The sequence below is a fragment of the Styela clava genome, chromosome 4, assembly GCF_964204865.1.
Source record: "Styela clava chromosome 4, kaStyClav1.hap1.2, whole genome shotgun sequence".
NCBI classification, from domain to species: domain Eukaryota; kingdom Metazoa; phylum Chordata; class Ascidiacea; order Stolidobranchia; family Styelidae; genus Styela; species Styela clava.
The window spans coordinates 19,823,634-19,895,722 of NC_135253.1; the positions used below are offsets into that span (position 1 = coordinate 19,823,634).

Below are 72,089 nucleotides of genomic sequence, written 5' to 3' on the forward strand. Positions count from 1 at the left end.
ACCACTGGGTACATTGGAGGTTGATTTATCGATTGATTCGTTTGTATCACGACGCACTGTGATTGTTGCCAACTTAGGCATGACTAGTGGTATTTTAGGCATGGATTATCTCCGAGAACATGACTGTGTTCTTTACTTATCATCGGGACACATGATGATAGAGGGTCATGAAATCAAACTGTTTACTGAAAAGTCTGTACCGTGTTGTCGTGTAACTGTTCGAGAAGATATTACTATACCGCCATATTCTAAGGTTGTTATCCCTGCACAACTTAGTCGTCCTTGGCCGAAAAGCAATTTGTCTGACGTTGCTGCTCTTGTTGAACCGCTGAATTCTTCTTTCCTCGCTGATGGCATTCAGCTGATTTCTTCTGTTGTGGATCCAGGAAAGTCCACTGTTCCTGTTCTAGCGGTGAACCAAAAAGGAAGACAACTTAAGATCAGGGCTGGATCTTTGCTTGGTATTGCACATCCTCAACTTGTAGCACCGATTCAAGTTGACGCATCCGAAAGGGTTATAGCTTCTGAATTACCAGAACATCTACATGACATGGTCAATTCCGCCGATGATCTAACCCCGAGTCAACGTGAACAGTTGGTCAATTTGATTTGTGAATTTCATGATGTATTTGTAGGGCCAGAAGGTGAACTAGGCCGTACTTCAGCAGCAAAGCATAGGATCATCACAACCACACCACAGCCGATTCGGCAGGCTCCTCGTCGAATGGGGTGGGCGCGTAGGAAGATAGCCGAAAAAGCTGTTGATAATATGCTGGCTCAGGGTGTCATAGAACCCAGCGATTCTCCATATTCTTCTCCCATTGTCCTAGTTCCCAAAAAGGATGGTTCTACCAGATTTTGCTCGGATTTTAGATTGCTTAATGACGTCACATACAAGGACGCATATCCCTTGCCGCGTATTGAGGATATCATTGAGTCCTTAAACGGAGCCCAATGGTTCTCAACTCTTGATCTCGCAAGCGGATATTGGCAAGTGGAGGTTGATCCTGCAGACCGTGAAAAGACAGCATTCAGCAACCCAGGCCGTGGTCATTTTCACTTTGTAGTGATGCCTTTCGGTTTGGCGAATGCTCCCGCAACATTCGAACGGATGATGGACAATATCCTTGGTGATCTCCTGTGGAACGGGTGTTTCAATTTTCTTGATGATGTTTTGGCTCATGGTAGTGATTTCTCAATGGCACTCTCAAATCTTCGGAAAGTTTTTATAAGACTTCGCCGTGCCGGTTTACGCTTGAAGCCCTCGAAATGTAAACTTTTCCGTCGGAGCACCTCTTATCTTGGTTATCTTATTTCATCTGACGGTGTCTGTTGCGACCCTGGAAATGTTGCAGCTATTAAAGAATGGAAAACTCCCAACACTGTTAGTGATATTCGTAGTTTTCTTGGTACAGCGAACTACTACCGGAAGTTTGTTCAGGATTATTCAACAATTGCTGGACCTCTTATTCGATTGACCAGGAAGAATATTCCATTTGTATGGAGTAATGAATGTCAAAAGGCTTTTGAGACGTTGAAACATTGTCTGACATCAGCTCCAATTCTTGGCTTTCCTAGAACAGTCGGCGAGTTTGTATTGGATACTGATGCCAGTGGTTTTGGAATTGGTGCAGTGTTATCTCAAGTTCAGGATGACAATGAACGTGTACTTTCTTATGCCAGTAAGACTATGTCCAAGTCTCAACGTAGATACTGTGCTACACACCGGGAACTATTAGCTGTGGTGTGGGCTGTTCGTCACTTCAGTCATTTTCTTCTCGGGAGACCGTTCAGAATTCGCACAGATCATGCTGCTCTGAAATGGTTGATCAATTTTCGTGAACCTCAAGGAATGTTAGCAAGATGGATATTAACACTTGGCGCTTATGACTTTAAGATTGAACACAGACCTGGCGTGAAACATGGCAATGCTGATGGATTGTCACGCCAAGTTCGCAAATGCAAACGAGAGGATTATTCTGATTGTGGTACGAATGGTGATGTGGCTGTGAGCAATGTTATTGTAAGTTCAATATCAAAACAGCCCGGTCAATCATCGTCGGACGGTTCCGATTGTAATTGGCTAGATACCTACACAGATGAGCAAATTAAATCTTGGCAGGGTGGGGATCCGGATATTTCTGCTGTTTTGAGGTGGAAACAACTTTCTGCTCAGAAACCTGATATTCAAGAATACATGCCTGAATCAACAGTAACCAAACGTTTAATGTCGCAGTGGGACTTGATTTTTGTAGATAATGGACTTCTCTATCGTCGTTGGATTCCTGATTGTAAATCGGAGGAATCGCATATCCAATTGATTGTTCCATCAAATTTGAGGCAAGATTTGTTTCATAAGCTCCATTCTTTGCGCACTGCAGGCCATCTTGGTGCTAATCGGACTTTCAAGAGTATGAGGCGCAGATTTTATTGGCCCGGTTTCAAAAGGGACATTCTGAAATGGTGCAAATTTTGTAAGTCTTGTGCTTCAACAAAGATGCTTTACGGAAGAAGAAAGGGAGATTTGAAACAACTTATATCTGGAGCTCCTATGGAAAGGATCGCCATTGATTTTCTTGGACCATTGCCTGTAACTGAAAATGGAAATGAACACATTTTGGTTTTGTCGGACTATTTCTCTAAATGGGTGGAATGTTTTGCTTTACCAAATCAGCGAGCTGACACCACTGCTGATGCATTGGTTACTCAATTCTTCTCGAGATTTGGGGTACCAAGAATTCTCCATTCAGATCAAGGAAGAGACTTTGAATCAAAATTATTTTCAGAAATGTGTCAATTGTACGGGATTCAAAAGACTCGAACAACTCCATATCATCCTCGTTCCGATGGACAAGTGGAACGTTTCAACAGGACCATACAGCAGATGTTGAAAGCTTTTGTAAATGAGAATCGAAACGATCATCTCCCATACCTTTGCATGGCATATCGCTCCACCGTACATGATAGTACAGGATATTCACCGAACAAGTTATGGCTTGGACGAGAAATCGAGATGCCTGTTGATGTTATGTTTGGCAAACCAGAGTCATCAACTCATCCTTGTTACACTGAGTTTGTCGAATGGTTTTCCTGTGCAACTGAAAAAGCTTTTCTTCATGCTAGGCAACATCTAAATGCTGCTGCAACCAGACAAAAGCGAAATTTTGATCTGGGTGTTAAACCACTTACTTTCCAGAGAGATGAATTGGTGTGGTATTATTATCCACCAAAGCATCGCAAGCTGAGTATTCCTTGGATTGGACCTTATCGAATTGTGGACTGTTTACCTAATCACTTGTATAGGATTCAGAAGAATTCGGGAACACGTTCTCGAATTGTGCATGTTGACAAACTGAGAACTTACCTTCATGAAGATGAAGAAGACAATGATATTGAATTAACTGAATTTGACATTTTACCTGATGTGGAACCTATTATGGAAAATGATGAGCAGATTGCTCATGATATTTTTGATGTATTACCTTTCTCTTTAAGGCCAGACACTGTACCAGAAGAAGTTACAGTTGATGCGAACTCTGATAATGGCCAACGTACTAGGCGAAGGCCTAGATATTTGGATGATTACATTTGATTTGACTGTGATAGTGCTTTTAACAATTGATTGTTTTGATTTTAGATATACATTTCATTTGAGTGTACAGTTCTTTACAATTTCTTTACATTTTTATGGATTTTCAATTTTGAAGATGGAAATTTTTTTTGTAATTTCCCATCTGAAAAAGGGGGGAGTAATAAGACGACCACGTCTATAACTCTGTTTTATTTTGTATGCCAATATTTATTCTTAACACTTGAGTCACTAGTGAGCAGCTGTGTAACTTTCTCTTTCAGCTGGTTTGTCAGACTGCCGGCAGTGTAGATATTTCCTCTGTGTATTAGGTTATTATTATAGTGTTTTAATGCCGTAAATCTATGTAATTCTTGTTGTAAGATGATATTAGTAGTACAGGTTTACTATTTCTCCAGTTTGGCATAGCTCTGTTCACTAGTTAGCTTGTATTTACCACTTCCGTAACTAGTCTACTTTCGCAGTTTATTTCCTGTGTGATTTCCGTATTTCTATGCGTATTTCCATGTCTATTACGTGTTTGTCGATAAGATAGGATTTGTGTTGTATTTTTAGTGTCATACTAGTTATTCTTATGTATATCTAGGTATGTTTTACCCAGTTTTTAGTATCCCATTATAACTAAATAGTTCATGACTGTGACGTCATAGACCAATTCCGTATCTTGTGTACCGGTATTTGTACTGTGTTTTTATTTGTTTATTGTATTTCTTATTGGAGTATTTGGTTGTATTAAGTTCTTACAGGTGTATAATTAATCTAGTTAGTTAACTTAGTTACTCTGCTGTATTTGGAACCGCAAGAAGATTACTTTGTGATCGACATCTATAGCAATTACAACGTCCAAGAAGCTGGCAGAAAGAACCTGAGTGGTGATATCAATTTTGGTACGCCACAACAGCTTTCCAAAGCCGTGACACTCCCAGAGTCATTATATTTCATATTGGTAGCAGCTTTCGAGGGACCAATGGTTTCGCTCAATTTTGTTCGACTACTTAAACTGTTACAAAGTTTCACAAATATTTTGAACGTTTCTTCAAATTATCTACATAATATTATTATAATAAAACATCATTGCTTCATACCTTATTAAAAACATGTATGTCTGCGATGCTTGCCTCGCTATCATTGCTTCTTTTAAAATCATGGCGCATGTGGTACTGACTAGCGATTATAATTTGGATGAATTTTGAAGGTCAATTTTAGAAGAAACAATCGCTATAAACCCGGTAATATTTGCAAACATAATTGTATGTGAGTAAATATGTAACTGAGTATAACTTTATGTAACAATAAATAAATCTTAGCCGTGATATATTTGGTAGTTGATACATCCATGCATTGTGTTTTTCTAGTAACTTTCTTAATTCTTCAAGCTCATTATTGTTATTTTATCAAAATTTATACTATATTTCTTCCAAATTTGAAAAAAGTGATCGATAATATGATGATATACTAAATAAAATCAGATTCGGAAATATTCGAATCGGAACATTGTGATTCGAAATTAGATTCGAAAAAAAAATATTCGAAACTTACATCCCTAGGAGGTTGAAAATGTATCGATTGTGCTGTGACTAAATTAGCATTTTCTTTGTCGGGTTCGGGCCCGTTCTCATTAAAAATCGACTTTCCTTTCGAATAGTTTGCCAGTCGATTTCGAACTCCCATTACTTGATGATTAAAGTCGTTGCCATTAGGCTATTACTTATACAGTTTTTATTCAAAAAACGTCTCAGTGCTTGGTGCCCAATATTTTATCACAATTCTGATGGTTTTATATGCCCGATCATATGACCTTCGGGAAAAATTATTCAGTATTTGTCTGGAAAAGGAATGTCCATATAATTAATTCATTTGACCTCCATGTCCACGCATTTGTTCATTCTCTTTTTTCATACATATAGGCGTCATCTTTCAAAATGCGTAATCTGTCCCAAAGAAAAATATAGGAGCATGTGCAGTGTTGTTGTTGTTCCGGTTCGGATAAAATTCTTTTTCCAATTCACTCTCGCTCCAGAAAATCACTTTTCGCAGCGTATCGATATTTTTGTAAGCAAAATATATGGCAGTGGGACCGAGCAATAGAAGGATAATTCCAAATAAAATACGGACATTCACTTCTTCAAATTCGCTTATAAGAATCGCAGCAATCCCGGTGAATGATATAAGTAACATTTCGACAACGTAGTAAATATACAGATGTGGATATTTCCGTAGAACATTGTCCTTTTTTAACAGGACTATTAATATAGGACATATTATCCCAAAAAATGCTCCGAAAGAAGGAAGTGTTATGTGCCAATATGGTCTGAATGTAGACGCTGCAGCCATTCCAGCAAACGATGCAAATGCAAGGAGAGAAGCAAGTGAAAATATGAACACTTTCATCGCCCGGTCTTTCGTGCAAGATTGCTGTTCTTCAGAATCATTGTTTTCTTTCTTGAATTTGTCTGTCGATTTTAAAGTATACATTATGGCTTGGCGTTGTGGTGCATCGTGCTAGGCCTCAGGAAAACGCTCGCCACTGCACCACGGATTACCCTGCGTGGGTTCGCAGTTTCGAATTCATGGGGTTAATTAAGTGTGAGAGGATTACTGGACTCTTCGCTACCGTAGGGTCGTTCACGTAACCGCTGTTCGGTTACTCCCCCTCAACCATTATGTCCGTGCACCTGAAAAACAAAGTAACTGGCTAACTAATCCCAAACCGGCACGGACTGGCAACCAGACGAAAGGCGTGATTCGCCATATGAATAAGCCTTATCCGCTTTCCTCTCCTCTGGAATAAATATGTAAATCATATCCAATCGTAATCATATGTTTAGTCGAGACTTCATAATATTTCATATTCATATTTTCATTTTGCAAGACTTAATGTATTAGATAGCATACATTTAAGCTTACTTAAAGTAATTCAAAATTACAATAACGGTATTAAATAATTTCAGCTATCTACATAAATAGAAAAATCATACCTTTTAAAGACTTGAAAATATTGCATTCGATACCCATTTTCTTTTTAAATATTTTTTTGAACACAGTATATAGCAGACGGCAATTTCTATAAAGTATCTATTATTAGTATCGCTGTGAATAGTTATTTATCGCCAATCATCAACCCAACCTCCTTTCTTTGCAAATCTTACTCATTATCGCAGCTTATCTGATTCGCCTACAGTCACCCGAAGACTGTTAGTTTTACTGTTCGATTGATCAACTAGATTTTTAATAGACTCATTCAGTCACGTTTTACTTGGCGTTGCTGTAACAACGACTTTTTTGCTGTTTTAGCTGAATGTATTTCTGATCATCTGTCAAATGTACTATGTTCTCTCCTAGAAAAACAAACGCAAAACAGAATTGAAATAGTTCATCGCAGTTTACTCCGTAATAACGGCTATTCTGATGTTATGCGTATATTGTGTACATAGTATACATATATATAAACGGTTTATTGCTTAATTCTAAACTATAAATCTTAAGTTTCTTAGCGATTGCTTCGAGCAAATTTGGGCAAATCCTTTTTTGGCACTCGAGAAGTGCGTGTAGTGTGTACCAATATGGAGGTAACCAATTTTGTTAGCCTACTTTACATCAAGTTGTGTAAAGGGACTGAAACTTATGGGCAGGGGGTACATTCACTTGGCTAACACAGATATTTTCCTAACTCGTAATAGAGCTAAAATAGGAAAAATCGTAATAAAATTATGTTCCAACCCTAACCTAGTACACACAGTAGAGTACCGTTTTTTATGTAGCAACACCTCTTTTGCCTTTGACACGTATAATACATTCACCTGATGTTTTTTTACTGGTCTCTTACCACCTTGCCTTAGATTAAATACATTTTGTTAGATCTTATGAGATCGCCCTAGGCGTATAGATCAGTGAGAATTTAGCTTGGTGGTTTAGATATTTGTTTAATTGAGGCCCGGGTATAACTCGTTGATAACGCCCAACTTTTATCGCAAGTATTTCTTCCTATTTTTCTATATAATTATTGGTCATATCGACAATCTTATTTGAGCTGGTCAAATATATTTCTCAATCATCTATTCTAGAGAGCCAGCAACAATTTGCAAGCAAGTAATCCACAGGGTGCTAAAAAAGTAACGCAAAATTAACAGAAGTTAAGGTGAAATGCTACCTAAAACATTTAACGACTGACACCTTTTAAAAGTATTGAATTACGGTGAAATGTCATTTAAACATTTCACGACTGACGTTTTATAACAGTTACTTTTTTTAACGTTGCCATGACGAAACATTTTACTTTAGTTTTGTGTAACTTTTTTCACACCCTGATTTTTTATAGCCTACATTGATATTTCACCCACATTAACTCGTGATCTGTTTATTTTTGTAATGTAACAAACAGATTGGACGATTAGGCAATTCGTGCCAGAGGTCTTCATTTCTAGCAAAACGTGATTTTGACCAGAAGTATTTTCCCGGTTCCGGTGCTTTCCCCGCTGTAGATAAAGCGATGCAACTTTTTTAGCCAGACATCGCTCTGCGCTATATTTTGCAATATAAGCCTAAAATAATGAAATTTGTACCACTCTGTTTTCAGGTATTTCATCATATTGCAGCACATAGTGTAGAGAGATAATACTTCGCCGGGAAGACGCCAATCTGATGCCGATAGAAACTGCAGCGTTTGGTTAACTTGAATATGAATGTATACATGCATTGATCAGCTGAGAATACTACAGCAAAAGAAGAATACGATTTACATTTTCCTCAAGCAAAAATAAATTCGATTAAACGACTTAAGCGGGATCTGCCTGTCCCACTGCTATAGCCCTATTTGATTATAGGCTCCACCTAGACATTCGCATACATAATGTAAGACACGGAACATTGGTGTATATTTTTTACTGCATAGATTAGGTGGAGATAATACATAACTAAAAATAATACACAGGCAACACAAATATGGACGCTACTGTAAAAAAATAATAATAACAATGATTGTGTAGAACAAAATAGATAATATTTTAAAATATCATAACTTTAGACGATTCGATATCAGTGCCATAAGCTTTTATATTTTGATGGAGTATCAAATACGATCCTAATGGCCACAAGGGTTTAAAAATAATTTCTATTATACATTAGTAAACTAACGTAAGCTTAACGGACAAACTAAACTAATGGAAAAAGATTTCTAAAATATGCATAAAATAAACTTATTAATAATTTTGGAAAAAGAAAAAAATCAAAGAAGTCGAATATTTATTTATTTAAGGTGACGTAGTAAAAATCTTGTGAAATAATTATTGGCATTTAATATTAAAACATCGGTACTCCCGTAGTATGTGAACCGAGATGGCGGACACCTGACCGTAGCATGTGTACCAGGTTATTCCATATCGGAATAAAATTATGGCCTAACCCTAACCTGATACACATACTAAGTTCAGGTGTCCGCCACATACTTTCACATACTATGGGAGCGCCAAAAATCTAAGCTTCAGGTTGCATTTTAAATTCTAAGATTCGAAAGTTTTTGATATTTAGAAGAACGTTATTTAGTGTATTGTGTTGGAAAATCCTATCGCGCGAAGATATCTCGACCAACTCTTGCGAGTCGCAGTTATTACTACTTTATGGAAATAACCGCACATGTCATTTATAACACAACAGATAAATATCAGTTATTCTGTTTAATTTTGGAGCTAAATAGATGAATTTATCTATAGCATCCTTGCATTATACAGATACGCTTGCGCCAAGACATAGCGAAAAAAAGTCCAGTTGTTCGATGGTGTGATAACAAGTTTCGTGTTATTGACGCCTCCGCAGATTCTTCACTTTCTGTGTCGATCACGCTGCCCATTAAGACGTCACATAGCTGTGATATCACAGAGCGAGTTCAATTCATGCCATTACAAGTTTACTAAGTGCAGAGCTATAGCTACCGCTGCCCTTTTGCACGTTTACCAAATATCGAAACTGACTGGATGTCACACATGTTATTGGACACGTAGTGGACATAACGATCGTTTCAATATTATGTTGTTGTTGGACACGTAGTGGACATAACGATCGTTTCAATATTATGTTGTTGTTGTTCTTGTTCTTGTTCTTTGACACGTTTTTAAAAAGTCGCTTTTCTCTTCGAATACTGGACCAATTGCTTTGAAATTTTCAGTGGTTAAAGATTAATTTTTTCGCTAGAAGGCTATTACTTTTGTTTATTCTTAAATTTTATATGAATCCTATGAGATATGATATTTCATACAAAATTTCGCGGTATTTATTTTTACTCATGGGAACACTGTTTTACACTTATTTCAAGCGGTTTCGCGATCGATTGTCTTGCTCAGTACTACAGCTACTGTAGGTCGGTACTGGTAAGTTGCCATACCGGTACCGTAACGCAGTGAAATTGACTTATTCCTTCCGCGGTATTACTAATGCTGCAATGCAAGTTTTATAGCCTATCGTATGCGGAACGGAATATCAGACCTACAGGTTCGGTACCGGTACTGGTAGCTCAGTACGTAAGTACGATACTGGTACTGGTGCCGGTACCGGTGTCTTACCACAATGAAATTACCGTAACTTATTCTTTCACGGTCCTACCAGTGCAGTAATGCAAGCGTTGTAGCACTTGTAGCCTACTATATTTGTTTATTTTGATGAGAGTCTACTGGAAACAACATAAAATTTGAAAGGGAAGAATTGTTCTGTGATCAATTATCTGTCCTAAAGTGTAAACAACATAAAATTTGCAAGGGAACAACTGTTCTGTGATCAATTACCGTATATGGCCTACAGTGTACAGGTAAGATGCTGCCTGACTGCTAACTCAGTACCACTTGACACGTTTTTAAAAAGTCTCTTTTCTCTTCGAATACTGGACCAATTGCTTTGAAATTTTTAGTGGTTAAAGATAAAAATTTTCTCCAGAAGGCTATTACTTTTTTTTTGTTGCTATGACGTCATCAAAATTATGTGACTCTACGTGTCCATATATTTGAGCATAGCTCTCTTGTTGTTGTTGTTCTTGTTCTTTGACAAGTTTTTAAAAAGTCGCTTTTCTCTTCGAATACTGGACCAATTGCTTTGAAATTTTCAGTGGTTAAAGATTAATTTTTTCGCTAGAAGGCTATTACTTTTGTTTATTCTTAAATTTTATATGAATCCTATGAGATATGATATTTCATACAAAATTTCGCGGTATTTATTGGACACGTAGTGGACATAACGATCGTTTCAATATTATGTTGTTGTTGTTCTTGTTGTTCTTGTTCTTGTTCTTGTTCTTTGACACGTTTTTAAAAAGTCGCTTTTCTCTTCGAATACTGGACCAATTGCTTTGAAATTTTCAGTGGTTGAAGATTAATTTTTTCGCTAGAAGGCTATTACTTTTGTTTATTCTTAAATTTTATATGAATCCTATGAGATATGATATTCCATACAAAATTTCGCGGTATTTATTTTTACTCATGGGAACACTGTTTTACACTTATTTCAAGCGGTTTCGCGATCGATTGTCTTGCTCAGTACTTCAGCTACTGTAGGTCGGTACTGGTAAGTTGCCATACCGGTGCCGTAACGCAGTGAAATTGACTTATTCCTTCCGCGGTATTACTAATGCTGCAATGCAAGTTTTATAGCCTATCGTATGCGGAACGGAATATCAGACCTACAGGTTCGGTACCGGTACTGGTAGCTCAGTACGTAAGTACGATACTGGTACTGGTGCCGGTACCGGTGTCTTACCACAATGAAATTACCGTAACTTATTCTTTCACGGTCCTACCAGTGCAGTAATGCAAGCGTTGTAGCACTTGCAGCCTACTATATTTGTTTATTTTGATGAGAGTCTACTGGAAACAACATAAAATTTGAAAGGGAAGAATTGTTCTGTGATCAATTATCTGTCCTAAAGTGTAAATAACAGAAAATTTGCAAGGGAACAACTGTTCTGTGATCAATTACCGTATATGGCCTACAGTGTACAGGTAAGATGCTGGCTGACTGCTAACCGGTACTGGTAGCTCAGTACGTAAGTACGATACTGGTACTGGTGCCGGTACCGGTGTCTTACCACAATGAAATTACCGTAACTTATTCTTTCACGGTCCTACCAGTGCAGTAATGCAAGCGTTGTAGCACTTGTAGCCTACTATATTTGTTTATTTTGATGAGAGTCTACTGGAAACAACATAAAATTTGAAAGGGAAGAATTGTTCTGTCATCAATTATCTGTCCTAAAGTGTAAACAACATAAAATTTGCAAGGGAACAACTGTTCTGTGATCAATTACCGTATATGGCCTACAGTGTACAGGTAAGATGCTGCCTGACTGCTAACTCAGTACCGCTTGACAAGTTTTTAAAAAGTCGCTTTTCTCTTCGAATACTGGACCAATTGCTTTGAAATTTTTAGTGGTTAAAGATAAAAATTTTCTCCAGAAGGCTATTACTTCTTTTTTCGCTATGACGTCATCAAAATTATGTGACTCTACGTGTCCATATATTTTAGCATAGCTCTCTTGTTTTTACTCATGGGAACACTGTTTTACACTTATTTCAAGCGGTTTCGCGATCGATTGTCTTGCTCAGTACTACAGCTACTGTAGGTCGGTACTGGTAAGTTGCCATACCGGTACTGTAACGCAGTGAAATTGACTTATTCCTTCCGCGGTATTACTAATGCTGCAATGCAAGTTTTATAGCCTATCGTATGCGGAACGGAATATCAGACCTACAGGTTCGGTACCGGTACTGGTAGCTCAGTACGTAAGTACGATACTGGTACTGGTGCCGGTACCGGTGTCTTACCACAATGAAATTACCGTAACTTATTCTTTCACGGTCCTACCAGTGCAGTAATGCAAGCGTTGTAGCACTTGTAGCCTACTATATTTGTTTATTTTGATGAGAGTCTACTGGAAACAACATAAAATTTGAAAGGGAAGAATTGTTCTGTGATCAATTATCTGTCCCAAAGTGTAAACAACATAAAATTTGCAAGGGAACAACTGTTCTATGATCAATTACCGTATATGGCCTACAGTGTACAGGTAAGATGCTGCCTGACTGCTAACTCAGTACCGCTTGACACGTTTTTAAAAAGTCGCTTTTCTCTTCGAATACTGGACCAATTGCTTTGAAATTTTTAGTGGTTAAAGATAAAAATTTTCTCCAGAAGGCTATTACTTTTTTTTTCGCTATGACGTCATCAAAATTATGTGACTCTACGTGTCCATATATTTGAGCATAGCTCTCTTGTTAGGGTTGCGCTTTATATTTTTTTGATCGTTTTACTATACGGCGTAGTGATTTTTTGTTGTGATGTGTTTCAGTGCACAAGGCCGGGAATGAATAAAAAAAATTGCAAGGGGTCCGTCATGGAATTTTTTTCAAAAAGTTTGGGAACCCCTAGTCTAGCACTACCAACATCTGGATGAGAAGTAAATAGTGTGATTCACCATGAAGATAATCAATCTATCCAAATATTTCAAAGTCGTTCTCTTGTTTGACTGACATTCATTACCAAATGAACTTTCGAGATCCGCTATCAATTCTGTCGTTAATGCCAAACGTAGGAGGCGTTTAATACAAAAGATGAGTTTTTAGTTACTAAAGTAAGTACAAAGTTGGGGCTACTGCTTTCAATTTTGTGTTTAAGGTCTATTACCGGTATAGATTAGCACCGGTTAGCAGATATCGCATTGACTAATTTGGTAATCCAGGTTCGGATGGTCCGTAGCTCGACGCGCATCTCGACTCAGCGTTTAGATAGTTGTTTCTAACACAGTAAATTACTAACATTTTCGGCGCAGCTCCATAGATCGGGCATACTTTTTTGACCCTAAGACTTTCAATTCTATATTATATATTTTTGGCCTGTATCATGTTGATATATTTTTGGAACTAAAGCTATGGCAATAAGAAGGTTTTCATTAAATAAATGCTTGTTATCTCACAGGCGGCGCAACTTTGGATCAGTTATACAAAGCCCCCACCACTAATGCAAAAATGTGAGATTTAAGAAAAATACCCCACCACGTTTTACAATAAAAAATTAGTAATTATCCAGTTAGGGTTACGCTTAGGAATAATTTGAATTTCCAGCGCAATCTGCCAGAGGCTTAGCTTAGAGCAAGGGTAAAAAACGGTCACAAGCAAGATCGCACCGGCGGCAGACATCTAGTCTTAGTACATGGCAAACTGCACGCTTGGTCAGACCACTTACGACTGCCGACGTCATCACGCACATAGCTCGCGCACGGTCAGATTTCCATCGTAATAACATGGCCAAAAAATCTGGCCCGGAAACAAAGCAAAATTTGATTTGGTAACGTTAGGTAACAAAATGCACCGGGTTAATTACGTGGTTCTGTATCGTTAAGTTCTTGCCTGCGCACTCCGATGTAAGTTGATATTAGTTCTTTGCTGGAGACAAACGGAAACATGTTTTGAGTAATACGTGGTTTTGTATGTCGTTGTTGTCAAAGTACCGTACTTTGCGGCAGAGTTACATAAAATATATTGTACTGTGCTAAAAGACCCCAATGCCGTTTTCGACAATTCGTCGAGATTGCACAGATTTTGCAAATTTCTACGAAAATTTCTACTTCGACACGGACACGGACAAGCTGTGAACGGTCTTTCAGCAAATTGAAACTTATTTTGTCGTATTCGCGTGCATCAACGGGACAGGATCGTCTCAGTGATTTTGCACTTCTAATTGTTGAAAGAGAAACATTGGAAAAAAACAGATTTTGATGACGTGTTAACCAGTTTACGACAGTGAAATTGGAAAAATGAATTTATTGTAGACTATGTAAATCATCTTTGACAGTAACTGAGTGGGACATATGCTCTATTTTGTATAGCTTCGCAAAAGGCAAAATAACCTCGGCGAAGGATTTTCGAGTTTTTGCATCTCAGATTCTAGCTTAGTGCTAATAATTTTCAATTTATACTACTGTATAGGAAGGCGTGCACTTGTGATATTCACTGTCTGAGTCCAATTCACCTTGGTTGGCTTTTATATTGGGTGCATTGCTGTTTTATTCTATATTTAACTTTAGTCTTATTTCGGTGATGTGCAGAGCGTGTTATATTGATGGAATATATATTTTTAAACATAAAAAATCATGTAATTGAAACAGATTAGGAATTTTGGATTATTTGGTTTTCAGGACTGGTACATATAGTTAAGTTGCAAAATTGCGTATTCCCCCTAGTCATAGACACATTTTTGCCTAAGTCACAGTGCGCCATTATGACGTCACATGACTGCGTCATACAAATTAACTTAAATCCGGCTACGATCAAAAAGTTGAACTATGGCAAATTAATGACTCTCAATGGCATAGCAATATCATTAGGAAGTTTTTTTTACGTTTTTCTCAAAACAGCTAAAAATGACTTACGTAATTCGGTTATTAGCGTGACGATATATATAATTTGTTTTTACAAATACAATTAAATGCAATAGAAAACATGATTGAACGTGGGGGTCGGGGCGCCAATTTTATATTTTGCCCCGGGCGCAAAATATGCTGGCTACGCCTCTGCTGAATCTGCATTCCCGGACCTTAACTAAATAATTACTAATTTCCTTATTTTGATCGTTGGCGGGGGTTTCGTACAAATTATTTGAATCAAAATATCAATTATCATTATAAAAATGATTTTCTCGTTGTGAAAGGTGATAAGTTAATTAATGTTGATGTTTCAGGCTCACATCAATCTGGTCCAAGAGAATAAGCTGTTCTCGCCTAGGTTGATGGAGGATATTACGGAAGTTCTTAAGAACTTGGATTAGAAAACGTAGAAAGACGACCTGCTTTACCTTAGCACGAACAAGAACAAGAGATAGGGAAGGTTCGTGCTAGATTTGTTACATCTAACTGACGTAAACTCAGAACAGTTCAATGTGGCAAAGCTGTAGCTCTACATTAAGTATCTTTGAACGATTCAGAATTTTTTGAAACATAGATGGATTTTTAGTTGGTTTTTCACATTGCACAATCTGTTTCTAAGATATGATAAAAAGTTCTAATAAATGGACACGATGGCGAGAATATATGATTTAAACCCTCAATTTCTCCAAAACCATATCGTGAACGAAGCTGACACTATGGAACAAGTACCGTACCCGTACCCGTCTAGTGTCGTTTGGGACCACATTTACTCCCATTGGACGTGGCATACCAATTTTTGCATATGTCTATCCCGATCCCGCTTGACTACGTCATCCAGAAATTACGCCACAGTAGCGTAATAGAGATTAGCAACAATCGCAGCAATAGCGTCTGCAACAACGATAACAAACTCAGTAAAGCTCTCTAGTCTTTCTCATATTGACGTCACAGTGACGTAATTTTAGATGACGTATTCAGGTGGAGCCAGGAATAGCATGCGCAACATATTTACGCCATGTCTCTGCCTACTAGAAGTACTTGTGGTGCTAACGAAAGATAGCCTAGCCCTAAACGCAGGGCGCCACGCTTGGCGGAATGAAAACGGTGTTCCCATGAATAAAATTTTGGATGAAATATCAGATCTCATAGAAAATGTAGAATCGAATAAAAGTAATATCTTTCTAGCGAGAACAACAATTTTAACCACTAAAAATTTCAAAGCACTTGGTCCAGTAGTTGAAGAGCTAACACTTTCAACTTATCCAAGCTGCGGTTCCGTGTGTATAATCAGGGAATACTATGGCTATCCCAAAAGGGTCTGGATTTACCAGCATAAAATTCTTTTTAAATATGAGTAGCAACTTGTTAGCAGACAGTTGTAGGATACAACACTATTACAAGTTCACAAGCATGATTTTATGTTTAGACCAAAATTATCATAAAAAAACTATCAAATGATCGATCTCAAATAGCCTTTTACAAATAACAATTTTGTAAAATATGTTTAAAAATAGCTATGTGCAGTACCAATTTTGACAGCAATTCTTTGATAAAGTTATACAAAAACCGACATAATTTGCCCCATCCATTTTGTTGATAAGACATATTCGGTGAATTGAAAGTCAAAAATTATAAAAAATGGATCAAAAATTAATCATTTGGATATCTTCGGAACATTTCAATGAAAGTCAGCCAGACAAAACCAAAACTATCAGTTCAGTTGTAATGGGTTACCTATTGTTGACTGATATATTCAGTATAATGTTTCCTGATAGTTCTCTATTTGAACAATGTTGGACATTAAAGAAAAGATGGGAAGATGTACAAAAAATAACTGTTCACAATAATAATAATAGAATAACAATTAAGAAAATACTCATAAAAAAGTCACAAACAATAACTACGGTAAATGCCAGAAAGTACAAGACTTTGAAATAAAATAAAAAAAAACATAGATGAGTTAATGAACATAAGGTTTTAATTAACACAATGATGTCACTTGATTATGAAATTGCAAAACAAAATTGATAGGCAATTAGGCAAACCTATCTAAAACAGAACAATAAATCTGGTAACAGACCTGTGTTATTATTACTCACTATAGGTCACAGCTTAATCTTTCTTCAAGCTTCAAGCGCGGTAAAGGATTTGTATATTCTTACAGCTCTGTTCATAGTAGTGACGGAATATTTTACATGTACGTTATTCCAAATAAAATTCTTGGGGACGTAAATCTAGACAACTTTCTTGTCTTTCTTTACATTATACTTGAAAGTTAACTCACAAATTTATTCTATTCATCTGAATAAAACAAGAGAGCTACGCCCAAATATATGGACACGTCTGTTCGCAGTACAGTACGGTTTACCGTACCGTCAGATCACAGTCTACAAATATATTCACACCAAGCGATGCAGTACAGTAGGACACAAAATGGCGTCCGATGTCGGCAGAACGTTCGGTGACGTGATAGCAAACAAAACAAATTTTACAGATCTAACAGATATATTTGAAATAAATAAAAGTAATAGCCTTCTGGAGAAAAATTTCGTCTTTAACCACTAAAAATTTCAAAGCAATTGGTCCAGTGATCAAAGAGAAAAGCGGTTTTTTAATATTTCCACTAGGTGTCCAAAAAGTGTCCAAGAACAACAAGATCTAGAACAACATAAAAACAAAACGATCGTTATGTCCACTAAACGTGTCCAATAATAACTGAGAAGCCATTTCCATATCTGGCATAAGAGTCACACTAACCTAGGGGGAAAGGAAAGTAGAGAAAAGAGATGTAATAATAATACAAATTAAGGCATTTGTACCAATACCACTCATGGCTGGGAGTGGAAATATTTAGTCATTTATCAGTCTTACTAATTTACTGCCTTTATGAGGGGATAAGCATTACAAAAATGTATTGTATATGGACATTCTACAATGGAAAAAAGACAAAATATCTTTGCATTTCAGGATGAAATAATACGAAATGATTTCTACAACGATTACAGTTATAAAAAATATTTAATTCTCTTACATTTTTGCTGAATTTAATTCGACTGTCAAAATGAAATTTATTGTCTTTTTTCTTATGTTGAATTATATTCCTAATTTTTTTCTTTTAAGTTGAAACATTTTTAAAACAAACTCACTGTTATGATTGCAACTACACGCAAAGAAGATAAATCTAGCATAAACAATATTAAATAATTTTTTTAATATGTAAACCTGTTGGCATAGAAACCACTGTCGTTATTACGGGGAACTTCCTACTAACGAGCGCAGCTCAAGAGCGACTTGTGACACATATAGGTTTTCAATTCTGTTTGTTGAAAGAATCTGAAGACTCAGATTCCGGATTTGTGGTTTAATATGAGGCAACTTCACAGTTAAAACACTTAAAACAGAGAACACAGGAAAACACGTCCGGCCGCCAGCGAGGCGACCGGAGAAGAGGCGGGAAGCTCTTATTTCTCACGACTCGATGGTGATCAGAGTCCCACAGCAACCGGACCCGGATGTAGTATATCCAAACCAAGGGTTCTCAAAAAGCATATAGGCAAATACAAAAAGACAAACTGAATTAAAACACACGGATGATAACATCCGTGACAGAATCTCTCCCCCATGTTTAGATTGAAAGTCCACCAGTTTCATTCTCAAAATCGAATTTAAAAAACACAAAACAACCAAATTTTCTAAAGATTATGTACCCCTTCCCCTCTTCAAAATATCTTTCACATAGCCAAATGGTTTAAACAAGATGATACAATAAAAAATAGTCATGAGCGAAATTGCTCTTCAAATCCTATTCGATATGGATTCCGCTTGACAGGCTTGGCAAAGATGTCTTGGTTTTTCTCATCTTCATTTAAATGTTTCACTTCGGATAATAACGGCTCGAGGTGATCAGGCAAACTTTCCCCCACTTCAGGATCAGAGTTAGACATATCAGCAATTTGGAAAACCTGCCCTATTGGGTGAACTATTCCCACTGAGGTACCCGCCTCGACATGCACCGGTTCCTGGCTCACGTTGACCACACAACTTGGGATTCCAACACCCAAGGGCTCCACCACTGAAGGTAACACACAATCCCACTTCTGAAAACCGGTCACAACAGTCCAGCCAGCTTTAACCACCGCACACATGCCGGGATCTTCATCATCACACCAAGACTCACTCAGCCCAATCAAAAAATGCTGTTATGTTCTGCCTGAGACACCGTTCCCGAAGTCGCTGAGTTGATAATGGTTCCGTTAACTCTTCGTCCAAGCTGGATTTTTGTTTCATTTTCCTGATTGTCAGACCCTGCGAAGTTGGTGATCGGAGTCCTACAGCAACCGGATCCGGATGAAGTATATCCAAATTAAGGGTCCTCAAAAAGCATATAGGCAAATACAAAAAGACAAACTAAATTAAAACACACGGATAATAAAATCCGTGACACTTGTTCACAGGTTAAAGATCGTGGATTAAAACGTCATGGCCACAACCGAACCTTGCTTGTTTGTAGAAACTTTGGAAGGAGATGGCAAACCTGAAACTTATTCGTAGCGTAAAACACATCATCATCAGACGATTTTGTTAATTTATTGCGATTTTCTATTCATGGTATACAGGTATATATATATATAGGGTTTTTCATTCAACCTGTGTGCTAAACATGAGTAAAAAAACGATGTCTCGGAAATGTCATGTCCCACTTGTCACATGTGACGCACTTGTCCCATGTGTTCCACTTGTCACACGTGTCCCGTATGTCCTACTTGTTCCACATGTGCCCTGTAACCCACTTGTCCCCTGTGACCCACTCGTCTCACAAATCCCACGTGTCTCACACATGTCCCATGTAACCCACTTGTCCCCTGTGACCCACTCGTCTCACAAATCCCACGTGTCTCACACATGTCCCATGTAACCCACTTGTCGCATGTGTCTCACTTGTCACACATGTTTCATGTAGCGCAGTTAGTCTTTTTATTACAAATAGATGCGGAGAATTTTTACAACCGCCTAGAAGTTGGAAAATTTCACTCAAACACCTGACTCGAAATTGCAAAAAAGTCGAATATCAATTCCAGCTGCGAACTCGATTAAACTCAAATTTTATCTATGATATCCAAAGGTGTGTAGGGAGATTTGATGTTTCCTTTAAAAACCATAAATGATGATTCACATATTAATTTTACCCGTACTTTCACAATTATCTGATTTCATTTGGTTCAACCTCATGAACAACAACAATATTTTTTTAAATTTTAACTTCTTTTGATTCCCAGCTTCAAGTTGTTGGTCTGCGACTTGCCTTTTGATTAACCCATCCATCAGGGCTTCTAGTTTTGACACTATAATTAACAAACTGAGTCTGGGATTAGCGTAATTTAAAGGTTGATTTGGAAAAATTATTTAATTCGATTATGAAGTAAATATTGTGGTGTCTCAAAAATGTAGTTTCCTATATTACTATGCTTGTCCCATTGATTAAAGTTAGCCCGTGGAATTCATGTTATCTTCTGACTTGTGATAGATATATTACATTGGCTTATTGTTATACTAAACAAATGAAAAATAACTTATGCTATATCTTCGGATTTCGTTGATATAATACTTGAGTACAGTGTGGTCCGAACCAACACCCGCGGGCCGCATGTGGACCGCGTCGCATTTGGTGTTGTTTCGTCATGAAAAATAACCAGAAAAATCTTTTGACATCTTTTACATCACTAATGTCAACTCAATGAATAGACAAGTGTCAGGGCTAGCTGAAGCAACTAGGAAAATTGAATATTGTGCTTGGCTAGTCTAAATTGTTAACTGGATTTCTATCTTTTTGGTTTGGAATATATGCTAACAACATAGGAATCATAGAAAACTTGAAATTGAATGAGGAATCTAGCCTGGGTTGGCTGTGCCTGATAGTTAAATATTTATGTTATGGCCCAACAATATAATTCATGCCGGATGTCTTTTTGAAAGCAGCCTAACCAGTATTACAAAATATACAGCCTATATGTCAGAAAATTATGTAATTTCCATCTTGTACCTCACATTTGGTAATCAGACAATCTGCAGTCATTTGTATGTTATTTTGTAATCATGAGTTTGAAAAGAAAGCTGACCAATATATCCTCCTTTTGACTTTACTACACGCCTCGATCTGTTTGGAACTTGACTGCACGTGGCACGAAGGTCTTTTTTCCGAAATTTTGTCCCAAAAAGTCATCAATCTATGCTTTAGAGCGGTTGTTCTCAACCTGAGGTACGTGCAACACTTGTGGTACGCAAGCAGCTTTGAATTATTGCAACAATTAACTTTTTTATTCGCTGGACAGCGTTTGTAATCCTTGTCTTTAGAGATCAACCTCGCCCGGTACTTCCCACCAAAAACGGAAAGGGCATGTTTTGCGTGTTACGTCACAAAGCGTCTGCATTAATAAATCGGCAAACTAGAATTCGGTTAGAAACCGAAGACTTATCTATCGAAGGTTAGGGGATCCCCCAAAACAGTGGTCTTACTCCATAGTGACACCGTGTGTCCCATCACTAATTAATTAATAACTCGCTAATTATACCACATAATCCATCCAAAATCAATAGGCCAATAGGCTTCTGGTCCAAGATAAGATCAATGCACATGCAAAATTTGAAGCAGATTGAACCTCGCTTTCGTGAGATGTCGCGTGCAGCTAACACACAGACATACAAACAGACATACAGACAAATACCTATCAACATACTTACCGATCAAGATCGATAAGTAATAATGGAGCGTTCGTGATAGAGACTAGCACTGATCAAAGCGTATTCGTCTGAGGTTTGATTTAAGATAATTTAGTGGTTATGTATTGTGACGTAACTCTCAAAATGAAGAAAACATGCCCGTTTCGTTTTAGGTGGACTGTAACGGGCGAGAGCTATAAAAGACAAGCACTCGCAGCGCTATAGACGCCGTTTAGCATTGTTGCAATAATTCAAAGCTGCATTCGTACCACTTGAAAAGCTTCCGTGTATCATTGGTCGATCGCGTATCTGAGATTGAGAACAACTGCTCTACTAAGGCATAGATTCATTAATTGTTGGACAAAATTTCAGAAGAACCATACGTGCCTCGTGCAGTCAAGTTCCAATCAGATCGAGGCGTGTAGTGAAGGCAAAGGGAGGATATATCGAAAAATAACAATGAATTCTATTATTTATCTTTATACTGCTATTTTCAGCAAAATGTTTTTCTCTCTCTTACATTTATATTGTAGATATATTAATAAACATTTGTTTACACTTTGTCTGATCACCCTGAAAATAAATTTTATCAAAAAAATATGATGAAATTCTGAGTGTAAGAATGTGACAATTTTTATTCAGAGTTTTTTATTTTAATAAAGCTACGAGTGGTTATTGATATGCTACCTGTGTACCTAAGTAGTGTCATCTATTTGAATAACATGGTATTGTATTACTAGTGTACATTTATTTTCAATAATTACAATCAAGAAATAGTAGGCAATTCATCATTAGATTAAATTTTTAAAATTGTATTTAAATTTTGTTTAATTCAGGCAGTAATAAAATGAACCTTGATATAATTTAATTTCGGTTGATCGGTGATCGAGGCCACTAATTTTCAAAATGCGAACAAATGGTATAATGAAACACGAGAAGTTAATACATAAAAGATTTCTCGCTTTGATGATTTTGTAAAGATACTCAGACGTCAGCTCATTATGTTGTCAGTGATGTTTAAGCTTCATCAGGTGACGCCAAAACAAATAATATAAATGTAACAAAAGCTTTAAAATTGTTCTTAAGAAAATCTAGTCAACATTTGAGGTAAGGCTGATGAGCTGATGAATTGACTTTTTGTAATAAATCTTTCACATTTACAATAAGGTTGTTTTGTGAGGTCTGATTTTGGTTTAAGTAGCGTGGTGTAGATTTCCGTATAGACAGACTGATATTCCGCATAATTGTGATACTTCATAGATTTAATATTCGGTTGTTTTTTGGGGGGACTCTTATTATACTTGAGTACAACGTTTTAAAAATATTTACATCAAGGACTAGGAAAGCAAGATGTATAACATGTTTTATCAATATCATACACTGCGTATATCTAACACAAAATGTGTTGATTTTTGAAATGGCGTCCAAGAATTAAGTGCAAATTTGAAATATTTGCAGTCATATGCTATCTTTGGATACATTATTTCAATCATTTTTCTCATAGTATTGCTACACATATAAAAAATAGTTTCATTTATAAATTTGTACGAAGTGATAGATTTAGAATAGCTGTTTCCATTCTGAGAGTTTGATTCACAGACATAATTCAATTATATTACTACCAGAGGAGAATGCGTGCCGATTGAAACTCAGCGTAGATTTTCCCTGATCTTGCGTTGTTGTGACGAAACCCACGGCTTTTGAGTCAAACTATGAAATCTCGAAATACAATGTGTTGCAATCATAGTAGAAAGCGATCTGCTAATTGAAACTTGAAAGAGAGATTTTAAGGTTAATATCCTTATGACTTTGAAAATAGTCAATATACTACAACTTTGTTTGGTGTCTGATTACTGGGGGTTCGGGATGATTGTTTTATGACTCGGGTACTTAACGGAAAAAAGGTTGCAAACCCCTCCCTGCCCTACTGAATCATATATGTGACATTTGGATATATGTCTGACACAATAATATTTAAGAACAAATTTGGTCATTATTATAATATGCTAGTGTTAAAGTGAATGAGAAAAATACAATTCACAGACTTGCCTGAATTAAATTTTTTTCATTTGTTCGTTAGAATTAGGATAATTGTTAGGATTATAGAACAATTAGGAAACTAAAATAATGTCAGACTCGGAGCAGCTTAAACACACTCTTAGTTCGATTGATCAGCAAACAATCGAGTCTGAATCTATCGATAAACAAGCAGACAAATCCGATCTTTACAACCCAAAGACAATCGAGGCGGATCCATCAGTTCAGCAAATAGTCGAATCCGATATCCTTGATCACGATTCAAGCAATGATACCGGAGCTTCCGGAGGAAAATCCCCACGACAAATACCCCAACAACAACACGAGCATATATTTCAGGACTTAGATCATGAAGATAACCTTAATGATCAGCAAGGCACGGGACATGAATACCAAGTAAAAGATACGGATGAAGGTGGTAAATGTGGATACGTAATCATTTGAAGTATTTCTTTACATTTTCACGAGTTTTCTTCTGTGACATTTGGTTTGACTAAAGTAGGTCCTTCCTATGTTCTTTAGCAAAATGAAATTGTTTCATTTATAATGATATTAATCCATTGCCTATGATTCGGACATGTCCAAATTGGTATGTGAACCAAGATGGCGGACAAGTTGTGCGGATGGCGGAATTGGGTCAGGCCATAATTTTATTCCAATTTCCCCTATTTTAGTTCTATTACGAGTTCGGTGACTAGCCAAGTGACTCCAGTAGTATTTGTACCTGAAATGATGGCCTTACCCTAACTTGGTTGTATTGTTTAAAACACTGGTTCTCAATCAGTGGGACACGGCCCACTACTGGGCCACAAAAATATTTCGAGGTGGGCCACAGCACTATTGAAAATTGCTAGTTTCATTTGTGTCACTATCGTTAACATTGATTGTAGTACCAATGATTTATGATGCTGTTTTCTGCTGTGGTAATTTTCATTCTAATTAAAGGTGAAGTGTCCATTTTCGCAGAAAGATCTTGATTTTACTTGTAGTCTTTCCCTTGCAACAAATGGTTATTGGGCCACACGAAATTTTTGGCAACAAAAATGGGCCACGAAAGAAAAAAAGATTAGGAACCACTGGTTTTAATTAAACAAGCCATTGTCATTTATATGTATTACTGCGGAAAATATTTGATGACTTTGATGAATATTCGCCAAAACTACTTTTTATTACAGGACATAAAGTTGTCCCTCAACCGAAAACCGGCAATACTCTTATACAAGTTGTTCGTCACATTCGTAACCTGCATTATCACGTTGCTCCGGTGTACCAAGGTTCAGTATTTCGAGGAGACGTTGTAGGGTGAGTAATGGACTCTATCTCTAGTCATAGTCATTGGTTTGAAAAATTTAGGCACTATATTATATTATATTTCATGTGAAGTTTAAGGGTAAAAATAGGCCGACGACAGCTAATCTGTAAAGCAGTGATTCCCAACCTTATTGATATTCGCGGCACACCTATCACAAAACACGAACATTTCTACTCATAAAGCCAGTTGGCTATTACATAATCATAAACAAAGAAGAGCAGATAAAGTTAATTTTATTCATGTAAATACAACATACCCTGTATTTAGTAACAGGTATAGAATAATATTGGCGAATGTCTGCAGGACTGTTATGCCTGGTGTTTATTCAATACTGTTGCAATTTGTAGACGAATGTGATTGAGACATACTCCTAACTTCCAGAGAGTAACACACTCTCAACGCAGGAAAGGAGGGGGGCGCGGTCGACCCCAATAATTTCGTCTCTATTTAAACACATGTTGTTTCCGCTTTACAAAATTACCATTTTCAAAAAGTGCGATAGTCGAGCGCGAACAAATTGGTAATGGTTACCGATATTATAACTGTATTTTTTACAATAATGTACACGAGAGCGCCTTTAGAGCACCTCACATTACCGTAAAAGATGAGCGGCCGCACGGGTAATACGTGGTCTTCAAATGCACTGCCGATCACGCGCTTCGGTTTTGCTCGCCCTTCCGCGTTCCACGTTACGCCCTTATTATTATGACAGATATTCTCATTTTTGTACAACCTAATTCTCTTTTTCTTACAAATTGATATATACGTTTCTCCTGTTATTGTCGGCGGATAAATGAAAAAGACAAACAAACTGCATTTCGTTACAACGATTAATTATTATCGCGAAAAACAGTAAATTGGTTTAAAGTTGTTATAAACCGCTGGACGTATCGTTTCACGTTATGAATTTCGTGCAAGGCCCGAGAATATATTGATGGCAATAATCATAGCATTTATTATTTGACTTTTCCGGCCGCTGAAACTATTCGAAGAATGTAACCGTTTTTGTGTTCGAGATATGAAATAATCGTCAATTCTACCACGCTTTCGTGAGGTAGTACAATTTACTAAATTAAATGAATGTTTTATTTATTTCATTACTTCAGTGTTTGGACTACCACGCGTTTTGCCAGATTACTGACGTGATTACAGATCGCAAGGGAGGGCAAAATAGAATATTTTTTTCAAATCGAATAATTCGAATATTTTTAACGAAGTGTCAAATATCGGGTATTTTTATTGTATAGGCCTATACAACAGACATCCAGGACACTAGACCTTCTAATGTTAGTGAGTTATTTCCACCCGTCCTCTTTTTACAATGGCCAAATTTTACGCAAAGGAGAACGTCGAAGTTTGGCTTTATATTCCTGGAAGAACTATGCGTTCATATCGGCGACATACGTTAAGTTAAAGACAGCTAATAAGAAGTGAATTCGGGATTTTATCACGATTTTTTATCTTATGCGCCGGCTTTGATCCTTCTCCCTACCGTTTGTAAATTACCTGTCCCAATTTTAAGCTATCAATATTACCATTTCTGACGCCGGAATGCGGTTATCTATGAAGACGATAGTTGACCTCCTTATAATTTTACTTTTCTATTGTGCCTGTTTTATTTTCTGTATTTAAATAGTGAATAAAAATCCAGCAAAATCATTGCGTGAATCCTAAATGTTATTTCGAGTTTAAATAGCGATTCAATAAATCGGCAATAGTGGCGACCCCACTAGTCAAATAATAATTCCTTTCGAAATATCGCACAATAATTATTTGTTACTTTATTTGACATTTTACGAAACGGAGTTGGCACGCTTCATGCAAAACTTATAATTGAAACAGAACTCACATACGACTACTCAAATTTTTTGTTTCTGTTTGTTAGCAAGAACCGTGGGGTAATTTTTGCGGGATTCAAGAAATTGGAATCACTTGAAATAAATTCAAAAATTAAATTTCTTTGCGGTAGACCAAAATCATTTCCGGCACGGTGGTTGGGAACCACTGCTGTAAAGGCTACAGATATACATACAGCTTTATTTCATTAATTTACATATTAACTTTCCGAAAGTTCGCTAGACTTGTCAAAAATCACAGTTTTATTTTAGAACATAAAATTGACCAACCGTTTATATACAGCAGTGGTTCCCAACCTGTGGTACGCGTACCACTAGTGGTACGCGGGAGCTTTTCAAGTGGTACGCGAGCAGATTTGAATTATTGCAACAATTAACCTTTCAGTTGGCTAAAATATACCGGCAACGCTTTATCTTCTTTACTGCATGTATTTGTTGAACAGTGTTTATGGATGTTTCCCTAAGCATCAGTTTCTTTGTTTATTCCCGTAACTATTACCAATCAGCAATAAGTCAACAATGACGCAACACGTAACAATTGCAATTTCTGCACTCAGCCGCTCAGACACTTCTGTCGCTCAAGCGGATATTCTAGCATGGTTGCAAAAATTGCCTCGTTTTTGTAGTTTTGAGTGATATTTGTCAGTTTTCAGTTGTGTTTCAAGAAAATAATAGTGAATTAATTACGTTAATTGTCAATATGTCTTCCGCGGAGCTTTACTTGAGTTGCAGTGATCAAAATTGAATCTCGCAAATGCTGCGATGGACAGGGCTAAACTTAGCCATATCAGTACCTGCAAACGGCACATGGTTGATTAATTTTAATAAAAATTATGGTTTCGAACACGTGAACCAGTTTATAAGCGCCAAAACCCTCTCAGAATAAGCATAAAGATTGCAATAGTAAAGTATAAGAGTAATTTTTCCGGGGTCAATGGTCGGGGAAACGTCCATAGCGCGGGTGCGCTGGAGAACGCCCTCGCCCGCACCTTAAATTAATAAATGAAGCGATATGAGCATGTTTTTGTTTGTTTTGCGTGTTACGCCACAAAGGATGTAGTGCCACAATATAAAATACACACATAGCATGTTTCTTGTGTCTTTCTCCCCCGCCAAAAAAGAAGCTTTGTCGGTGGTACGCGGTCATAGTAAAACAGTAAAGTGGTACGCGGTCAGTAAAAGGTTGAGAACTACTGATCTACAGTCAACACCAAATTAATTTATCCCGTAGGAAAGTTGCAGTTCGATATGCGTTACATTTTTAGTTGCATTGTATTCTAGTACAAGCCAAACACTTCCTAAGCAAAACCAGCACCAATATGAAAATATTACCTCGACCCATTATTATGGCGGCCTATGAAGTATTATAATATATGATTTAGTACAATGAACGATTCAATCGATAATTGGTCACAGTAAACAGTTCTGTCGTCATTAAGAACTTTTCGAAGCGAACTAGCGCTTCTATTTGTGTGTGACAGCCTGATGAAAGATTATATTTAATTTTGTACATTTTTCAGGTCGAAAGTTGAAGCAAGAGAATCTAGTATCGGTACTATTGGTAAGCTTATTTTAAATTCACATGACTAAATTTCATTTATGGGGCACGATTTTGCTGAAATCAATCTGCGGAGAATCCACACGTGGGCGCAATTTTTCATATACAAATATTTGAGTCAAAACATCGATCTTTTCGAAAATGATTTGCAAGTTGCGAAATGTGATAACTTAAAAATTACTATATATGTTTCAGGCTCACCTCCACTTCCAGACTTAGATGGTCCACGAGAACAAGCAGCTCTGACATGGCTTGACGAAGAATATTCCGGAAGTTCTCAAGAACCTGGATTAGGTGGCCTAGAAGGACGACCTGCATTCCCTTGGCACGGGGAAGAACAAGATAGGAAAGGTTCGTGCTAGATTTGTTACATCTAACTGACGTAAACTCAGAACAGTTCAATGTGGCAAAGCTGTAGCTCTACATTAAGAATCTTTGAACGATTCAGAATTTTTTGAAACATAAGTGGAGTCAGATTTTTAATAGTCTTTTTCACATTGCACAATCTGTTACGTTTTCTATGATAGTTTAAAAGGTTCTAATAAATGGACACGATGACCAAAACAAAAATTTCAACCCACAATTTCTCCAAAACCATATCCTGAACGAAGCTGACACTATGGAACGAGTAGCGTACCCGAGTCTAGTGTAGTTTGGGACCACAATTACTCCCAGTGGTCGTGGCGTACCAATTTTTGCATATGTCATTCCCAATCCCGCTTGACTACGTCATCCAAAAATTACGTCACAGTAACGAAATAGAGATTGCCAAAGTATAGCGACCATCGCCGCAATAGCGACTGCAACAACGATAACAAGCTCAGTAAAGCTCATCAATATTTCTCATATTGACGTCACAGTGACGTAATTTTAGATGACGTATTCAGGTGAAGCCAGGAATAGCATGCGCAACATATTTACTCCATGCCTATGCCGACGAGAAGTACTTGTGGTGCTAACGGAAAGCAGCATCGACGTAGGCGTCGCGCTTGGCGGAATGAAAACGGTGTTCCCATGAATAAAATTTTGGATAAAATATCAGATCTCATAGAAAATGTAGAATCAAATAAAAGCAATAGCCTTCTAGCGAGAACAACAATTTTAATTAACAGCTGGAAATTTCAAAGCAATTGGTCCAGGTAAACAGCTATCACTTCAACTTACCCAAGCTGCAGTTCCGTGTGTATAATCAGGGAATATTATGGCTATCCCTAAAGGTTCTGGATTTACCAGCATAGATTTTTTTTAAATATGAGCAGCTGCTTGTATGCAGACCCGCAGAGCATTAATCAGTTAACAAACGATTCATAACAGACAAATAAAGATGAATTGATTGGCGGTGTGGGGCATCGTGCTAAGCGATAAGAATACGCTTGCCATCGCATCTCTGTTTACTCTGCGTAGATTAGCAGGTTCGAATCCAGTGGTGGTAATTTTGTGTGAGATAATGGCTGAACTCCTTGCCGCCGTTAGGTGGTTCACGTAACCGCTTTTCGGTTGCGTCTTCCTCCACCATCAAGTTCACACATCTGAAACCTAATACCTGGCTAACTAATCCCATACGCGACATGGTATGGTAACCGGTGGAGAGGCCGTAGTTCGCCATATGATTGAACCGGCAGTCGAAATGATGTTGACAGCACATTTTTATTTAATTTAATTGGTATTTTTCTGTTTTTCACAGCCCTGCATCTTGATAGAAGTCTCGTCGACAATGAAGTGCTTCAAATGCCCGCACCAAAATCACAGCAGTCATCAACAGGAAATGAACAGCTAGAAGAGAATGTGTCGACATTGCCAACTATTGAACAAGAAGAACTGGTTTCCATGGAATCAAAGAATAAGACGACCAGACATGATAGAAGTAATGAATATTTTTTGATACTGTAAATACCCAGAGAAAATTATTTGGACATTCGAACGCGAAGGTCTAATCGCTACATTATGGTGGTATTTTTCAACGGGTAAAATTCAAAGGACCCCGTGAAAAAACGTCAAAAAAATCACAAGACTGCAATAAAATGTGTATGCAACGCTGAACCGGAAGGATGTCGATCTTCCAAAATGTTATAACATAATACAGTGATTTTCAACCCTTTTGGGAATAGGTAGGTTCGTGTTAGATTTGTTACATCTAACTGACGTAAATTCAGAACAGTTCAATGTGGCAAAGCCGTAGATCTACATTAAGAATTTTTGAACGATTCAGAATTTCTGAAATTATAAATAAAGTCAGATTTTTAATTTTTTTTTTCACATTGCACAATCTGTTACATTTTCTATGGTATTTTAAAACAAGGTTCTAATAAATGGACACGAAAGCCAAAACAAATAATTTCAACTCACAATTTCTCTAAAACCATATCCTGATCGAAGCTGGAACTATGGAACGAGTAGCGTACCCGAGTCTAGTGTAGTTTGGGACCACAATTACTCCCAGTGGGCGTGGCGTACCAATTTTTGCATATGTCATTCCCGATCCCGCTTGACTACGTCATCCAAAAATTACGTCTCGTACCAAAAATTACGTCAAAATTTCTCCGAAACCATATTCTAAACGAAGCTGGAAGTAAAGCTCACTAATCTTTCTCGAATTGGCGTGATTGAGACACAGTGAAATAATTTCTGGATGAGCATACGCAACAATTGCACGCCATGTCTACTAAATGACATTTTGGTGCTAAACTACATTAGACCTCTGGTTGCCTACAGTATTTTATCGAAAACTTTCCACATTCGCATAGCACGCGTTTGCTAAATCAAAACGTAAGGCAGCCTAGACTGCGGCCGCCACGCGGTGGGCACGCAAAAACGGTGTTCGCATTAATAACAATTTGGATGAAATATCAAACGAGTTTGAAAAAGTTTGTATGGAAGAAAATCTATTTTTTCTTGTTTAGTCCTATAGGCCAATTATCTGTTTTTAAAAAAAATGCTAAAAAACGCATTTTCCGTCCCCTAAAAATAGGCCTCTTACAATTATGGTCCAATCTATACGTATGACTAGTGAAAGTACTTATCAAAACGATTTCGAAAACATTTGAGTGGGGGAGATATATTTTCACTTGTTTGCATCTGGCCCATGTTCGGTTTCGGAAATTTAGAAAGAACACATATTTTCGCTCCCAGAAACAAGTTTCTACTAAATACGCCGCAGCAGAGCACAGATATCGCGTTCCATAAGGCGAGCTGGAGTAAAGAGTGCAGCTAAATTAGTTCTCGGTTCTCAAAATTTGCTATTCTAACAATTAACGTTAAAATTACTCTTCTGCGCATATTACTTCATTCTACGCGCGTCATAAATCATTTTGGCAGACAGTTTTCTGATGTAGGCATGCATCTTAAAACATACAAATTTCACAGAGAAATGTTCGTTGAAATTTGACGCGTTTTGAAATCCTGATATATTTTAATAGTTAAATCTTAAAAATAATGACCTCATTTAGACAAGCTGGGTTTGGTCAAGATGCAAACGTCATACTTCGTAAAGTTCTACTTTAAAAACAAATGTTTGATTTGAATGTAGGGAGTTCCACAGTAACAAATCCAGAAATACAACAAGCATTTCCAAAATTTCACCTGGACTTTTAAATAAATGAGATGCAAATGTACCATCTCTAGCAAGACCTAAAACAATAGGTAACAAATATATCAATACTAGTGTTGGTTGAGTACAATTTGCTAAGTATTTGATTTGCTAAATGGATATGAGACTGAGAAGTCTGGAATTTCCACCCGGATTGTAGATAATTTTGACTATCTCATTTACATCCAAGCGCATGATATTTATAACCTACTAATAAAACGTAGCTCAATATTACGAACAAGTTGAATATAATAAGTGCACATAAATGAATGGTAAATCACGTCAGGTTTGAATTTTATTGAAGGATAGAATTTTCAGAACAAAATATTTCTTGGCGGGCTTTGCGTAAAAATATCAACACCTGTCGACGACCTCAATATAGCGCTTATACATATCGTATTTCTGTTTCGGAAACAATCGGCAAATGCTTTTATACCCATCTGGCGGCAGGTTGCAATTCCGCTTTCGCCCCTTTCCATCGGCACAACTTTTATAACAAAACACCCATCTTGATGGTTACGAGGTCTTGGCCGCCTGACACCATTGTGACATAACAATGGTCATTTCGACACAGCGATTAGGTATCTAAGATTACACCGCAATTTTCAAAGTGGTCCAACGTTTCTTTTCTCCATAAACTCTTTGCAATTCCGAGGAGTCTTTTCGTGAAATATGTCATTCAAGAAAAATGACTATGTGCTGAACACGACTCCAATTCGAAAATGACATGAAAATTGCTCTTTGTGAAACTAAGCCACGTATCCCTCAGTTGGCCACCGAAAAACAGCAAAAGTGTCAATAATAAATCTAATGAATGAATTAAATGTACTGTTTGTTGCAATCTATTCCGCCACAAACAATGTCACAACTAGAGAGAGGTTCTTTCGGTGGTTGATACTCTCTTGAGAAAGCATGCCCCTCAAATTTAACTCAAAAAACAACCTATGCTCAATAGTAAGGTAACTAATTCATAATCTATCAACTTAAGGCGGTTAAAGTTTCTATCAAATTTGTACAAAATCGGCTTACCCTTGATAAGTTCAGGTTGTGCTCCTAGTTCAAAAGTTTGCGACACAAGCTTGCGGAATAGGCTCACAAAGGTTAAGAACCACTGGTGTAGACAATCAGTCTTCACAAACTCAATTATGCTTATCCAGGGGCCTCAAACGCGAGATGTCACTTGTGTGTCAAATTACTACACAAATTAATTACAAAAATAGTTCAACAAAAAATATCTATATTTCCAAAATCACAATATCCTTTTCAAATTTCTTGGTCATACATTCATCCGTTAGGAAATTGAAAAAATAAAATATAAAAAATTCCTTTTTTTCCGCTGAGTTGGATAATTGTTTGAACATTGAAATGTAAAGTTTCTGGGAAGTATCCACTAAGTAAAAATCATCACGAATTGGTAAACCAAAAACAAGTTTTCAGTAGTGCATTTAAATGTTTTTCTTTATTTCAGGTTGGATGACTCAAACCGAAAGTCCGACTACCGAATCTGAGTCGCAAACGAATCTCATTTCCAGAAGAGATAGAATGAATCAAACGGATAAGAAGCAAATGGACGACACGGAATCACAAACAGACAGACGTCATACAAGAGACAGACGTTTGCAAACAGACAATTACAAACTAGATATGGACACTCAGACACGACCAAACATCGCTAGACATATCTCGGAACAGGCGCTTGCAAGTACTGAAATGAACGTAGAAACAGATCCAAAACAAGCACTCGACAACGACATCCAGACAACTATACTACAACAGGCAAACACCCCGACACAGACTTTGGTTAAAACAAACCAAGAAAATGAATTTCAAACCAATCAGAAAAAGGCAATCGATACTTTTACCCAAGAAAACGGCAAATCCAATGAGGCCAGTGCCGATCTCAGCATTGAATATGAGGCTTCCTCGCTGCAGATGATTGAAATGTATAAAAGAGAAGGTAAGCTAAATTACAAAATCAAAGTTATCATTCATGATAATTCGGAGCTACAATTTTTTTTTTATTTCAAAGAATTGGGGAGAAGCGCGCCATGTGATCGACACGCATCAAGATTTCTGGGTTGTGTAACTCAAATTAAGGAATCTTATTAATCAGATGAAAAAGTATTTTTCCGCTGAAATTAAAGTTTGAATATTGGAATCCAAAATAATTTGTCGCAGATCTTATGAATCAGTATAATAATGACCAGCAGTTATTTTCTAATCGAAACAAATCCGACAGATCAGTAAAAACTATATGATTGTATGTTATTAAAATGAATTCTTCTTTTTACAGCCTCAACTCTAACTATAGCACGGAAGCTCAAACCGCTCCAAACTGTAATCGCCATTGTGTGGGGTGTTATTTGCTGCAAAATTACATCAAGCATTGTGAAGAAAAATTGCGATTATTATACTGCAAATATCTACCCGATTCTCCTTGGTCAATATTTCAACATCTGCGACGAAGACAAAAGGCTTGAACAGTTTGTGGGAAAGTTAAAGCAATTGGCGGAATTAGCTAGGCAATTTAAAAAGGAAGGCAAAATTGTCCACGCAGTAGCTGCTTACTATGCTCTTGCAAAATTAAATAAGTTTGAAAACAAAACCCCTGGATCCATGCAAGGTATCTTATCATCCATTGAACAAATAAGCTCAATCATGGAAAAAATGATAAAACAGAAACAAACAAAAGCGTCAAGTCACGTGATGTCACTTATGCGTGAAATGACAGATTTCCTTGGCTTGGTTCGAAGATCAGACTATAGTCAGTTTATCAATGAAATAAAAAGTAAAGCCACAAAATTCGATTCTGAAGAAAATTTCATTCCAGCTGTGGTATCACTTTACGTCGCTGCTAAACTACATGAACTTAATAATACGGGGGAAGAATCGATGATGGAAATTAAACAATCTGTTGAAAAAATACGATACATCGTTGAAAAAATTTTGAAGAATACAAAACAACATTCAATGAAAAAGATATTCAAAGAGCACGTAATACCACTGATGCACGAAATGTTAAAATTCATGCAATCGATCCCGGGTTCAAGTAAAGAAGTCAGAGTAATACATGAGGCTTGGTGTTTAGTAAACATCGGCCTTTGCTACCATTACTGCGATGAAAATCAGGAATATGCAAACATAAACGAGTCTGCGTTTAACCTCATGAAGACGGTATTAGGAAAAGGAGCTCACGCATACCGGTTGTATGGACTTTGTATCAACTATGCAGGACATGCGCATAACGAGATGGGAAATAGAGAGAAAGCGGTTGAATTTTATGAAATGTCATTGGAAGCATTCAAAAATGCTACAGATTCTCCGAGTGATGATGAGGATGATGACAATGAATATTTTAAACGAGCAGCAAGTTATTTGGAAGGCAATAAATCAAAGTTGCCCGAATAAGTTAGTTAATCGATCAATTTTGTCCAGAAATCAAAATGGACCGAGTATTGACCAAAAATAAATCATGCGTTGACAAATTGGTTATAACGCCGAAACTGAATTATAAGTGATTTTTATGCTTATGTCCTGCAGTAATATACTGTCTGTTTCAGCGTTGTTTAACAATTCCTGGTTAATTAGAGGTAACTTTACCGATTCTTTTAAAAGTGATTCAGGAAACCAAAATTATCATTAATTTAATTTTTATATACTTTATTGATTGTGCACGGGTCTCATATTAATAATAAGCACAAAGCCCATGTGGCTCATTTTAAAATGCGAATCCAGCTCCGTCCGCTGAAGTAAAATCAGACAATATCCGGTTTCCAACTTCAGGAAAAGTAGTTGACTCGTTATACTCAATGAGATACCGTTGCGATGTCGTTGGCCAACAGATTTAGATTTACGACTTCAGGGAGTTGGAAATTATTTCTACCTGCTCCTGACTTTGGAAACTTTTATGGCTGTTTGTGGCCCAATTATTTTTCTCATTGAAAAGATTATAAATGTTTAAAACTATGCTTTGTCGGTATGACGGACGATTCATTAGCACGAATAGGTTGATTGAAAATCAACAGCTTAACAGAAATTTGTAAAACCGCTGTAGGGATCCTGATCAACAAGCGCAGATACAAGCTTAGGTCCGAGTGTAAATAAACTTCTTCGGCAGTGGTTCTCATATTTATGGGCCTGCGGACCCTTTATGCATCTCTGAATTAACCGCGGACTCCGCAATTTTGCTGCTGATAGAATGAAAGTGAAACCTGAATCCCTGAAATTCGGTCACGTAACCACGGCACAGTGCGAATTTTTTAATTTTGATGACGTCACCACACAGAAATTAAAAGTAAAAAACGAATTCCATAAAGGACACAGAATATTTTTAAATAAGTAAAAGTAATAGACTTCTACCGACAACAGCAATCTTCAAACGTTGAAAATTTCGAAGCATTTGATCCTGTAGGTAAACAAAAAGCGTTCTAGTTCTAATTTTTTTACTAGCATTTCTTTTATTTTGAAGCTATTTTTTTTTCATTTTGCTTTTTTGAAGAAGATTAACATAACATTAGATTATTATTTTTATTAGATTTCTTGATTTGAAAGCTATTTTCCATACTTTTGCTATTGTATAGTTTACTGTGTATGGTGTGTCATTTTCCATTTCCTCTAATTCAAATCTCGAAATATATGATTATAATCATTGTTTGCTCTATCCCATATAAAATCCCAATTGCTGTATTGATCTCACGCTGTGTTACTTTAATCGGAAGTATGATAGTACTTCTTGATTTGATAGTAGGGCCGTAGAAAACGTGTTGAACTGATTCGTCGATGTTATATTCATGCTGTCACATCATTTCAATCATTCGAGTTGTCCCATTATCCACTCGTCCATCGGTTTATTCATTTATTGTTTAGTTGAAGTGGCGCATTTAAATTGGGCTCTTTATTTGAATGCGTACTTGCTACTGTAAAATCTTTCCTGGTTTGTTGAAGTTCCATACAGTTTATGAAAGGTACTTGAACGGAGGAATCTGGTTTCATATTTCACAGATGGCTCCTTCTATACGCGTGTTTGCTTCAGCATCTCTGATTCCTTGGTATTTATTATTTTTTATTAACGTCAATGTAAACATTAATGGTTCCTGCATCTTCGTCTGGGAAATTAATCAACCACACTTCGGTCGGTATAGAGATGCTTTTTCGCCATATGAATGCAGTAATTGACCGTTCTATTAAAATACAAAAAAATGCCTAACGATGGATGATTGACTCGGCGATGTGGCGCATAGTGCCAAGCGTCAGGAATACGCTTGCCATCGCACTTCTGATCACCCTTCGTGGGTTCGAATCCCATGCAAGATAGTTATGTGCGAGAGCATTCCTAGAGTGGTTCACGTTACCCGGCTTCCTCTACCATCAAGTCTTACCTGGCTAACTAATAACATACCCGACATGAACTAGCAACCGGACGAGAAGCCGTGGTTGGCCATATGATTAAACTACCTTATCGGCTTTCCTCTCCCCCCGGATAAATATACAAATCGTATGGATGCCGAGGTCAAATGACATATCGTTGTACATGGATTGTAAGTGGACGCATTTGGTTTCTACATAACTAGGATAACGTTACGGCTCTGACCACTGAAATTACATGAACTACTTGCAATGAAATAGTTTAATTATACTTAGTGGCGTATCTAGATAAAATGGCGCCCATGGCAAAGGTTTAAAAATGCGCCCCCTACTTCGCTTGTTTCTTTTTTTCCTTTATATGGAATTGATTGCTCTCAACCACGCAACATAACAAGCAATTTAATAACTACACAATAAACAATAAACAGTAGACTGTCGGGCAATAACAAGATCTTAGAATAGTATATTTCGTGACGTTGCCAATGAGTTCATCAAAATTCGTTTTCTTTGTTTCACCCCTCTTCATACTTAATATGGCCAGATCACAAAACTTTCCTGGCTAATTGAAGATCGAAGGTATGACAGAATTAATTTTAGTTTACTAAACGACCGATCGCAATTTTCTATGGATACTGCCAATGTCAGCAAAATTTGCAAAGCTATCCGGATATTGGGGAAATCCAGAAAATACTCTTTTCTTTGGCACACACTGTTTTCTCGTCGTAGTCTAGATTTTACTAGATCTGACATGGGCAAACTACGGCCCGCGGACCAAATCCGGCCCGCTGGGTAATTCAATCGGGCCCGCCTGATGCTTCCACAACCAAACTAAAATCAAATTTTGATATTTTAGCTGAAAAATAGCTCGAGGAATTTGTTTAGATTGCGATTAAATTTAGTTTTGGCACAAAGCTAATTGTTTTTCACTTTAGCTTTTGTAATACTGTAAATATTGTAATACCGAGATGCTCTCGCAGCACAGGATCAAGGACGGCAAGGAATTTTATTAAGCCAAGAAAATGACCAACATTTGAATTACTATCTGCTTGAAGTGATTCTCCGTGCCCTCGCAAAGCGAGATTTTGTTCCGCCAGACACTTTATTTCATGCGATATTCATTTAAGAATCTCACTCCATTTTTGCCGATAGCAGAGCAAATATGAGGTGCAGTTAGTCCAGTACCGTATCAATTTCGGCTTATTAATATTGAATTATGACATCGCCGTCAATTGCGCAAAGTGACGGAACAAACTGCATTGATCGCTGGAAACTGCAAACTGCATTGACTTTTGTTGAATTTGTTATGATTTAATTAGAAATACGAGTTTCATTTATTTTCAAGTTTTATTGAAACATTATACGTTTAGAACTTTTCACGTTTTTTGCGCCCCCCGTCCAAACGGCGCCCATGGCACGAGCCATGGCTGCCATACTCTAGATCAGGGCTACTCAACTATTTTTGTCAAAGATCCGCATACAAAACTTCAAAAATATTTGGGTCCGGTCTTTCCAGAAATTATATTTCGCATCCTTAAACACGCACTTACTCGGCCGACTAATGATTATTAGCTAATCAAGATTGTTTATTATGGCGTTATAGTTCTTTTCATATATATTTAAATCTATAAAAGTAATTTTATAAAAGGAAACTTCAAAAGTGGGGCTAATGATTCAAAATAAAGAATTAGGCGCGGTCCGAATCGAATACCCGAAAGGTCCGGATTCGGACCGCGGTCCGCCAGTTGAGTGGCCCTGCCCTAGATACGCCACATTTATACTGTTTATACATCATGCTAAGCGTTCTGAATTGGCTAGCCATCGCATCTCTAATTACTCTGCGGTGGTTCACAGATTCGAATCCCGGGGTTTCATACCCGACATAGAGTGGTAACCAGACGAGAGGCAGTGGTTCGCCACCTGATTAGGGCTTTCTTCTAATCTGATATAAATATCATCCTGCACTACTATGTTAATTTTTGTTGCATGCCGTGTTACGTGAAACTTCAGTACAAAATGCTATTTTGCAATGAGCTTTTTATTTCTTATAATAACAATGAAAAAATAATAATCTGCTCGGTACCGAGCGGACCTCTCGGGGTCAGTTAAATGGCTCAGTACCACACTTGAGCGGCTCAGTGCCAGCCTTAAGTGGATCAGTGCACAGAGTTAAATGCCTCGGGGCCAGAAAACATAGAATGACACCAGGACGCTCCAAAAGTGTGTTTCCCAATATGGAGGTAACTAATTTTGTTCGCCTACTTTACATCAAGTTGTGTTAAGGAAAGAAAACCTGTGGGCAGGGGGTATATTCACTCGGCTAACACAGACAATCCACAAACTCGTGATAGAACTAAAATAAAGAAAATCGGAATAAAATTATGGCCTAATCCTAACCTGACATAATAACACACTACGGGAGTATCGATACTAGTCTATCATGACCTGACCCCATTACTTTATATCTCATTCCCGTCCATAAATCAATGAATTGCAGGACATCCGGGACTATTGTGCGTAAAAAACGTTTGCAGCATGTTGTAATGTGCGACATCATAAATATTAGCCAAATTGTTTCCACAGTGAAGTTCAGCTTCGGCAAGGTGACGTCATTGTTGTTCGTGGTCTTTACCATGAAGACTCTTAGATACGTTGAGTTGTAAGTAATGTTGCATTCTTCTAAGAACAAAATCCTACAATTTGCTGAAATTTAAAATCAAATCTATGGAAAAAAATATTAAAAGCAATGGTTCCAAAATTGTTTTCCATGCGACCCAAATTATAAAAAAAATTATTTTGTGCAATATCGCGAACCAAAATTATCCCAAAATGCAAGACTGTATCTAATGCTTTTATGGCCGAAAATTAAATTTCTAGTATAAAACAATTATTTTTCATAAAATTTATTTCCCCAGAAATCACTTGCACTAAAGTTGCACTAATGAGAAAGTTGCGCTTGTTTGCCATCAGCGAATTTTTGAAATCTTAGCGCGGATTTACTTGTCATAGCAAAGTAAATGCTGTCGAGTTTTTACGTCGTGATATCTACTACATGAGCAATTGCTATTGAGAAACATTTTAATATTAATCACAAATTAAAATTGACTAGAACACAAAGGTAATAAATTTTATGGTGTAGATGGAGATATATGCGACAAAGAATACTTGAAGACGACGCCACTTTGGGTCCCGACCCATGCGTCTGGAAACAATTCCATTGAAGGGTAACCTAGTTACAGACTTTCAACGTGCAAGGCTGAGAAGTTGGTGAAATATACAACCAAAGCTTCCCAAAAATCATCTTTTTAGTTGAAATTAAGTTTAGACAATTTTAAAATGAAGAGCAATGTACTTGCAGTTACAGTCGTCGGCAGTTTCTCAGTTGTTTCAATTGCATCCTATATTGTTGTAGGAATATCATTATAGGTAGTAACTTGCATATCAGTTGTTACATTTGACAAATAAAACACGTTTAGATTTAGCTGTTTTAGTATGCAGTATGTATAACAGGACTGTGCAACAGGCGGCCCGCGGGCCACAACCCTCCCGGCCAGCCATTTATATGGCCCCTTGTCAACAATCAGTAGTTTCCCATCTAGCATAAAATCATAATCCGACAGTTCATGTTTAAAAAGGCGCTTACGTGGGGTGAAAATACATGATGTTTTTTTTTTGCACTTGTCGCTGCCTCAAATATTTGCCCGTCTTATTACAGCAATTCGTTATGTAAATCAAAAAACAATTTTTTTTGTGTGTTGCCCGGTAGATGCCTCACCCTGATCTATAAAATGATTAAGTCTGTTATTTTGATTTGTTCAGATATACTAAAACCCACACGAGTTGCAGTATATAGAGTCAGGTATTTGTGGACTTGTGTGTATGGGCAAATTCGTGTTTGGCTCATAGTTGACAAGTATAAAAACTGTCATATACGACGCCACTTAAGGTGCAAAACCCGCAAATACAAAGGCAAATCAAATTCCTGTAATCGTAAATGCCCTTGCGTTGGTCATGTTTTCTATCTTGTTTAGTTTGTTACCAATAATATATCAATCAGAAAAAGGAGAGAATACCGTCTGCCGCAGAACAGCTCAACATCGCACACAACTGCCACTTTGACTAAAAATTCCGCAGTAAAAAGTAAGCAAAATCCAATCATCTTAATTGTAAATAAACTTGCTATGGTGTACTATAGTCAGGGCAGGTCTAGGGGCAGTCGTGTAAATCTTATACTAGTTTTTTTTTCTTTGTTTGATGATTTAATTAATAATACGAACTTTTCACTCTTTTTTGTCCTTTATTTTATTCATTATTCTGTATAACAAAATCTATAATTTGTTTATCCCCGAATTATTTGGGTATTAGGAGTATCATTAACAGAAACTCGCCCTGGGCCGCAGAAAGTTTGGCACGCCCTTGACTATAGTACCTACCATGATTGCAGTACTGTTTTTATGTGAAATAGGAAAGGTAATTGATCATAAAATGTGAAATTGGCAAGACTGAACTTACATTGCGTCGAGCTCAACTCAATATTCTCATAATCTGTAGTTTGTGAGTTTGAAGTAGAGAGCGAGATACCGGTAGTTGCCAACCTCGTGGGTTTTGTTGGGAGACAAGTCAAGGCGGTGGCTATAGGAAAATGAAAGCTTACGTATTCTGCGTAAGAATAAAATAAAATCTATAAATTGTGCAACCAAAATTACCATGCTACAAATACATCTACGCACACACACACATATTTTCATAAGTCCAAAACGCCGTAGTACGGGTATGCAATTTGTCACGTGAGATGTTATACAATGGCTCTGCTGATCTTACGGATAATTCAATTTCAAATAAAAATAATAACCTTTTAGCAAAAAATATTATCTTTAACCACTGTTCCCACCTTGTGTTGTACTCGACTCAAATTCATCATTCCGAGTAGTAACAGAGGAACCATGCAACGCCAATGTAGAGCTTGTATCTCCAACAGAAGATTTTGCAGATACTGAAAAAGTGCTGGAATTGGTCGGTAATTCAGTCGCTGTAGCTGAAGCAGTTGTTGTTTTAAACTCCTTCCACAGCTGAGATAGTATGTTGGCCGGCTGGTTTATCCTTCCTACGGTAGATGAAATTAGGAAAGTAAGTTTTAGAAAACAATATACATACCGTAAATGCTCGTTTTAACGCCCGGTCTAGATTAAGGGCCCGTTTGAATAGCCGCCCGTGTGAACAGGACATAAAAATAAATAAGGGCCGGTGCTTGAATACCCGCCCGGTGTAAATTTTTTTTTTTTTGCGGATTTGTACCTGCGGTGCGTAGAAAAAGTCAAAATTTTCATTATTGTCGTTTAAATCATACTTAAGAACTGGAAATGGAAATTAATTATTGTAACGATCAATCTTATCTACCGGTATTTTTGTGTGTAATTTTACTTTAAAAATAACAAGCGCCCCTGCTTGAATAAGGGCCGGTTTGAATAAGGGCCCGATTAGTGAGTATGTTTAAAAAAATAAGCGCCCGGGCTATTAAACGAGCAAATACGGTATATAGAAAAAAGTAAATGAATTCAGCATTGACATCTATTGACACATTTAATACACTTCTGAACGTTTATTTAAAAATATCTTTACTCTGTTTAGTACACTTCTATATGGGCACCATTCGTTGCACGAAGCAGCTCGGCGCTCCCGAAGTATGTGTACCAATATGGCGCACAACCTGAACATAGTATGTGTACCATACTTCCGGAGCGTCAGCAAATCTACTCAGAATGATCTGCTTCCTGCCATGTTTTTGTTACAAACTTTTTATTCAAGAGGAATTCAAAACACTCGTCAACCTTCCAAAGCTCTGCACTTGCTTCATCCTGAAACGAAAATTGGTATGAAATATTTAATAAGAGTTATAAAAAGGAATAAATTTGATCACGGTTACAATTACATTATATGAAATATTATTACTTTCAATATGTTCATTCTTGGGCGCGTTAGCCTAGCACAGCGATTTCCGATGAAGGAACTCGTGCGCCGCGGCCATTTACTTAGTGCGCATGGGCCCTCAGGCCTATGTAAGATAGGATAGGATTTACATATCTATCCCGGGGGAGAGGAAAGCCGCTAAGACGGGTTAATCATATGGCAAACCACGGCCTCTCGTCCGGTTTCCAGTCCAGGTCGGTTATGGGATTAGTTAGCCAGTTATTTCTTTTCAGAAGCATGGGCTTAATGGTGGAGGAAGCCGTAACCGACCAGCGAATACGTGAACCACCCTTCGGCTGCGAGGAGTTCAGCAAACCTCTCACACATAACCATCCCCGCATGAGATTCGGACCTGCGAACCCACGCAGGGTAATCAGAGAGCGGTGGCGAGCGTATTCCTAACGCTCAGCACGATGCGCCACGCCGCCGAGTACGGGATAGTCCCACGAACCCACTTTCGCCGAGGGTGTAAATATTTGAGTGGGCAATTCCAAAACGATGCGATTTTGGTCATCCCAAATGATAGTAGCTTCTTACACATCGTTGTATATCATTGACTGCTTGTATCGGAGCTATTCGTAGCGAAAGACGTAAATAAGCCCATTATAAAGTGCGAGAGTTGCATTATTTCGCCAACCAACCGCGAAAAAAACGAGCATTGCAACAACATTAACTATATCACATTGGCACAAATATATAATTACAGCTATCCGTTTACACTGTGTGGTATAAGAGTAAAAAAGTCTTACCGTTGTACCAGCGCGGAGTTCTTCCCTTACCATATTGTTGTCACATAACATTGCCACTAAGCATTGTTCCCGTGTTGAAACGAAAAGACTACGTGAGGTTAGAATTTTTTGATAGGACTTCTGAAAAGGAGAGTATTGTTTCGTCCACCATTGATTAAACTATATATATAGATAGGTTGCCAATTTGGAATGATGTGCGGCCATGTTTGTGTGTTTATCTTCCTCTTTTTAACAAAACCTTTATCTGACATTTGACAAAATTGTGTTCTGGTTTAACCACAAATATCGCGGTTCTAAACCTCTTTTGCATTCAAATAACCTCTTGGCATTATTTAAAGTTTGTAAAACCCAGTTCGTCGTTAACTCAAGTTGATCATTGATGTAGTATCCTATTAACAAGGAGTGAATTCACAACACAATTTTTTTTTTATCTTCTGTGTAGGATCTGATCCTCCATATCATCCCAATTTTAAGCGAACAATATTATCATTACTGTCCCCGGGATGCAATATTTGTGAGGCTGATAGTTGACTTTTTTATGCTTTCAATTTCATATAGTGTCCGTGTTATTTTCGTATTATAATAATAATCGAACACTGAGTATTCACGCAACCTGGCTTTGGGTTAAAACACTGATACTAATACTTAAATAAATCGGCAATAATGGCATATCTTAGTAGTTTTCCCTAAAATCTCGGAAAATTTCCATAAAATAAATTATTTACTAATTTGTTACGACGTTTCTAAATTTAAAAAAGCGGTGTTGACCGCCATTATGAAAAATTGGAAATTGGAAAGATATGATAGTCGCAGAAAGAAAACAAGAACACAAGATTTCTCACATTTATCGTTTCCATCTGTTAGCGAGAGCTGTCGGTAAATTCTTACTCGTAATTTGTTGTAAATTAGTGTAAATTAATTTTATTTTGCTTTCCAATGCGCCGTGATTTGTATTATTAAAAGTGATTGCGTCGGCAAAAGTGCGTTCTCCTCTCCTCTTGATCGCCCATAACAGTGGGCACACGGACTGATATTAATTAAAGAAGTTCTCCTCTCCTCTTGATCGCCCATAACAGTGGGCACACGGACTGATATTAATTAAAGAACTGAAAATCACAAAAGAAGAAATCCAGCAGAACTCGAATAAAGAAATTTACGACGAAAAAGTGCTCAGACCACTTTGGCTCAGACGAACCACATGCAAAATCACTCAAATGGCTAACCACGAATTTGCGAACATACACAAATATATTATTGACGATGAAGTAAATCACTGTTATGGAACATAGCCCATAAAATATTAGTCACCAACAACAAGCCGAGGATATACAATCGCAAGCAAGCTGTGCAACTTTTGTAAAGCCGATGATAAATCTGGAGAACACCTGTTTGTCAAATGCATCTCAACTTCCAGATGTACAAAAGCCACACTAACAACGTTAACAAAACAACAAAATCTACGTCTAACACAATAACTCATGATATGCCTAAAACTGCCACAACAAATCGGAGCCGATGAAGAATTAAAAAGCATGCTGATCTTATTGACTACGGCAATAAAAAGGGCAATCCATTAGAAATAAAACCCTAAGAATGAGATCTGAACCTAAAATCAGTGAAATGATACTTACACTGAACAAAAGTTTTTTTTTTAAACTCAACTGAACAAAAGCATATCAGATAAGATTAATATAGAATTATATATTAAACGTGATGAACTGTTAAAAGGACTGTACATGCTACAGAAAGTAGCACTTAATCTGAAAACACGGGTGTCTCCTAACTTATTTGCAAACCCAGCAATCTAACATTGTCTTACTCAGCGCCTGCTGAATTAACCATTAAACAATATAAACACGTGCTTAGGGCACCAAGCAAAGAGGGGCATCACAGAAATTTTAGAGCATAATTTTATATAGTTTATCGGTGTTTATTAAAATATTACGAGTTCACTAGACGACTCAAACTTCAAAATATTCGCTTATTTTTCGTATTCAAGTATCATATTTACCTTCTTTATTAAAAATAAACACTGAAACTTTTTCTGGACATTTTAGCATATATTTGTATCCAATGGAGGAACGTTTTTGAGTTTTTTTTTAGCAATTCCAACTGGGGCTGGGATACCGAGATTAAAACCCTTTTTCTAACGCTTTGTGCCTTTATTCTAGTAAAAACACTCCTCTGTTTTTAAGCGTCGGCCATGTGACAGTAGTGACGAAACGCAGAGCCGACTTAACGCCGGGCAATCCAGTTTTTTCTTTCAGCTAGGTCCCGAAATACCAACTTAGACTGACTTGCTTGGTATTTGACGATGGCACTAAGCTTGCTCACGCTGCAAGTTTTTAAATTACTCAATATAACAATTCGTAAGGGAATGAGTGTTGCAAGAAAGGTGACATAAGGAAAAAAACGGCGGAAACGTATTTCCTTGCACATCACACAGTGTCTGGTTTGATCTCAAGTAATATCTGTCACGAAAGAATATAATTTGAAGCGACATTAAACCCGAGATCCGCAAAACACAACGGCAATTCTCGGGAATTGACTTTAACATAACTGAAGGCTTTATATATCTTCTTTAAATGAACGCCACCCATATAATAATAGTCTGATTAGAACGGTAAACTCTCGTTGTTTATTAAATTTAAAGACCTCCTGTGGGCGAAAACGATACAGAGGAGGGCGAAAACGTCGAAGGGGGCGATAGGGGGGCTATTTCGCGAAACCTGTTTTTCTTCGGTGCATCGCGTACTTAATTCTGTACTCTGTGTGCATTCGCAGGCTTGAATCACGTGGGCGATTACCAAACGAGAAAGGATTGCTGGACTCGTCTTCGCAGTAAGGTACGGTAGTTTGCGTATCGGTCGGCAAAATACGGCCGGAGTAAAATAATCTGGCCCAGGATGATTCACTGAATGGACCTTTCCCCGACCTTTGCCCGCGGAAAATTCTTCCTATATTTTTTTTTTTTTTTTTTTTTTTTTTTTTTTTTTTTTGCCTACGGATCAGAACGACAAAGTCTGGAATCCAGCCCAATTGCCTTCATACCCAGACTATGCCGACGGAAGTTATATGGATCCCTTCTCTTTGCCATAGAGATCACCATTTTATATACCACATGAAGAGGTAGTCTTCCATTCATCACATCCGCTATAAGTGGGATGGTATTATCAAGTTGAGTTTTATGCCATCAACTGGGCAGTTTGTTTTACGCTCGATGTTTAAAGGCCGAATTAAATGTCCAGGTTACAGAATTTTGATTTGTGGGGTCCGAATTAACTTACCACTATTTTTTCTTTTTGCCAACAAGTCTAAATTCCAAAGTGGTCGAAAATGACGAGTCTGATGACGTTTCTTCACGGCTTCTTTTATTAGCATAATCCGAATTGTCGAGATTTGGTTCAGGTATGTCCACGGTTTTGGATTTTGATTGGTTGTATTCTAGATTAGCCGGTGCGGAAGATATTTCATCAGGTGTAGTAGAAAAAACGGAAGATGTTGTTAAGTCCGGTGGCTGGATGTTGTGCACCATCACTCTTACATAAGGGTTGCCTTTCGATGGAGGATGAAAAGGGGTGTTTCCAATCGTCGATGATTGTTTTAGTCTTGACGATTGCCTTGTTTGTTTGAGTTGCGGCTGACTCGGCGGTGTTAACAGAGGGCTTATAACGCTTCCCACATCCTCGCACTCCGACCAATTACTAATTTCTTTTAAGTCGGTTGAATCGGTGGAGGAAGAAAATTCGATTACATCCGAGGTTGGATCAATCCTGTTGTCATGCGGAGTATGTCCAAGAATGGTCGATTCAGGTTGTAAATCCATTTGATCGACTGGTATATCCGGTTTTGTAGTTTGTAGTGTAGGTTGTACGGCATTTTGGTTGACTTGTAATTCCGAAACTTGTCCTGGTTGTGTAGCATTTTGTAAATCCGAATTTAGTCCAGGTTGTGAAGCGCTTTGTAAATCCGAAATTAGTCCAGGTTGTGAGGCATTTTGTAAATCCGATACTGTTGCAGGTTGTGAAGCATTTTGATTACTTGGTTGTTCCAAATGAGGTGGGTTTTCTGATAGCTGTTTTCTACGTCGTGGAAGGGTCCATGTAGAGCCGGAAATTGATGGAAATTCTTTCCTTCTGGATGGACACTCTTTTAAAAGATGGCCCGGTTGTTTGCAGTAGCGACAGACTGGTTCGCTTTCGCATTCGGTGAAGTTGTGACCGGATTTCAAACACCTACCACAGGTTGGCACATATAATTCCCTGGGCAGGTAAGTTTTGCAGCTTTTCCCGTCAATGACCAAGTAATCTGGTAACCTGTCCTTTTTAAAATTTTCAATAAAAAAGGAAGTGTATCCGTTATAAATGGACGTACCTCTGTACCAGTTTCTGGTGGCATTCCGGACTTTTCCGCACTGCAGTCGTTCGATTGTCGACACGGCCTTTTTGTAGGAAGTTTCACCCGGTATTCCCCGAATGGATATTCGGATTGGTGCTTCGGTAGGCAGCGATACCGTAATAGTACCGTCTGAAACTCTTATTTCACCCTTTGTGTCGTGCAAGAATTTCTCGCGACAGCTAGAGTTGGGTTCGTCGGTGGCGGCAAAAGTACAAATCCACTGACCTTTTCTTCCCTCGAACAGTCCCGTGATGTTGTCGACATAGTTGCGGGACGCTGAGTCGGTCTTCAGGATGTCGAACAGTCGAGGGAAGTCCAGGTCTTTGGTGGTTGTCAGGAACAGACTGCGAGGTCGTGTAGTCGGTGCAGTCATTTCTTCGCTTGTAGGTGTAGGCGTTGTTGAGGCGGCTTCGGCGTAGTTCATCTTCTTCTTCCTTTTCTTCTTGCTTCGTTGCTGTCGAGGGCCTAACCCGGTGAGGGGTTGCCTTAATCAAAACAGCAATAATTCTTCCTATACTTTACCATTTTAACGATTGATAACAATTCTTAGTTTCCAAGAGTATTTACATTTAGAATCTATGCCAACATGATTTGATCAAATAACCGCGAAATAACAGTGACTATGAGGCAACTCGAATATTAGAAAACACACACTTGTGTACAGGTATTTACGTAAGCAGCATGTTTAAAAATAATATTCACAAAACGAAAAGCCGCAGCTCTGAGACTTATTGAATTAACGATTGATGGCGGCTATCAGTTTCGAAGAGTATTCACATTCGCTCATTCGGAATCTATGTCAACACAATTTGATCAAATAACCGCGAAATAACGGTGAATAACGGGGCAACCCAAATGATAGAAAACACACATTTGCGTACCGGTATTTGCGTCGGTAGCATGTATAACGTTCAAACATTTACAAGAAGAAAATGAAGCGTCTCAGCTCCGATTTGTAAATATGACTGAGTCTCGAGACTTACCTGTTCAACGATTGATTGCAACTCTCAGTTTCAGAGTCTACGCCAACGCAGAAAAAAACACCGATTGTTGTACCCGTGGTCAGCTCAGCGGCATGTTTTTTAAAACTATGTGTTCCAAACACGTTTAAAATTTAAAAAAAAAAGCCGCAGCTTTGAGACCTACCTAATCAACGATCGACGGCTGTTCTCAATTCCGAAGAGTATTCACATTCGGAATCTATGCCAAGACAATTTGATTAAACAATAGCGAAAAAACAGTACCCACGGGCTAGCTCAAGTGATAGAAAACAAACATTTGCGTGTATTTACATCGGCAGCATGTTTGAGAATAAGGTCTGAACATGTTCAAGTCATACGAAATAAAACAGGTTCCACTGCTCAGAGACTCGCCGACTTAACGATCGATAGCAATTCTTAGTTTAAGTGGAGTTCAAGTCGCTTCCAAATGTAGCCAGCAAAAACATAACCCAAATAGTCTTTGTGTATCCACATGTTCTTCATCTCAGCAATTGGGGAAAATGTTCCACACAATATAATCGCAGACGCTATGGTCTGCGACACATCGTCATTGTATCATCGCTCCCCTCCCCTCCCCAAACGAAGGAATGGATGTGCGTTATTTTCCTCTTGGCGGTGGTCTTTTGGCATACTATCAAAAAATAGTAACGTGAAGCAAATTTGCGTGTTCTAACAATCTTAGTTTTAAGGATGTTATGTTTCAATGAGGCTAAGTTCGATATAAATTATTTGTTTATATATGTTTTATACATAGCCTACCTGGTAAATAATACAGTGAAAGATAGTAAAATATATTAAATAAGCGACAAGGTAAAATAGTCATATAAGAAATATAGGTATACATAGTAATCATAATTATAGTTTATCCACCTCAGCAAAATAGAGCTGCGTTAGGTCTACTGTGTGAGTCAGTAGTGAATGAAAAAACACGTAATCTATCCTAGAGCAGTGGTTCCCAAACTTTTTTGACCATCGCCCCCCTACAGTAGTTTATACAACTTCATCGCCCCCCGGCACTACAAAAAAAATGTAAAGTCAGAAACGAATATATAACATGTTTTTCACCATAATATGATATATCGAAAATGAAAGAATCCAGGGTTCTACCTCCTAAGGAGCCGCCGTGTACTCTTGCCTTATAGCATTTATCTCCCTAAATTCACCCCATTTCACATTAAAATAATGAAAACAAAGTTGATTTTCCCAAACTTATAATAATGATTTTCGTACATCTCATTCATTCCTACAGCCTGATGACATGCATCAAAATACTCGATAAAATTCATCTCCGACTCCTCATCCTACCACGGTCACCAGTCCATAGAATTAATCAGCCATTTGTTTTTGGATTCATGGACTCGGATGTGGAAGAAGCCGTGACCGACTATCGGCTTCGGCCCATGGGTCAGCAGATTTCATGTCGCTCGCGGGGCAAAATTTAGGGTTGCTATTCTTTTGCGGGTCGCTTATATTTTTTGAAAGTTAAAAACGGAACAGCGCGAAAGCTGCGACAATTCGTGAACTCAACTCAGTCGTCTTATTGAAAAATGATTACAATAACTTTTAATGTGACACTGTCTTGTTGCTGCATCGCGCTTGATAGCTTTACGACACCAAGGAACTTTTTCTAAATGGCCATCACTAATCCCAGTTCTTTGTAATGTTCATTTTCGAAAATAATTGTTCGCACAAATATGTACTTCCAAACATCGAAGTGAATATTTTTGCATGGTTTTTGAAATTTTGATAAAGATTTTCCTTAAGAAGATACATTCTTACAAAAATTAAACAGTGATGAATCTCTCGAATAGAACATGATTTTTTTTTCTTATTGCATTGCAACATATTCGAATATTTACTGCGCTATTGAACCCCTGCCCTCAGCATCAACTTTTCTTCGTGTTCCTATTTGTCTAATTATAATTAAATTGTAGGCTCGTTAAACGATTTGCTGGTCAATAGAATTTTCAGGATATAATAAAATTTAGTCCAAACGTGTCTCACGATAAATTCTGTTACGTAAAACAATGTAGTTTACTCCTCGAGCGTAGATTATCTCCGGGCATAGACTTCCTTGTTTACTTCGTGACATTGGCCAATCAACAAGATGCAAAAATAAACGTCACAATGCCCCCTTTCGCGTCCGCTCAGACACACTCACTCAGACAGATTTTCAGGCGTGGTCGTGAACATGACCTCATTTTCGCGTTTTTGAATTATATTTGTTAGCTTTTAGTTGTTTTTCAAAAATTTAAATATAAATCAAAGAAGTGAATGATTACGTTGTCTTCCTATGAGTTTCAGTTTAAATACAGTAATCAAAAATTAGTGTAGAATAATATGTGATAGACTAGGCTAATATTCTTTATCGGTACTTTTAAAAAACAGATTGTTGAATGGTATGAATTAGAATGATAGTTTACAAATACCCCATTTTACAAGCAACAACTCGCGAAACCACTCATAAAATAAGTACCAAAAACTTTAAGTAGGTAAGTTGTGAAGTTGCGGCTCTTCATTTTCTTGATTATTGTTTTTGCTTGGGCGTTACTTTTATACATTCTACCGGACGCAAATACCGGTACGCAAATGTGTGTTTTCTATCATTTGGGTTGCCCCGTTATTCACCGTTATTTCGCGGTTATTTGATCAAATTGTGTTGACATAGATTCCGAATGAGCGAATGTGAATACTCTTCGAAACTGATAGCCGCCATCAATAGTTAATTCAATAAGTCTCAGAGCTGCGGCTTTTCGTTTTGTGAATATTATTTTTAAACATGCTGCTTACGTAAATACCTGTACACAAGTGTGTGTTTTCTAACATTCGAGTTGCCTCATAGTCACTGTTATTTCGCGGTTATTTGATCAAATCATGTTGGCATAGATTCTAAATGTAAATACTCTTGGAAACTAAGAATTGTTATCAATCGTTAAGTAGGTAAGTTGTGAAGTTGCGGCTCTTCATTTTCTTGATTATTGTTTTTGCTTGGGCGTTACTTTTATACATTCTACCGGACGCAAATACCGGTACGTGAATGTGTGTTTTCCATCGTTTGAGTTGCCCCGTTATTCACTGTTACTTCGCGGTTATTTGATCAAATTGTGTTGGCATAGATTCCGAATGTGGATACTCTTCGAAACTGAGAATTGCCGTTAATCGTTAAATAGGTAAGTTTCGGAGCTGCGGCTCTTTGTTTTTATTTCGCTATCTATTATTTGTATGTGTTCAGTCTCTTCAAACTTGAAATCCTATATTTCAACCCGAATGAAGGCCGGAAACACGTGACAAATTGCTCGATAAAGAGTGAAGCCTTGCTACGATAAATCACCATCAGGGAGATTGCTAAATGCTATTAATACAAAAGGTTAAATACATCAAAATCCATAGTTACATTCCACATTCGCTACAATAGTAATAATATAGAACGAGAAAAATATTATAACACTGCAGAAAATACAAAGCTAAATTCTTTCCCAAACTTCTTCCTCTGTCAGGAAACGTGGGTTTAAAATATGTATCGGAGCTGCGTATATTTATTTAATACTGCTGCGCACTCCACTACTGTCCTAAAGTCTGCTTGTTGTAATTTTACTCCATTCTTTCTTTCTGCTATAAAATTTTAGGAAACACACTCTGCGTTACTTTGAATAACCATTGTCCCTTCAATCATTTGAGTTGACCCGTTATCCAATCGTTCATCGATATATTTATTCACTGTTTTCCCAGTTGATTATTCAAATTGTGTTGGCATAAATACTGAATGCGAATTCGCTTTTTAACCTAAAATCGTTACCAATCTCTGTTTAAGTAAGTCTCGGAGCTGTGGCTCTTTATTTATTTATTTTTTTTCGGGCTGGAAGTTGGAGATCCTTTTTACCGACGTAAATAGCGGTACGCAAATGTGGATTTTCCAACAGCGACCCCTACATCATTCGAGTTTCTCCGTTATTTACTGTTTTTTCCCAGTTGATTACTCAAATTGTGTTGGCATAGATTTTGAATGTGAATACGCTGCGAAACTGAAAGCTATCATCAATCGCTGTTTGGGTAAGTCTCGGAGCTGTGGCTCTTTGTTTCTAATTTCTCTATCTATTACTTTTTGTGCTGTTTCTTTCCGAGTGAGTCAGATAAACAGAAAGCAAATGCCTGTATGAAAATCTTACCAGGACGGGTTATGTTTCACCACTGAGTATCGCTATAGAGCCAAGGTCTTATTGGCGAACTGATAACAGTGCCTTGCGAATATGGGCTTCCCTATCTTTATCTGACTGGAAAACTTGTTCGGTCGAAATTGTATTGGTAATGGCAGAATGGCTACATTTGTTTGATATGAGAAATATCTAAGTGAGATAACAGCATAATTTCATAATATTAAGACTCTGGAACCGGTATCCATTTTATGTAGGCCGCCAGGGGTGTCAGGTAATTTCTAAATTTGGGTCTGGGCCTGGTTGAAGGCCTAGTGTAGTTTAATATCATCATGCACTTCCAGTGGGCTGGCTCAACAAATTTTGCAACCTCATCCAAAATCCACTACAACGTGACAGTGATGAAATAAGGCTACATATAAACTTGAATCTTGCAGCCCATTCTCACTGTCCTGCTGTCAGACTGTGGTTCTTAGAGTGCAGGTTTTTGTATTTTACAACTTTTAAAATGAAAATGAACAGAAAGTACGATAAAAAGATGCACTCACTGGAAATAAATAGATAATATGCACAAGCAAAAACGAGTATTTAAAACTAACCAACAGAAAGTGGGAAATCCTATCCTATATATAAATGAGTAATGTGTTGCAGTTAAGCTCACACTAAGTTAATCATAATAATAATCTTTTAACAGATAATATTTAATTGAAAAAATATTATGAACTCTGGATCTATAGAAGGAAAGAAAACACCTAGGAAACAAAAACAATTATCTATTTTCGAAGCTTTTGGAAAAGCAGCAAGAAAAAGAAAGCATATGTCCGATGAGGAATTACCAACTTCAACTTGCTCAAAGAAAATTCAGTCTTCACATTTTGGTATAAAACCAGAGACTTCAATGGATAATATGGAAAAGGATGATAAACGTCCCTCTAAAGATGTTATTATATTAGATGAGGATTTGGACATTATTGATAATACCAATGAAAAGACATTGACTGAAACTTTCGACGAAGATATTATACCAGCTTCACCAGAAAATTGTGCAATTTTGAAGAAAGTTAATTCAAAAGAAATGCCAAAGTGTAAAGATACAAATTCATCAGTCAAAGTGTTGTCTGATAGTTCGAATCCAACTCAAGAAAAGGATGATTTGTATGAAGTAATTATGGCTGATAAAAGAGAAGCTAATAATAGACTATTGAAGAAAGAAATTGTAGATGATTATTCGGATTTATCGCAAAGCACCCCTCCTTCAAAGTCACCTCCCACTAAGAGGAAAGTTTCGTCTCCCGCCCCATCTAAAGAAAACTCCGTTTTAAATATGTATGATAGTCCAGACTTGATTGACACTTTCCCAGACTCATTTGACCTCGAATTTGATGATGAACCTGTGACAGTATCATGGTTAGGGAAACCAAAAAGCCGTTTAAAAGTTGCACCAGACTGTCTTATGCCTCTCCCTGACCTGAAGCCTTCACAACACCACACAGTTTTATTTGATACCTCATATTTTGATATGGGGCCACCTCCACCAAGTCGCGCTTCTTATACAGACGCTTGGGATTCGGATCATGTTAAACTTCCTTGCTCACCAAAAAGTCTTTTCCCAACTCCACAAAGTAAAAACGGGAAATTAACAAACAGATGGGAATTGATTGAAAATGCGTTGTTTAGTGACATAAGAGATTCTAAGCAGCTTGAAGAAGCAATTCTTAAATATAATGTACGGTTCAATAGGTCTTTTACTGCTCTCCATGATTTTTGTAATCGGGTTTTACTACCAGCAGAACGGAAAGAGTTTTTTGATAAAACGTTACCAAGTATGACAAATTTGGCTTTGTCATTACCGACCATTTTGACTCAACCGATTCCCCTGTTGCGACGTCAGCAAAGTCATTGTATTACATTAAGCCAGCAGCAAATTGCTTGTTTGTTAGCAAATGCTTTTCTCTGCACTTTTCCAAGGAGGAATTCTAGCAGTTCAACTTCAGAATATGCATCATTTCCATCGATTAATTTTAATAGAATATTTGTTGGTTCTGGTTCTGACAAATCTGACAAAAGTATTGTCGGAAAATTACATTCTATTTTCCATTATTTTAAACGTGTTACAACTGAAATGCCTTCAGGTTCCGTTACTTTTGAACATAGAGTTTGCAATGATTTTCCTGTTTGGAACAAAACCCCTTGCGAGCTGTGTGAGCTTCATATTTGCAAAGATGGTCTCATCGAAGACCAAGGAAAAGGAATGTTACAAATGGACTTTGCTAATAAATATGTTGGCGGAGGGGTGCTAGGATCTGGAATGGTGCAAGAAGAAATCTTATTTTCTATTTGCCCAGAACTTATAGTTTCCAGATTGTTCACTGAAGTTTTAGATGATAATGAATGTTTAATTATAATGGGGGCTGAGCGATTTAGCAAGTATTCTGGTTACGCTAATACATTTGTTTGGGAAGGTGATTATATAGATTCAAACACTCGTGACTCTTGGAGAAGGAAAGTGTCTCATATTCTTGCTTTGGATGCAACCAGGTTTACAAATTTTGAAGACCAGTTTAAAATCGGGAAAATCCGTCGAGAACTTAATAAACTATATTGTGGTTTTCGATGTGAGTTTGACCCAGACTATTCACCAGCCATTGCGACTGGAAATTGGGGGTGCGGAGCGTTTGGTGGCGATCCAGTTCTGAAAGCACTATTGCAACTTATGGCAGCTGCTGTTGTTGGACGTGATTTATGTTATTTTACATTCAGTGATTCTGCCTTGATGCACACTATTCATGAAATGTATACCTATATAAAATCATCAAATTTAAATGTTGGACAATTATGGGATATGATATGTCGTTACAACAATGAAGTAATTGTTTTATCTAAGAAACAAAGCAGATCAAAAATTGAAAATATTTTTGAATATATAAAATTGATAAATAATGATTATGAAGCTTCAACTGATGAAGAGAATTCTGAAAATATCAAGTAAACATTTTCATTGCTCATATATGTGAACATTCCATAAAAACTAACAATAGGAAATAGGTTGTAAGAACATTGTTTTGTTTATACGATTACTAATCGTCGATTAGATATAAAAAAATACCCGAAAATTGAATTTTATAATGATTCATAGTACAACTAATTCAGAATATGTAGCGCAATTTATCTGAAGTAACCAGCCTTACTTTTCATACAACATTTTATATACAGGTCTATGGCCCACTGTTTGTACGGAATGTAGGTATTTCTATCATGTGACATTCGTTCACGCATTTTGCTCCTCAAAGGCCTTTACAAGCAGTTGCTGATATCTAAGGAGATACTTTTATTTGGAAGGATTTACAGTTCGACTCGGCACTCAGTTCACCCCGGGTGAGGTGGGGGCTATTGGATTCGAACCTGATATGTCTGAGCTGCGTTGCCAGCAAAGTTGACGTCTAATGCGTTAACCTTAAGGCCGTTTTACTCGATACTGATCATACTTGGAAGTGTCAATAAAAACTCAAAGTTCCATAATTACCAGTAGTTCTTGTTTATTGTTCATGGTATCGAAATTTATTATAAAATCCTATTTGCTCGTTTTGTTAACTGGTACATGTAGAATTCATAATATAAAGTCACTGTGTATGAAATTTTGAATAGTGATGTCCGTTACCGTATTCACCTGCTTTATTGCCTAGAAAAGCAATTTATGAACTGCTACACCATGCAGTAAAATCATTATATATGCCAAAATTAGTTTTAAAAAATAGTATAAATATACATAATAAGGTAAAATTTACTGAATACAACTTTAATTGTGTAAAAATATAGAAATTTCATTCAACTATATTTTAATTTGTTGAAGTGCTATTGAATATTTCATTTTTCTATTTAAGTATTTTAATTTAGAAATTTTTTGCACATTCCTGATATTTGTATTGTTATATGTGCTGTTCTTATTTCCTTCTATGTTGATTTCCATTATTTCCAATCCGATTTATCTTTTTACATCTTGTTCACTGAGTAGAATTGAACTTACAATCTACATATTATAATTGTTCCTAATTGAACTTCATTTTTACAGAAACTTATTTAAATATAAATACTTGAATAGATTGTTAGTTCTTAGGAATTACTTGACCAAAATGAATAGTGGACCAGTTTTTGTGGGAAAAATACTCGACAATGTCTTGTGCAATATTTGTTAGATTGCCAAGTTCAACTGTTGATGTTTTGTTTTCAAGGGAGTATTGGAAAGACAACAGCATGTTGTAGGACATAGGTATTCAATGGGCTCCGTAACCAGGCCTTTTTTAGAGAAACTCTCCATGTGCTATTCATTCACTTGTTAAGATACTGACTTGGCTAATTTTGTAACTTTCTAAAGAAGCAACGAAAATATTGATCAGAGACCGAAGACTTCCAGGGATCCCCCAGAACAGCGCTCTTACTCCATACATAGTGACACCTTGGGTCCCATCACTAATTAATTAATACCTCGCTAATTATACAACATAATTCGCCCAAAATCAATAGGCTTCTGTTCCGAGATATGATGAATGCACATGCAAAATCTGGAGCAGATTCAATCTCGCTTTCGTGAGATATCGCGTGCATCTAACAGACAGGCAGACAAATACCTATCAACATACTTACCGATAAAAATCGATAAGTAATAATAGCATTAAAGAAATTTGACAACCGTTACCGTCAAAGGCGGTAATTCAAATATGACATTATGTATAAGTTCCAATAGAAAATTTTCATAAATTTATTGGGGGCTCCGTAAATAATTGTCAACTCTTTCACAGGCTCCATAACACTAAAAGTTTGAGAACCCCCTGCAATGATTTCAGTATTTTTACGATTTTCCAAGTTCTTGGTATTTATACTATTGTATGTTGAATTTAGTTGATGTCATAATAATATCATAGATGTCCAAAACGAATTGAATATGCAAGGGAATTAAGAGTTAGTTATATTCAATATTTAGAATTTTTGGATTTATTGATAATTCAAAAAAGTTTCATTTGGAAACCAAGCAAATTATTGTTCATTCGAAGTTTCCTGCATTTCCAATTTAAAAATCATTGAATATACATCAACATTTTTGTTGAACATGATCTACCAGTGTTTTAGAATATATTCTATGTTTTTTCTATTCAAATATAGTAATATAGGATATATTTAAAATGGTAAACTTAATTCTGTTATGCTCATTTAGTAATCCATCAATTTTTTCAAGATTTATCATTTATATTTACAAACGAGCAAAAATATGATTTACTGTAATATTCTCTGGCCAAAGTGATGATTTACTAACAAACTATAAAGCATAACTTGGAAAATATCATTGGAGCTTTTTAGAATTCTAGTTGGTTTGCATCACAGATTATTTACTTTTTTACTAGTCAATTACTTGGTAGCCATCGCAAGTGAAAGTAGTGATGCAATATTTGCAGTTTTATTCACGGATCACAGTATTAGTAGGCTACAAACCTAAGCAGTTACACGTAAAAAAAACTAATTTTACTGTAAATCAAATTTTTTTTAGAAAAAATAAGTTTTTGAGTTTACTATTTTTTTCAACCAATTCTATTTTGAAGCAATAGTACGAATTAAGACATTATCTAATCAAATAAAACATTGGGACAGACTTGAAGTATGTTTGTTTTCTTCAGAAGCGCAATATTAATGATTTACTACATGTAAGAGTATAAGATACCAAATGTAGGTTATACACAGTGTTTTGTCTTTGTATGTCTAATTTTTGTCATTCAGTTTATTTCAGCTATTAGCCTTTAGCATGTTGGAGTTGAAGTTTTGTTATACTTAATATACCTTTATTGTTATTATTATAAATGCTTATTAATTTAAACAACTTCACTACCGGGTTTCTTTTAATTCATTTTTGGGATTTAGTTTTCAGCTCTGTACCTGGTATCAAAATTATTCTAAATGTCTTATTAATTCAGAATCAGTTGTATTTGGTATTTTCCATAATTATTTTTAATATGACATTTTATGGGAACTTCAGGATATAAAGAAATATTATAATCATTGTTCTTTGTAACATTTCTGCAGTTGTTTAATTTGCATTAAACTTACATTTTTTTAAAACTTAAAACCAATTTACAGTAGCCCTATACTCGAAATTCCATATTCAAAAATATTCTTTGGATGCATTCTGAATAGTAAATTATATACAGTAGTTTTGATTCCTGGCCATTTTATCAACATGCATTGTTAATATTAATAATAATGCTAACCAAATCAGACAAAACCAAAATTGTCATGGCAGTTAATAAGATACTGGTAACTCCTGTTGCTTTGCATCTTCGTCATTGCTATTTAAATTTGATTTCTGAAACTTCAATCTCTATCTTGTTAATGACATCTGGGTGTGTTATGAAGGCTAGACATTTTTAATCTTTCAACACGCTTGGCCTTAAAGATGTTTATAAATTAAATTAAGTTTATTACTCTTGCACTGCCAAGAAGAAGCTAGTCTGATGATTGGGGAAATTATAATCAATTTTGATGTTTTGTGTAATTTCGTTTGACTGTTTTTTTGCAGACTGTTTGTGCAGTTTTGGTATTTGTAGTTTGGACTGATTATATCATTCTCAACATATCTTAACTTGAAGGAAATAACTTTGTGAAATATATACTTATTTAGAATTAAATGATTAGGATAGTCCATTTAAAAGTTTAGTGCAGACGAACAAAATTTCACTGTTTTCATTACAGATATTTAATTTTGCGGCCATAAAAGCACTACATACCATCGTTCAGTATGCGAGAATATCTTTGGTTCGTGGGATTTTGCTAAATTTATTTTTCAAACAGTTTGGATCACTTGAAAACAGGATTGGGAACCACTACAATATCATCATGCTTTATATCAACTTTGGTTTGAACTTTTGTTTTGTTTGGAACAAATTGTATATAATAATTTTTTCTGACATTGTTTCAGATGGACCCAGTCCTTTCTGATTTTTCTAACATTTTAGCTTAAAAATATTATTTAATGATAAGAATTTGTAACTTCAAGTCCTTGCTTCCAAAAACAAATAACTGGCTAACTTATCTGGTACCAGACATGGACTGGTAACTGGACGAGAGGCTGTGGTTTGCCATATGATTAAGCTGTCTTATCAACTTTCCTTTCCCTGGGATAAATATCTTAATAATGCTACCCTAACCTCAATTTTGTGACAGCGCAAAATTTGGCCTATATCATTTTGAAGTTTGTATGAGAAATATGGTTAAATATTAAAATACAGAGCTAAATTCCAAAATAGCAGTAATTATTTAAAGCCATTGCCTTATCCACAGGTCAATCAAATTTAAAAAATCTTATCTATGACCATCAATTTTTTTATTCTTGTTTTTATCCATTATGATTGTAATTGCATAACAGGTTCAACAACACAGATATTTCCATTTTTGACATATTTCTGCGGGAATCGAAAATAATATTAATCTTAATTTTATCCAATTCGCTTGAGCGAATATGTGATACTTCATAGATAATGTGAAAAATCAAACAAATTTACAAATCTGAATAGGTTGATAAAAATGATAGGTAATCTAAACTTATATTTTGTTCAAGTTTTGGTCTAGAATAGACTATTTGGAAGGTGGTTTATTACTAGCGAAGTCATTTTTATTTGTATGATATAACATGAATCAGTATTTCAGAACATAAAATATTACAGAAATAAAAACTAATTGAGAACATCTGAATTTATACATCTGAAGTATATCTTAATTTTACTTAATTTCTGAATGTTTGTGTGTGAAGGTTATAAATGTTTAAATCTTCAAAATGCTACTTTTGAATTTTAATTTCCAGTAACCTGAATAGATGTATCTTTCTATCCGTATATCGATTCAAAGAGAAATTGCAAGGTATTTAAAAAAAACTGATTAAATTATTTGAATTCTAAATAATATTGGTTTAAATATTTTCAAAATTCCTCGACATCGTTTCAGGTCTGTCCTATTATTCAGTAAAGTCTATTTACACATTTATTTTTTGGGTATGCTGTAGCGAACAATCTTTATAATTTAAGTGATCTACCATTATACTTGTTTATTTATACTCAACATAATGGGTGGGCTAATTTTCTCCTATAATATAATATGCATTTATCCAAATGTTTACATTTGTGGGTAATTTATCCTTCTATAATTCTAAATTAATTCACGAATCTAAATATCGCCACAGTAAAACCAAATTAGTTTGTCATATTTTAAGGTTTTAGGAGAATTGCATTTTTGGAATAATTTAATTTTATTAACAGCTGAACTTAAAATGGCACTTCCTGAGATCAAGACCAAGGCAGGTACAGCTTTTAAACTTAGACCAAAAGAGGCCCGCCCACTGGTCAATAATAACAGGAGATAAAAGAAGATCGCTGGACTCATTGCCGTCATAGGGTGGTTCACATAATCGATGGTCGGTTATGGTTTCCTACACCATCGAGTCCATGCTTTGAGAAAAACAAATGACTGGCTAACTAATCCCATACCCGGCATAGGGTGGTAACCGAACGACAAGCCCTGTTTTACCATAATATGATTAATAAGATGTCTTATCCGCCTTCCTCTCTCCCGGAATAAAGATATACCGGTAAAAAATGTAAAATGTTCTAATTTGGTTCCACTGTGACAATAAATGCTTGTCACAGCTTGTGGTATTACAGTATGTTACATAAACTTGAAACTGTGCCTTGTTACTTATCGATCTTAAGATCGGTAAGTATATTGATAGGTATTTGTCCGTATGTATGTATGTCTGTGTGTCTGTTAGATGAACGCAATATCTCGCGAACGCGTGGTTGAATCTGCTCCAAATTTTGCATGTGCATGCATCTTACCTCGGACCAGAAGCCTATAGATTTTGGGTTAATTATGTCGTATAATTAGCGAGTTATTAACTAATTACCGATCTAAGATCGATAAGTCTTCGGTCTCCGACCGATATTCTCGTTTATTTTTCGATAAAATTGATTCACTTCAATATTTAGACTTGTTTGGTAATTCACAAATTGATTTTCTTGTTTAGAAGAGATTACTGGTTTTATAATCCTTTTTTGATTAAATAGCACATTTAATATTTAAGTTCGGTGTTTGGAATTTGCTATTCCAAACAATTTAAAAAATGTTAATTGCTTATCAAGGTTTGAAGATTCAAATCAAATTATCCATTTTTTAAAGACATGGCTGACATTCAGTCAAAGCAATGCTCTGTTTAAGACATTGTACTTCTAGGCTCAGAAAGACTTGAACCCTTCTGGTTTGATAGAGCCTGTACATTTTATGCAGTCAGATATTCGGGAATCAGATTTTCACAGTTAGTTTTGATTTTAAATAAATCAATCCATGGTATCGTTTTCACTTTGAAAATCATATTTCTTACAGTACACAAACGAACAATTTTTGTAATGTGAATTCATTGAATATCTTTTTTAGCTATTCATTAACTATTAATTTTGACATGCAGCTATAATTGAGACTTGGTGCTACAGAAGAGGTTTATCTTTAATGAATATTAGTGAGCTACTGCCACTCAAAATTTAAACCCATTCTAAGTCTGTTTCAAGCATGAATGCAGAAGATATATTATCATAGCTCGGTCAATGATATGTGCATTGAATGAAGGCCACGAGGACACTCCTGGTGGTATCTGGTTGTTAAGTATTCTATGTATCCGTATCTTTGAGACTAAGATGACTTATTGGTACTCCCGTAGTGTGTGTACCAGGTTAGGGACAGGCCATAATTTTAGTTCGGGGCGCTCTGTGTTAACCAAGTGAATCTTTTCTCTTTCTTTTCTCAAGTCTCTTTTCACAACTTGATGCAAAGTAGGGGAACAAAATTAGTTATCTCCCTATTGGTTACACATACTTATGTAGCACCGACTTATCTACCTTTATCTGACATAGGCAATGACGTGGTTACATAGTCTCAACAATTATATTCTCATTATAGTTAATGGTTTGAATTGTTTCAACCAAAATATTTTTTGATAGCGGTACATAGTTCTAACCCCACCAGCTGGTGCAATATGCGCTAAAGATTTATGTTTGAATTGTTAGAGTTCATGCCATTGTTTATAGATAGTGAGTCACACCAGGAAGCTTTCCCTATTCATCGTTCATTGAATTTTGTGTTCTGACCTTGGATTGGCTGTTGAAGTGGAAGTAAAGGGAAATGGTAGTGGCAGTAGCTTGACCTAGTCTGTTTACTGAAGTACTGCAGTTAAATACAAGTTAGGGTCGCAAATCCCTGTCTTAGGCCAATAAGGTCTTGAACATATGTATCCTGTCTCTGTTATACCGTTCAATTATTGTGCAGATACTGTCATATTTTTGAGGCAAATGCACATTCATACATTCTTTATATATTCTTATCGATACAATTTATAGTGTGTTGACTGTTGACCTCTACCAGAGTAAATAAGAGTAAAATTTTTTGAAAAAACACTGAATAAAATAGAACAAAACTGCCTAAAATGTTTTGTGAACTGACTTTATAACAAAATTGAAATTGTAATAGGACGGACTTTATAAACACCCTATATTAATAAGATTGCCAGAATTCTTAAAATTATCATCTGTAATAGCCTAGTGTTGTTGTGGCATCGGAAGAGGTGAAGATAACAGAATAGCTAGAAAGTAATTATTATTTTAGTTCTATTACGAGTTTGAGGACTGTCTGTGTTAGCCAAGTGAATATACTCCCTACCCACAGGTTTCAGTCCTTTTACACAACTTGATGTAAAGTAGGCAAATAAAATTAGTTACCTTCATATTGGTACATACACCTTTGGAGCGCCCAAATAAGTGCCTTATGAAAATGAACACCCTTATGAAGTGTCACTTGAACTCAAAATTACACTTTTTTAAGCTGTCGGTGTCAGATTTCAAGTTCCTATCAGTTATCAAGGTCATACTTCAAAGCAAATTACTTCGCCGTCAATGACTTGAGGAAACTTATTTTAATTTTATCTTCAATTTTCTCTTCGATATTGCTATATTTTGGAGCATTTACTTGTACCATGTTTCATAGCTTTAAAATATTTGAAGACTGTAGGTAGCGGATGAGAAATGCAATAAAATTCTCTATTTTACAATTTTACAGATATTGTACAAATGTGCTCTCATGTTCTCTTCCACAAATAGGGTGTTCATAAAGTCTTAATATTTTTTCAAATTGCTATGAGATTTTATTGATACTGTATAATATTGTTTTGGCCCTCACAGATGTATTGAATGAAGTAAAAATACTTGAACAATTACTGATTAAAAAGCAACTAACCTGGTTATTAAGATATATTGAGAACTGACTTCATAACAAAATTAAAATTGTAAAGGGACTTTATGGACACCATAATGAGTAGACTGAATTTATATAAAATTGCTTTGTGATTACACAATGCTGAACCGGGAAGCTTCAGGTCCTTTCAAATTTAAAGTAGCTCATTACATATGATGGTAGTGCTTGCTTGTACAGAGCAGGGATTAGTTAGCCCGTTATTTGTTTTCGATAGCATGCATCTGGAGGAGAAAGCCGTATCCGATCAGCGGTTACATGAACCTTCTTACGGCGGCGAGGAGTCCAGCGATCCTCTAGCACACAACTATTCCCACATGGGATTCAAACCTGCGAACCCATGCATGATAATCAGAAGTGCAGTGGCGAGCGTATTCCGAACGCTTATTACGATGCGCCACACCGTAAAAAAACCTAATTCTTGTTCTTTTCAGTTTGATTTGCTGTAAAGGTATCTGCTTTAGTAACCGCTATTTGGATAATAACTAAAAGTTTGTAATCTTCAAAGTGATAATTAGACTACATCATGACTTAGATGTCTCTCCATATTGGATACCACTGGATTTATATTTGTGAAATATTGTGACTGAATAAAGAACCGTCACCATGGCGATGGGAGTGTCTAGTCAACAACAAAGCCAGGCACCACCTGGTGGAGGAAGACATCCGCGGAATATATTCAGTCATTTTCGAGGGTATGTAATTTAAATAATTTTATCTTATTGTCACTCATGATTTGATTGTTTATAGCCAAAGTATATACTATGGAAGTATAGGTAGATATCAGCTTTAAAGTTGTACTACCCATTTCTTTACGAACCCGAGATCCGAAGCCGAAGTCCCCAGATTCCACAGTCCAGCCAAATGGCCAATTAAGTTGTAGAGGCTGGGTAATTCAAATCCTGGTAAGTTGGGATGTGGAGAGACAGAGACATAAATATTTTAGACTTTATTTTATTAATGTTTAGTTATAGGGTTTGTGAGGTGAAGTGGTTGTGATAGAAGGTTTGAAATTGCATATTACTTACTGATTCAGATTTCATGAAGCATTCAATGACGTCGTGGCTCCTCATCACCAGAGAATCGTCATTGATAAGAAATATGTTGATAAAGCATCAAAGCTTATGGATAAGGTGAACTTTCTACTAATTCAATGCTTTTCATTACTGCTTTATCGGATTTTTTGTCTTTGTCCCATCAGACTTGCTAGCTAATCTTTCCTGTATAAATTCAGGTGTTTTCATATTTTTTAAAACTTTTCTCACTGTTTCAAAGTCTTTATACTGCCATCACTATTAAGGCATAATAATAATATAGGCTACTTGTTCCAATTCAAACGCTAGTTATTTCGAATTTTCAAATCGACACAATGCAATTCCCTGTGATTGTTCATTATTGGTTCCATTACATTTGAACCCACGTACAGTTGAACCCATGACAATTGCACCTGTATGCTATTGCATTTATGGATTTTTTTTGTTTTTCGGATAGTTGAACCCATACTAACCCTAACCCATGTGTTTTAGCACCCGCATATAGATTGAACCCGTGGATATACGCATGGTTTCAAATGTACGTGGGTTCAAATGTACGGTCACCATCATTATTGCATGTATGCAGTGCCTATTGATTTGAGGTCACCTGATTGTAATATTCTTCTTGTATAATCAGGCGAATTACTCAGACTAATATATCGTTACTTGATTTTATTTCTATATAACAGTATTACTGCGATCACAAGTCAATCACTTCTGTTTAATTTTTTTTTTTTTTAATATTTTTCTCACTGTTTCAAAGTGTTTATCCCCTCATAACAAATTACCAAAATTACCATAGTGTATGCACTTATTATTAAGACCAAGCTATTTCCACATTTGAATCGACCCGGCAGTTTCTAAGCCCTATGATTGTAATTGTAACATTATGTTATGTGGCTCATTGTTTATTGATTTGAGGTTGCCTGATTACAATATTATTCTTGTATAAACAGACAAATTATTTAGATTAGTCATCAAATTTTTGTTTCATGTTATGACTCAAATCCTTGTAGAAAATATTTTTATGTTTTTCATGGATCAAGAAAGCCATACTAATGAATAATGTAGGTCAAAATTTTTTAAATCAAATATACCGGTATTAGTCAGCCAAATTGAGGATTTTGAAATCAGTCAGATTACCTTGAATTCAAAGTATTTTTGAAGGTTTAACTACTGTATCAGTAAAAATCATAATTATTTAATTAAACAAAAAATTAGAAAAATTCATTTATTGATAAAACACTGTAGGCAGTGTTGAATGCGTCTGGTGGATAATATTAACCTGAAACTACCTTAGATAACATTAAATAACATAGGATATTTCGTCAATATAGATTATTTGAAATTGGAACAATTTACCATTTAAAAACTATGGAGCAATTTAATACAGTTGCACTTGAGGCTATCAAATTTCCACTTGTTAATAAGTAAACTGCTTATTTTGTTAACAATTTAAGTTACCATTTTTACAATTTTCCAGTGATCATTTTTGAATGGTTCACTGAATGGTTATCTATATATTGTTTTATATTCACCTGTCACTGTCAGAATTGATGAAAAATGTAACTAAAGCTTCAACTTCCAAAATGTTATTATCTTCCAAAGTGATAAAATATTGTTTTCTTGAAATCTGTTTTTCCCCTTTTTTTATTTGTATGTTTAATAGTCCAATTGTCCTATTGTTTGTATTTTCTCCTTACCCTTTACAAACACAATAGTATATCAGCTGTTTTTGCTTGTTGCATAACAACAACCAACTTGTTAAATTACATTCGAAGATACTTGGTTTAATATTACCTGATTTTTCATAGATTTTGATCAGAAATCTGCTATTATTAATGAGTTGATTATTAATTTCAAACCAAAATAAAATATTTCATTTATTAATGTACATTATTTTAAATTCTGTTTAATAACTGTAAACAATGGAATAGTTTCTAAACCCTATTATAAGCAAATCTTTGTATCGGCTTGGCTATATTTTACAATATAGACATATTAAAACTAGTAGGCCGAGTTGATAAGCTCTTACATACTACCGGTAACTATAAACTAGGGCTGTCCAAGCGAACCAAATATTCGAAATCGAATCGAATCGCAAATTATTCGAATCGTTTTTCGGCTAATTTTCGAATCGCTAAAATTAGGTACCGGTACATAAAGCGGAAACCACCTTTACGGGATGTTTTTCATCGGGCAAGCGGCGGCGCTCCGAGCTCAGACCACTCTCGCTCCCGGCTTGCTTAATTGGTTTCCCGATATTTCTCTCGCCTTCATTTTGTGATAAACATGTCATTACTAATGCCCGCCCGGTGGCACGTGATTAGCCATTTCATGCGTGGTCATCATAACAAGGTATAGTCGATCGTGACGTTTTTGAGAGAGAACAAGGAGAAAAAGGAGACAATTTAGAAAACGATAGTTCTATAAATAGAATCGATTTAAAACTGTTAAGTTAGTTATTATAGGAACATGGTACAGGCAACTCAAAGCTGAAACAGGTGTTTTGGGATCCTTATGATGGCAATACCTTCTTTAAATGGAATTTGTAATTTCTCATGATGGCATTACTGTATTATCCATCTATATACCAAGACAAACAATTGCACTCTTGCATTTTGATGGCTGTTGTACACTAACAATATTATAGTCCTCAAATAATATTGTCATCAAACTAGCTTGGAATTTTAAAAGCAATTTTGAACTTGAGCAACAGTTTTATCTATATTGATGGTTGTTATTATTTTGCTGAAAATTACACAAAAAAACATAAAGACTAGTGAATAGGATTAAAATAGCATCTACAGGCTTTATATGTCCTACTAAAACTGAATCCATCAAAATTGAGATTGCAATTTTTGAATAGTGCAATTTTTACTCTTAACACTCAACAGTTTTCGAGACCCAAATTTTGGAGTTCTCCAATTTTTTTGACCAGTTCATACAAGCGTGTGATCTCTTTTGATGTAACTGCACATACGTTACCACAACATCGAAGGGCAGGCGTTTATTGAATAATAGAGACAGATTTACTATTGCGCAATAATATTCGATTATTCGGTTCGATTCGGCGAAAATATTCGATTCGATTCGAATCAAAAAATTATTCGATTTTGGACAGCCCTAACTATAACACAGCATTAGTTTAGTTATATAAGTGTTTTGATTACGGGTTACCAACATTATAATTAGTGGTTTTTATAGGAATTTGTGATTAATTACTACCTATATGTATGAATGAAATTTTGAACCAGTGAAAGTTTTCCAATGCTAAATGATGCTTATGAAAAGAATTTTACTTCATAAATAAAATTGGTAAAAAAAGAAGAAAATAGAGCATCAGATTTTTATACCAGAAGCTAAACTATTTAACTTGGGTTTCATCAGTGATCATTTCTAGTTCATATTATCTATTCTAGTTCAAGTTAAAATAATACTATGGCTTCAACCCAAACACTAAAACGTGGAAAAATTGATTTGAAAAAAATGAGGCGAACAAACATCTATCATTTTGTTGAAATAGTCTACCTAGATTATTACATTTCTCATAACTGCCCACATAGGGGCGGTTTTGCCCACTTTTGGAACAGTTGATCATATGAACATGACTTCAACCCTTAGAAAACCATCTCTAAAAGCAGCTTCTACCGCATAATTGTTTCGATTAAAATCTTTTAAAAATTTCAACATCTACTCTTTTGTTTTGTAAGTAATTGATATAAACTCAGATCACAGAAAAAAATATTTCTGAATCACAGCTAGACTTTAAATTATAAACTTATTCAATTGTTCTTGTCAGGTTTCCTGTTGGATGGAATCCAAATAGTCTTGTGTAAATTTGCTTAAAGTCTGGTCACTATCTGCATTGTGCTTCCAAAATATCGTAAAATTCACAGACATGAGTGAAAATACATTTAATGACAGTTAAATTTGCTGATTCTTCTCTGTTTTTGTTTGGGTTGTTTTGAGTATACATTCATATTCCGCATAATACATATTCATTGATCTGTGTGTCAGTGTGTAATTCTCCTTACTGCTCATTAGTCTAGTTTCCCAATGCTTTTACAGTGTACTAAGAATTCTAAGTGATGAGATCATATATCGACGCATGAAATCCAAATTGGGCTAAGTCCATTTTTCTAGTTTTGAGAAAAACGCAAAAAACGTTTTTTTTTTGTTTCTTTCTTTTATTTCTCTAATACCTTACATCGAGGATGTCTAGTTTTTATGGTCCACCAAGGTTACAATGAAGGCCATATTTAGATGGTATAAAAAAATTTGTGCTCCGCCTCAATTTTTTTTGAGGTTTTTTTTTTTGGACTTAACCCTTTTTGGCTCTCAATTTTCTGGACCAGAAACAATTTTATTGGACTTGGGGCCCCTTTATTATGTTATTATAGAGGCTGGTATGGACTTAGCGCTTTGTATTATATTTTTTGAGAGGAGCTATGTCCAAAAAACGGACTTAGCCCCAACTTACAATGCAGTTATCCAGAGCTAGGTCCACTATAGTAGACACAGCTCTGTTTAGTTCTCAAATGCCCTAAAAAAAGCAGGGTTATGTCCATAGCTGTCTTGAGATTTAGAGCGCCTAGAGATAAGGCAAATAGACCAAAATGTAGAGCTAAGTCCAAGAAAATCAGCAATTGAAAAATGTCATTTTTTGGAAAAGTGGACACTGTTTGGTCCAAGCAAAAGTTGAATTCCATAAATTTTTTAAAAAGTGTAGTGAAAGTAATTTTTTTTTATTTTTGATATCAAAAGACATTGGAAATTTATTGGACTGCATTCATTTCATCAAACAATATAAAATTTCACCCAGGTTTTTGATGGTTTATAAAAAATGGCCTGAAATGTAGAAATTTTGGTATAATTGACATATTTTGTGATGATTCCTGACACAAAGTGTTTGATTGTGTGGTACAGTTATTTCATATGGATTTGACGCACTGGATTTAAGTTAATAAAGTTTAAATGTTTGCAGTGCTGTAGGACATTTCTTCACACATTTAACGATTTATTACCAGAATTTTAAGAGATGATAGAGGCCGCTATTCCGAAATGGAAAAATGTTCTGTGGTGTCACGTCCTGTAGTATCACATACAATATGCACATTATTGGCATGGATTTACAGTGTTACATTAAGTAACTTGAGCCACACATAGAGGGGTAGTTCAGCTACTGCACCAGAAAATATTATGGGCTTCCACTGTACCATCGCAAAAATTTACAGCATAACACAACGTACTGTTAGTGCATGGTGGATTTGCCGCCCTGTAGTGTCATGCTATATTTTACTATATTTTTTTTTATCTATTAAGTAAGTCTTGGGTGTAACTTTTGTGCAATTTTTTTCATATTCAATAAAGCAACTGATTGGACAATGAAACAAAACATGTAGCTGAAAATGTGAAAATATATTGCATCCAACAACATGCAAAATTTCTAGAATTGTCCTGTAGTGTCACTTGGAATAGCCCTATAGAATCTTCATTGCTCAATTTTGCATCACAGTTGTAATGATTATTAGACTCTTTCCATACCTAACCAAGACTGAGGAAACATTGGTCTGCATTATGATTAAACTGTTCAGGTTTTTACGAAAATGTACAATTCAAATGGTAGCTACATATGCCGTATTGCCGTCTATATAAAAGAAAATTCAAATAACCATTGGGATCATGTCCATCCCTACACTTAATTGTTTAGTACTAGAATATGCAGTAAAAATTGAATGTAGATACAGTTCAAATTTACAAGCAGCACTAGTTGGAAGTGTTTATTTGCAGCGGCATGAAAAATATTTACAGTGTTGTTTGCAAACAGATAATAGTTATAACTGTGAGTGAGTCATAAAAATCTTTTTGAATCATATTTGCAGAACCTCTATACCTGTCATATGCATGTCTCACAATATAACTCTTAGTATCAATATCCTACTGCAGTACACTTTGTATAATTAAGGGGTCCAATAGTGCAACTTTATTAAAATTGAGGTACTCCTGAAGTATGCGAACCAAGATGTCGCACAACCTGAACCCTA

The 72,089-nt window shown here is 36.3% G+C and overlaps 4 protein-coding genes across 6 annotated transcripts in view; 3 read left to right on the forward strand and 1 right to left on the reverse strand.

Annotated features, from left to right (window-relative positions):
* Positions 1 to 5,347: 5,347 nt before the first annotated feature.
* On the reverse strand, positions 5,348 to 6,909 carry LOC120326360 (uncharacterized). The gene is made up of 2 exons (XM_039392633.2): positions 6,568 to 6,909; positions 5,348 to 6,042 (listed from the first exon to the last, which is right to left on the reverse strand). Exons 1-2 carry the CDS (start codon positions 6,602 to 6,604, stop codon positions 5,507 to 5,509), a joined length of 573 nt encoding a protein of 190 aa, XP_039248567.2. The 5' UTR covers positions 6,605 to 6,909; the 3' UTR covers positions 5,348 to 5,506.
* Positions 6,910 to 23,831: 16,922 nt separating this feature from the next.
* On the forward strand, positions 23,832 to 36,720 carry LOC144422089 (uncharacterized). Its single transcript, XM_078111895.1, has 7 exons — positions 23,832 to 24,159; positions 24,917 to 25,043; positions 28,430 to 28,470; positions 28,663 to 28,818; positions 30,152 to 30,331; positions 33,522 to 34,010; positions 34,347 to 36,720. The coding sequence occupies exons 1-7, from the start codon at positions 23,832 to 23,834 to the stop codon at positions 35,459 to 35,461; spliced, it is 2,436 nt and encodes an 811-aa protein (XP_077968021.1). The 3' UTR covers positions 35,462 to 36,720.
* A 17,633-nt stretch (positions 36,721 to 54,353) lies between these two features.
* On the forward strand, positions 54,354 to 57,747 carry LOC120326331 (poly(ADP-ribose) glycohydrolase-like). Its single transcript, XM_039392599.2, has 2 exons — positions 54,354 to 56,665; positions 56,894 to 57,747. Exons 1-2 carry the CDS (start codon positions 54,399 to 54,401, stop codon positions 56,922 to 56,924), a joined length of 2,298 nt encoding a protein of 765 aa, XP_039248533.2. The 5' UTR covers positions 54,354 to 54,398; the 3' UTR covers positions 56,925 to 57,747.
* A 7,676-nt stretch (positions 57,748 to 65,423) lies between these two features.
* Positions 65,424 to 72,089, forward strand: part of LOC120326326 (uncharacterized) — a 44,954-nt gene continuing 38,288 nt past the window's right edge. For 2 of the 3 annotated variants that reach the window (XM_039392593.2, XM_039392592.2), the window contains exons 1-2: positions 65,424 to 65,703; positions 66,045 to 66,141. In XM_039392593.2, coding sequence (XP_039248527.2) covers positions 65,615 to 65,703; positions 66,045 to 66,141 — 186 coding nt within the window. In that variant the 5' untranslated portion in view covers positions 65,424 to 65,614. The remainder of the gene's footprint in view (positions 65,704 to 66,044; positions 66,142 to 72,089) is intronic. The other variant, XM_039392591.2, reaches the window with a different exon arrangement.

Excerpts from the sequence above, each read along its gene's own strand:
- LOC144422089 (XM_078111895.1), top strand. The coding sequence starts at position 23,832 with ATGTCAGACTCGGAGCAGCTTAAACACACTCTTAGTTCGATTGATCAG. Across the intron at positions 28,819-30,151 it reads GGAAGAACAAGATAGGAAAG|CCCTGCATCTTGATAGAAGT; the intron begins GTTCGTGCTAGA and ends TGTTTTTCACAG. Across the intron at positions 34,011-34,346 it reads TGAAATGTATAAAAGAGAAG|CCTCAACTCTAACTATAGCA; the intron begins GTAAGCTAAATT and ends TTCTTTTTACAG.
- LOC120326360 (XM_039392633.2), bottom strand. The coding sequence starts at position 6,604 with ATGGGTATCGAATGCAATATTTTCAAGTCTTTAAAAG. Across the intron at positions 6,043-6,567 it reads TATTTTCAAGTCTTTAAAAG|ACAAATTCAAGAAAGAAAAC; the intron begins GTATGATTTTTC and ends TAAAATCGACAG.
- LOC120326331 (XM_039392599.2), top strand. The coding sequence starts at position 54,399 with ATGAACTCTGGATCTATAGAAGGAAAGAAAACACCTAGGAAACAAAAA. Across the intron at positions 56,666-56,893 it reads GAGAATTCTGAAAATATCAA|GTCTATGGCCCACTGTTTGT; the intron begins GTAAACATTTTC and ends TTTTATATACAG.